This window comes from Lonchura striata, chromosome 5, assembly GCF_050655825.1.
Source record: "Lonchura striata isolate lonStrDom1 chromosome 5, ASM5065582v1, whole genome shotgun sequence".
Lineage (NCBI taxonomy): Eukaryota > Metazoa > Chordata > Aves > Passeriformes > Estrildidae > Lonchura > Lonchura striata.
This window is the reverse complement of record NC_140707.1, coordinates 30,271,782-30,343,870: the sequence shown is the minus strand read 5'-3', so window position 1 is coordinate 30,343,870 and position 72,089 is coordinate 30,271,782. Positions and strand designations below refer to the sequence as shown.

Here is a 72,089-nt window from a genome sequence, read left to right as displayed (position 1 = left end):
ACTCATCTCTGTTTCTTTCCCCATGTTAATACGGAGCTGCAGTCAACATTTCAAATAGTTACTTTCAAAGGAGGCGTGACAAGAATAAAGAGGAACTATTAACGTTCTAATTTTTTTCTTACTGATTTCACTCAGTTTGCTATGCCAGGCTGAGGCCTTGACTTTCAGAAGGAAAAAAAAAAAATCTTCCATTAAGTCTCCAGAAATGTGTTTAGATTAGTGAAACGAACATCAAAATAGAAGGTCTTAAAAATTACTTTACCAAAGATATCTCACAATAATTGACCTGTAGAGTTTGATGTTGTCAAGAGATCATCTGCTCTGTGTACTGAACAATTTATAGTCTAGATCACCATGCATGAACACTACAATTTGCTGATCTGTCCAAAAACAAACCCAAACTGAGATGACAATCTTATTAAGTTTTGGACAGAAAGATTGGTGTTCCAAAGATGTTTTGCCATTTAAACTAGTGGTTGTGATAATTCTGTCTTTTCTTATATGATGCTAGAGATTTGAATGGATAAATTATGGAAAGAGGTCTCACAGGTGAATAGGTTTACTCTGAAAAAGGTGTACTTTAAAGATATTATAACATGGGCTGAAATGTAAGCTAATCACTTGTACAAGGTATGCATTGAAAAGGAGAAAAACTTCTGAGAGCAGATGAAAATATTAAACAATATGAAATTGAAAATTCAGTTGAGCCTGCTGCATTTAGGGAAATAAGATATTTGCCACCTTCAGAAGAAATTTACACAAGAAATTTCCTGAAGTGGAAAAAAAGACACACACCTCCTCAAAACTAATCACGGGAGTTAGCTATGCAAACAAATTTCATTAGCTATCAGACTGTTTTGGATAATTAAGTCTCATGAGCCAGGGTGTAATCACTGGAAAATTCCCTCCCTCTCCCCACCTCTATGTATAACTTTGAATAGATTCTTCATGTGTCTTGTTCCTGTTTTACTTTAGCTCATCTGTCATACCACACTACAGAGAATAGGATGCAGAGGTGAACTGTTATCTCCCGGACTGAATTGCGAGACCCAAACAAGTGGCTGAAACTCCTACTCTAATGAACCTAAGCTCTCTGCACCTGAGTATTTCTGTACTCAGAAAGACTTCAAAAAGATAACCTAATTTACCTCTATATACAGGGACTGGATGCCACAGAAGAAAGCAGACAGAATCGTGGTCTAGATTCCTGTAGGTGAAGGTCACCCACAGTTTGGATGAATCCACAGAACTGCCAGCAGGCAGATCACTGCATCAGGCTTTTGCCTGCACATGGGTGAGCTGCAGACAGTGGAAAGCTGCTAACAATTCCCTGGATAGCAGTGAAAAAAAAGAGCTTTGAATGAAAAGAGCTTTGCAGTTGTTCTGCAGACAGGCCCACCTGTCAGAAAAGGAAGTAGTGGAGAGAGCATAAAACAACAACCACAGACTTGCATGGTCAGCTGGGCAGGAGAACACCTGAAGATGTCATAGGGTTCCTTTGGCCCGCATCAAGGCAGCTGCATCCACAGCAAGCTGAAAAAACTCATTTTTCTTACAGCTGCGAATGGGCTCAAGAGAAGGAGAATGTAGGCCTGAACTTTGGAACTGGCATTTTCACATCTTTATTTGAAAATCCATAATTAAAAGTATGTACATCAATGTACAAAGGGTCTGTTCCAGGAGATAAGCTACCGACAGCCAGGGTCCAATGTCTGCAATTTGCTTTTCTTAACAAATTATTTTCTGTAGTCTGAGAAGCTTCATGAGGAATTTAAATTATTCTGGAGCTATTTCTCCAGCTAAGGACTTCGCTGCAAGTTACATGCTCAACAAGATTATTTTCTTCATCTTTTCTCCGTACTCACTCCCTGGTCAACCTGAGGCTGTTGCAAGGCAGCATACACCCTCAGAAATTCATTTAAGCCCTCTGAAAAGGGTGGCTTTCCTTAAGAGCTCTCTTCTTCACGAATTTATAAACATGATGTCTTTTGTTGAAGCCCTCTGAGGGTTTCAGCAATATTGCATTTATCATTTTCCATGGTTCTTTTGGAGCATAAGACCCATCCAGCAAAACACAGATGCCAAAACAGAGCAAAGGAAGAAAACTCCCTCAAGAGAAGAAGGTAAGGAAAGAGATATAAGAAAAGAAGACGAAGCCGTCTGGAAAATAGAACAGTGAGTGCACACAGCTTGCTGGAACTGGAAAGGCTGGCAACAGGTAGGACAGGTAGATTCTGCAAAGCAATCTGCAAACAGAGGCCTTATGGCTACTTCCATACAAATAAAACATTAACTACCAAAGAACCTTCCTCTGGTTGCATTGAGCAGAAATGTGACCCTTGTTCTGGCTATCTACCCCTGACTTAATGGTCCCTGAGTGGAAGATTGAGTTGATAGCTCTTGCCTTGTTTCAATTGCAGTCAGCAGTCACAATGTTGTGGTTGACCACCACAAGTTTACCCAGCACAGCAAAGCTTCTGCTTTTTCTGGAGTCTGTGAAAACTGCAGAGAGGAGTTGGTGTTCACAGGTCATAGGGCATTTGTGCTGTTAGAAACACATTGGCATATTATAACAATTCTGCTGCTGAGACAGGAGAGTAATGACAGCACTTTTCTTTCTCAGAAACAGACTGAAATAATGAATCAGTGAGACACAGTAACACTGTAGTAAACATCGCAGATGAAGCTTATTTTTTATGAAGCACAATGGAACTTTTCACAAGAAGACCCAGCAGTGCTGGCGCTCTCTAATGCACTGCTATCTTTTCCTTAGCTTATTTACTGCCACAGAAATTAATCTGCTGTTTTAAGGATAACGGTTACTTTGGTGGTTTGGCAGTGGATCTAAATGTCAGGGATGGAAATCCTGACATTCTTAAAGTTTAAGATAGTAAATTTTTTATTTTATTATAGGCTGAAGATTAAAAAAGCTGTGGAAAACTTAGGTCACAACAACAAGCAAGTTTCTTCCAAATCTAGGGAACAGCTGCATTACAGGCTTTGATTCCTGTTTCTTTCTCTCCATACTAGAACTTGAAAACTTGTGAATGATGTATCTATGTCCATACTTAATTGCAAATGACTTATTTTCCAGACATCCTTCTCTGCATCACTCCAGCTGTTATTGGGTAATAGAGTAAGTTAGTAGGTGGATTTTTTTAACTTGTCTTAGGTATCAGCAATTCTCTTCCTTCTATGTAATTCCATTTTCTGTCCCTGGTGCAGGCATATTTAGAGACTTTTCCACACCCTTTGGTGCATGCCAGAAAACAGAGCTTACTTTCTAGTAGATTAAACTGAACTTGCTTGGTGACATAGGTGCAGAATCAGAACACAAGAGTATGCCTGCTTAAAATTCCAGCAGGTTAATGATAAACAGTACACTGTTGAAATGCAGCCTGGAAAGTTACAACCATTCCCAAAGTTCCAGAAAGAATGAATGATACCCCCACTGGAGGTTAATCACTCTACCTTGGGGATGACATACAATGACAGGTATTTAGCTATTATAGAGAAACTCCTTCCTTCACAAGTACCCACCCTTCTGTTAATAATTCTGAAAAGATTGTCTTCTGTGTAAAATCCAGATTATTATTTCTTCCAGCTAAAGAGCAAGAGCAATTTTATAAAATAATCTTCCATAGAAGGTGTTGCTATCTGGATAAGAGATTTGACTCTCTGAAATGTCACAATTTAATAACATGGCTGGAGAATGTAAAGGCAGAAAATCTTTGAAGCACAGTGTTCATTGGGAATACACAAGTGGACAGTGAACAACTCTAAGGCAAACTTCTTCCTTGGTTCCCCAGATCTGCTCTGCTTCCTACAGTGCCAGCCAGGTCACCTGCACCTCCATCTTTGATATTCATCTCTAGTCTCTGGCATATGTTTCTCTTCTTGGAAATCCATAACTCTCTAAGCAAGTCTCTTTCTGGAGCATTTTGTCTCAAATGCCATCATGTATTCCCCCTCCAGACAATTTATCTTCCTTGGAATACAGTCAGAATTGCATTCTCATCTGTTCTAAAAATCAGGCCTAATTACAGATGTAATTAGCTAACTTTGAATTACAATAATGTTAATTAATTGTTAATTCTTATTCCAAATAATCAGCTGGAATGGTAGTGGGAAAAAAAATCCTTTGTGTGGTATTTTATACCAATTTGTTTGCTTTGGTGTTTAAGAACAAAGGCATTGGTTTGATGATGTTCTTGGTTTAAGACAACAAAGTTGGTGTGTTGTAATCAGCACCAACATGTACATGCATCTCTTGCTTTCTTCCCCTGCTGTTCTCCTGTCCCAGTGCCAGCCTATATTCACTAAAGAAATGTTTTATTGCGTACATGCAAAGTATTTAAGAGATGCCTAGCTGATTATCCTTAGGTTTTGGAAAGTGATGTACACTGCAAAATGTCTGTATACTTTTAGTGATATTTTTGTCTTTTTTATGTCTAGGTTGAGGGCTTTTTCATTTAAGAAAATAAAAAAAACAATCATACAGAAGAAATAACTATATTTCACATTAATTTACTATGTAATGCACTTACACTGAGGAGAACTATTACATTTTAACTTTTATTTCTACTCTTAATACTCAGTAAAAAAATGATTGTCTTCTTGGCTGGATGTGTTCATCATGAAATCAGTGCATGCTTCTAATTTATTGTTTGCACATACCTTATAAAGTTTTCGTACCAGTTACGTGTTTTTCAGTTCCCGATTTTCAAAAATTTCTGTGTTTTCTTTCATATGCATCAGTAAATCATCTGGTAAGCACCTGGTGAGTAGGCAGTCCTTGGAAATCTGGAGTGATATTACGTCTGAAGTTTGGAGTTTCCTGGGCACCTAAAATTAAATCTCAACAGTCATCTGTATACAGTTTTGTGCCAGGACTTACTAGACAGAACTTTCCTCCCCTTCAAGTCATGATCCAAATTTCCAAGTTAAATATAACAGTAGTTGATGCTGAAGATTGGATGAAATTTAATCAAAAGTGAAGATGAAAGTGTCTCTTGTTTCTATTCCATTGAAATTTAGTTCACTGCTATGAAAGATCTGAAACCTATCAGAACAATAATAAAATTAAACTGTTTTCCAGCAAATCCTTTGTTATCCAGTTGAGAGTAACATTCAAAATGACTTCTTACCTTTTGCAGTGAAAGTACAAAGTCCTGTCAAAAAAACAAACACTCAATAAAAAAAATCATTCAAGTTTATTCTCTAGGGAAGCAAGGAATGGCAAGTCCAAACCTAACAGTGGTTTCTCTTTATGCTTAGTGATGTAACTCAGCGATGAGTTTGTTGTTTACATGCAAGCCTCTGTGTTATTTTACACACCTTTGGATATCCCACCTGGTCTCCAGCTGCCACTGCTGAAAAGCAGCTATTGTCCCCTATTCCTGTAGCTTTTGGTTTTTTCTTTTTTTTTTTAATCAGACTTAAAGGACCATTACAATCACAATATGGGTTGAGGAGTAAAGAAAAAATTAAAACAGTAAAATAAAATTATAAACCATGCTAGCTTCAACGATGTATTTTATATATCAGTCAGCGAATCCTGCTCTAAAATGTAAAACACATTATGTCATTAAGGAATCCTGCTTTAGTGAATCTGAAAGAATTAAACCAGTTTATGGATAGACAAAGGAATTCTTTAGAGGGAGTGGCAAATCCTGCTGGATTACATGAACAGCTTACAAAGGAGGACATAAAGTAATCTTAATATTTCTCCCTGTTTCACAGGCTTTCAGTACTTAGCTCATAACAAACCATTCAAAGCTCAAAGCCATCTTTTGGCTAGGCAAATGAATACAACAGCACAAACATATGTATATATAGAAAATAGTCACCAATTCTTACTTAAAGCCACTGCTTTACTCCTTTTGCAGATCTGTGAAGATAAATATCAACCAGTTTCTGACAGAGTGCTGATAAGACAGGAGATAGCTTCAGGGAGAAACAGCATGAGCAAGGTTTATCCAGAGCCAGTGGGAAGGGACCTAATGACTGAGAAGGGACAGCAGCCTGGGCTTACAGAGAGGGAGGCAGCAGGGCTGTGGGGTTTTTGCCATAAAAATAAGATCCACAAATTGCTTGAAATTTCAAGCCCTACATCTAACGAACACAAACCAAATGCCTCTAGATTATCTCAATCAAAACAGAATGAGCTCTAACCCAGGAACAACCAGACTTCACATTTCTGGTGGTGGAGAAATTGTTATAATTTAGGATACATTGCGGAGCACTGTTGAAATCAACACATAGAAAACAAAGGTTCTCTGGTAAAATATCTCTCACCCTAATTTCTGGAATCTTTAAAATGTCCCCAGGTAGCTGAACTAGATAATAGAATCATTTAGTTGGAAAAGATCCTCAAGATCATCAAGTCCAAATGTAAACCTACCACTGCCAAGTCCAACACTAAACCATGTCCCTAAATGCCACATCTACATGTCTTTTAATACCTTCAGGAATGGCAACTCAATCACTTCCCTGGGCAGCCTGTTCCAATGCCTGACAGCACAGCTATAACTCCAGTCACCACCATCTCCAGGCTCAGCCATACAGTCAGTTGTTTACCCAGTAAACATCTGTCCAAGCTTCCCAGCTTCTCCAGGAGGATGCTGTGAGAAATGCTGTCAAATTTTTACTAAAGTTAAGGTAGACAACATCCATAGTCTTTCCCTCATCCACTAACAGGTCATCTTGTCATAGGAGATCAGTTTGGTCAAGCAGCACCTCCCTTTCCCAAACCCTTGCTGACTGAGTCTGATCCCCTGGTTGCTCTGTACATGCTGTGTGGTCACACTCAGGACAATCTGCTCCATCACCTTCCCTGGCACTGAGGTCAGGCTGACAGAGCTGTAGTTCCACAAATCCTCTTTCCAACCCATTTTATAGATGGGTGACTCTTCTGCTGAATTCCAGCCAGCAGAGGCCTCCCTGTTTAGCCAGGGCTTCTAGTAAACATTTGAGAGGCACTTCAGCTTTCTGCTGCGTAGTTGTTTTCTGTGTCTCGTCACAGTCTGATCATTTGAAAGAGGTGAGGCAGCCCCAAGAGACCTCAGACACATGAACACAAAGGGCTTCCTCACTGATATTTCATATTATCACTGGAAGCCAAAGGCAGCTCTTTAAGATGTAGTTGGAGCTGCTATCCTAATCTTTTCAGTCTCTTGGCACCTCTGTGGACAGTCCCAGCACTATTTTTATTTCAGAAATCTACATTCTCTGCATATTAGCAAGAAAACAGTCACTAAAAGGATAGACAGAAACTCACAAAAACTTAACTCTTTCTGAGAAAGCTGACTCCTCACAGGCTTCAAAAAAAGTTGACGATTTCTTTCAAGTCCAAATATACTTCTATTGTCAAAAAGTCTGTTTGTATAAGGATTTCAGAGATAACACAAATTCTTAGGACTTCACAGTGAGGTGAGTCAAGGTTTTGGGATTGTCGCAAAAACTGATTACACATTGCCAGATAAGAAATTCCTCAAGTTATTTAAACAGCTGACACATAAATGACCTATTACTAAATGACCTCTTACTTTAAAAGTGGTGGTCAGTACCAAAATAATTTTTATGCATAGACTTTATTACTTACATAAATCCACATCTGAAACAAAGCTTGCGCAATTGAGCATCTTTGGAATGTCCTTCAGAATTCTAATGAAAACATTTTTATGCATATATCCAATTCAAAATTTTGTAAAAACATAATTGTGTTTAAAACTGTGTTGGTAAACTAGGTCACTAATTCTTTCAGTACATTGAAGTTACTTTTAACTTGGAAAAAAAAAGGAAATTGGGCAAGAAGAAAATTAGATATTGTTCTCACATGGTTGGGAGCCTACAAAAAGGCCATCTTTACATTTTCTGCTGTTGGTGACAGAGGCACCAGAAAACTTACCTAGCAGTTACGTACTTCAAGCAAAGAAAATTGCAATCTCTGGTTGTTTAATCTGTTCTTCACTTATGAAACTCCAGCCAAGCATTCTAAATTACCACAAAAATAATGGGAAACCACATGAAGACAATTATTTTTACTACCACAAGAACTTCAGAAGAAACCTCTAAAACTTCCAGAGTCAAAAGAACATACTGTAGAACTTTTAATTAGAACTTGTGGTTGCTATGGGAAAAAAAATTGTCACTTATAACAAAGCCACATTTTTATGTATTTAACTAATCTAAAAACTGAAGGAAAAAAAAAAAACTAAAACACTCCCCAGTCTCTCAGTGTTTAGGTATGCAAGAATCCAGAGTTCTTATGTCACTGAGTTCTCCACAGAGTTATTGTTCTCCTGTCCAAATGTCACTTTCTGCCACGAGGTAGGCAAACCCTTTTCTCAGTGGAGCATTACCGCTGTTCAGGAGGGGGGCTTTTGGTTGATTGGTTTTTGGTTTGTTTTTCTAGTTGTTATTTTAGAGATGGCATTTCCTGTGGCACTGATGTCACAATTCTGAAATTAAAAGTAAATTAATTGCCATCCATGACCAGTTTGATTTGAATGGTATACACAGACACACACTACTGAGCTGCATATAGTGCACATTCACAGGAGGACAATTATATTAGGCAGCTTAAGAATTAAACTGGACTCATGCTTAGAAAAGCACAGAGAAAAATAATGGCTTAGCCTGAATCAATCCCAATACTATATCTTTTCTAGACTGTTAGATTTATCTATAAGTGGAATACTATGCAATTATTGCAGGTTTGACTTGGTTAGATGTCTTTTTATTATTTAACAAAAAACAAAAGTGTTTAAAACCTCTTCAATTGGACAAATTATTCTCACACAAGACAACTCTTCCTCCCTCCACAGCTCCAAATTACTGTAATGAGGTAGGTACAAGGGAAGGCTGCTTTCTTACCCAAAGATTGCTTCACAGATTCTTCAGGGTATCTCTCTTAGCCAAGAGTATTTGCTCCCAGCTATCATTGCACCTGTCTCATCAGTCGTGTTTGAGCAACAGATGCAATGTTGCAATTACTCTCTTCAAATGTAATCAGGGCAGGTTTCTCCCAGGCCTCCCCCAGTGTTGTACCTGTACACACACATCGAAACACGAACATTAAAGCAGAAATGTTGAAGTCTCAGCAGGGGAATTCAGAAGCCTGCCCCTGTTCATCCTGTAGCTGAAATCTCAAAGGCTTTAACAAACACGGTTGAAAAAGCAGGAGATGGTCTTTACCTGTCCTTCTCTGCACATACAGAGATTGTACCTGGGTCCACACACACAGGAATTATGCATTTGCTTTAAAAGAAGGTCCAAGAAGTAAAATTCCCTTTCTAAATGCATTATGGAATATTAAAGTTTTGAAGTATTATTTCCTTTAGTTTCCCTACAACAATTACACAGTCAAAGATCATCTGCTTATACTTTATGGTTTAAAGTAATCCAGGCACTCCTTGATAATGAATAAAATAGAGATAATACTACACAAAGAATGCTGATCATATACAGGTGAAAAAGACTCCTTTTTTTTGACTTTCTTTGATCTCTTCTACCCTCCACAATAGGGATTGTCTTCAAAATTAAAGAAGTCTTTCTGCAACTGCTTAAATGTAGTCTTTGGCTAAAGTGTCTCTCTCAGCTCAGACTACAGTTAAAATTTAAGCCATGTGAGTACCTGAGACAGCCCTGACAGGTGAATTTCAATAATCACTTCTCTTCTATGAGTATTACCCACTTTAGTAAGAGGGCCTCGACCCTCTGTTTGTGGCCTCTGTCTGCAGCTGTCAGATAACCTACAAACACATATGGATAGCAGCAAAAGATGTACCTTAGAGCATTGCTTCAGATAACTTCACATATCCAGAAATGTTTCTTCTGCTCCAGATTGGGAGTCACTCAGAATTGTTAGCCCTCGCTGTGAGCTTGAGTAAGACTGCTTTGAAGACTGGGATAGTTTTAGTAGGTTCAAAATATGAATGAACAGAGAAAAGACTTCAAAATTATCAGAAGAAGCTGTAATTTATCAACAGAAAAATGCAAGGTGTTAAAACATCTGATGAATTTCCCTGGGTGCAACCAATTAACTTCTGAATTGACTCCAAAATAACTGCAAATTAGTTCTCTCTCTAAATACTCTTGGGGGTGGAGGTGGAATTTGAATGTTATTTTCATTTGAATCTGTGCATTATTTGCACTTTAAAGGAATAGTAAAGGTGCTGCAGAATTCTTTACTAGTATCCTAGAATGAGCAAGTAACATTGCACTCAGAATATCAGGTTGAAATTCACACCGTAAGTCTAAAGTTTCAAACTTCAGAAGAGTGTAAGAAGAGTTTTCTTGATCTACCCAGGATCTGTGGCAGTTCTGTTCTCCAGGCAAGGAGAAGGAAACAGCATGCTGCTGTCTGAGGAAACCTCCAGAAAGTCAGTGCATGCTGCTAATGCAGACTGGGATGTGACAGAGCAAGTATAAGCATCTGCACAAACGGCCTCCTCAGATACGTAACCTTATAATTTATTTGGCAGAGAAGAAATTAAAAGTGTACCAAAGCTGCAAAATGAAGCATAATTATTTCTTAAAATAGGCAACTGAAACAGGAATAAATTGATGGCTAGGTCAATGGAGAATATCCTCCAATTGCTCAATCCCTACAAAGTGAAGTGTGCTGTAATGCACAACACACAGACAATGCTAAAATCATGAAACTGCAGGAGAAATATGTTCCTTTAACAATTAACTTCATTCTTCATACAACAGTGAGCAGAATTATAAATGCTCACAGCTGCCCTTTCTTCCCGTCTAGGACTAAGAGAGGAGAAAAACTTCCCAAAGTATAAAAGGGAATCTTGTTCTCTTATCTTTTAAGGCAATAAATAGCGGCATTCATTAATGTAGCATGAATCACTTTCCTTAGTACAGGTACTGAACAAAGAGAAATGTCCGTCATTTTCCAGCTACTTATTGTCTCACAATGACACAAATGTTTAACCTGACAGGTAGGGCCATTATTATGGAGAAAGGGAAGAACACTATGATTATTGTGTCTGAATAATTATGTGTCATGACATCAATAGGTTGAAACAAAATTGACGTAAAAGTGAAGGAGCACAAAAGGAGTTGAAGCAAACAGTGATGGTTTTCACTGATAAAGATGAAAGATGCAGATTTTGTAAAGTAAACATGTAAAGTAGCCTGTGAAGCTTCCAGTAAGAGATTTTCACCCCAGTTTAATCAACAGTTAATCAGCTTAATCCTAAATTTGTATTTCTTGGACATGTTTCTACACATCTCTAGCAGGCTACCACAAACACCTCCTGCTTCACTCAAGCATGACTACACAGAAAGAAATCCCAAGTTTAAAGTTCAAAACTTATGCTTAACTAAAGACATGCTGAAAGATACTTTCAGCTTATCAGGTTTTTTTCCTGTTTAATCTATTATGGATGTGACTGCTATGCCAGCTTAGAGGAATCTGCTTTTTATGCCTTCAACATTTTAGGGACAAACAGAATAGAACATCACTGCATAAGAGTGTGCCCTGGCAGCCAAAAGGGCAAACTGCATCCTGAGGTGCAGGATACAGCATCAAGCAGGAATTACAGAAATTTTATTTTATAAGGAGTAGATTGCAGGAAAAAAAAAAAAAAAAAAAAAAACAAAAAAAAAACCCCAAAAGTCAAATATTCTGATATTGCAATTAGGGATTAAAGTGTGACATGCAATTCAATATTTGCCAACAATCACGAAGTCCAAAATAGCTATTTTTTTTCCAGCCATGCCTCCTGCAATGGGAAATGATACAAAGATAGTATGTATCCTAAAGGCACGCATTCCAGCACATATTAGTATACAACATTTTTATGTTTTTTAAAAAATTACTCAAGTAAGTAGATGCTTTCATTGTATTTCTTGTTTTGGTATGTAAACAATAGGCTGCCAGAAGACATTTGAAAGAATAAAACACAAAAAGCTGAATTTTTCATTTGTGAAAATTTTACTTTGAGGAAAATTTGCTTCAAAAGCAAGCATACCCATTACCAATTACTCTTTCTGTAAAATTACCCATTGTTCCTATCCTAAATCATCAAGAATATACTGACTATCTAATCTGCATAGGTAGGTATTTGCTGTCTCACTTCTGCTGAAGTGAGAGATGTTGCCAAAGGGTGCATTTCCTCTGAATTACGGAGATCTGACTGCTGTCACACATCTGAACTCCACACATTTCCTTCACAGACTGACGACTGACAAATTTTATCTGCTTCAAGTAACAATGCTGGCAAAGCAGGCAGGTGTAAAGAAACTGTAATTCAGCCTCGTGTCAGCCTTGCCCAGTTCCAAAGCTCCAAAGTTTTATTTAACCTGGAGAAGCTGCCTTGCCTTGCTGGGACAGCACAATAGACGTGAACACCCACACGGGTGAGACGGGACACACATCCCATCCCATCCCTACATGTAACAGCGCCTTCCAGTGGCTCCGAGGGCGCAGGAAAAGCACTGGCTTGCAAGAGGGGATCGCAGTGCATGCAGAACTGCAGCGGCGCACAGCAGCCATGCAGCCCTCACCTGCAGGAGCACCACCTAGGGCAGCAACTCGTGCACAAGTGAAAAGCAGGTAATCAGATTTATAACTGGCCTGAAAAATCTCCTGGGCAGAGCAGATTCAGCAATGAGATCTTCTTGTACATTAAGGACAATATAGAAATTGTTCCTTTTTTTTTTTTTTTTTTTTTTTTTTTTTTTTTTTTTGCACAGTAATACGAGGTTAACAACCAGCTTTGGAAAAATTGGAAGTCAAAAGTTTCATATTGCAAATTAATCCTCAGGAACCAATCTTTAACATGGTTTATCTGTAAAAAACTCTTGGAAATACAGAATGGCTATGTCCATTCCTGCACAGTAAACTGTATCTGGTAATCAAAGTTCTCTCCAGTCAAACTAATAGTTTTTGAAATTTATGATAGAAGCTGCTAAAGAAGCAAACTTATTTATCAAAAATTCTCACCTCAGTGTTAAGTAAAGGTTGTCCTGCAAGTAGCTGTTTACTTGTAAAACTGCTGCCATAATTATTCCTACAAATCATTAGGAAAAAGCAGTTGCACAAACCAAAATAAAACAAACTCCCATAATTCTATTGACAATTTATATTCTCATGAGGTCCTGTAAACAGTTATTTCATAACATTTACATGCAATATGTGGTTCCATATTTATATGTAAGAAAGATACCAATCAAATTCTGTTAAAGTTCAGGCCACTGCACTAGAGCCTCCGAGTTACATTTCAATATACACTGAAGATGAAACACTTTCTACTTACATCTACATTCCATCCATGCAAAGAACAGCATCAATCGGCAACTACTCAGTGTGCAAAATTTGACATTTCATACTGGGACCTCTGTGAGAACACTGCTTGCACAATTAAGTTCTGCTTTTTTCAATACTTAAAGGAGGCTTTTAAGAAAGACAGGAACAAATTTTTAGCAGGGCCTGTTGCAATAGGAGAAGGGATGATAGTTTTAAAATGAAATTAGGTAGATTCAAACTAGATATAAGGAAGATGTTTACAGTGAGGGTGGTAAAAGAAGAGGCTGCTCAGAGAGGCAGAAGATCCCCCATCTCTGGGAACATTCAAGGTCAGGGTGCGTGGGGCTCAGAAGACATCCCTGGTCAATGAAGGAGAAGCTGGACTAGATGACCTTTAAAAGTTCCTCCCAACCCAAATTATTCTATTATTCCCTTTTATATTTAATGAATTTTTATTGAGTTTTTTTTAACAGATGAGATTGACTTTCCTATGCAAAGGTGTGCCATTGGTAATATGTGTTTAAAGAAATGTGGTATGTTAACTTCAAAGTCTTTTAGCTTTACAGTACGAAACCTGGTTATTACAGAAGACTAAAATCATGAGTGTTTCACATTAATTCATAAATTAAGTATTTTTAACTGTCCGTCTTCAGCTATTTGCTCCTCTATACAGAAAAACAATCCTAAGTATATGATAGTTATCTATGTTGCCAAACCAGGAAGCAATCTTCACTGAGTTTAATTTAAGGCCAGTCGCATTGGATTCTCTATATTGGCTTTCAAGGTCTCCAGAAACTTTGAAGCCAGTTCATCATCCACCACTCGACCATCACTTGAAAGAGTCACTGTCATGAGTTGATGCTGTTCAAGTTTCTCATTCCCTTCTTCATCTTCCACAATTCTGAGCTCTGGTCTTGCCCGGCCCACAGCGAGGATGCAGGCCTGAGGAGGGTTTATGACAGCTGTGAAATCACTGATGCCAAACATGCCCAGATTGGAGATACTGAACAAAACAGAAAAGAGTTTCAGTAATATCAGAAATTACATATTCCATCCAAGAAATAATCTATATACAAGAACTAGTATGATTTAAATTCCCTCCAAGGCAAAACCCATTAACTTAAAAATAGATCTGAACTGTTTTCAGTTGAGTACATTCAGACTCTCAAGGGTTTGGAATTTTTGTAATTAAAAATTATGCACCTTTTAAAAAATCCCATCTCTTTACAGCAATATATTCTTGCACTGCACACAATGAAGCCAGAAATTAAGCCATTTAAATATATTTTGCCTGTCCCTGTTCCAAGCCAAATGTCTTTTAGACTGAACCTCACAACTGCAACTTACAATGGCTGCTGGTATCCACTAAGCAATAAAATTTGGGCATCTAGGTATCACTCAGGCACATGAAAACAATTCTGTGTCACCACCTGTGAAGTGGTATATTAGGAAAGGCTTGGATTCTTCTGCGACAAGTTGTCTATGGAGAAAGCTGGCCCATCATCTCCTCCTTTCTTGGTTATAGTTACAGCAAAGAGTGGAAAAAGGATTAAACAGTACAGTTCAACCATCAAATGGCACCACTGCCATGTTTACTGTACACCAGGTCCTTAAGTGTTACATCCACCTGCTTTTTGAACACTTCCAGGGATGGTGAATCAATCACTTCCCTGGACAACCTGTTGCAATGATTGACAATCCATTTAATGAATATTTTCTTCCTGATATCCAATCCCCTGGTGCAACTTGAGGCCATTTCCTCTCCTCCTGTTACTACCTGGGAGAAGAGGCCAACCCACACCTCACCACAACTACACTCCTTTTAAGCAGAAAGAGTGAAGAGCAATATGGTCCCCCCTGCCTTGACAACCCCAGTTCCCTCAGCTGTTCCTCACAAGACTTGTGCTCCAGACCCTTCACCAGCTCCCCTGCCTTTCTCTGGACATACTCCAGGTCCTCAATGTCTTTCTTGTGGGGATGGAACCAAAACTGAACACAGGACTCAAGGTGTGGCCTCACCAGTGCCAAGTACAGATGAAATGAACCTGTAGCAGGGTAATTGTTTCTCCCTGATACAAGACACAGTCTAGGTTTGGCCCTAAGAATCATCACAAGGAGTTTCACTCTAAACAGAGCAAGATTTTAAAAGCAATGCATTAAAAGACAGTGGAATAGCTGAGGATAAAACAGTTCTGAACCCATTCTGCATTTATTAAATGGTGCTAGAGTTTTACCTAAAAGATCCTCCCTGGTACTCTTCTGGTAACAGCTTTCCATCTCTGGCCTTCTTTGCTAGAGCCTAAAGAAAAAGAAAGAAAACAGGCAGAGAAAAGAAAGAAATCAGTGTGTTGTAATAGACTAATTATTTTTATTTCAGTAAAACATTTTAAGTACCATACAGACATTAAGTAAGCAAAAGTCACATGCTTTTGGATTTAGGGAAGCACCTCAGCAACACTGCTGTATCTGCAATGATTTGGCAAAGAGACTAGGACACGAAACTTCACTTTCTCACCAATACTGGCTGTTCAATAAACGCCGTTCTCTCACCTTACAAATATTGTTCCAGTTTTTACAATGGAACCACCATTCTCCCTGGTGATTGTAGATTATCTAGCAAAACACTGATGAGATAAATTCACAGTATTCTTAACATATTTGTTTAAAGAAACCAACATGTACTATTTCAGGACTTTCTACCAGATTGAATTAATATATTTCTCCCAGGTAAACTACCTTCTGAAGGTTGCCTTTAAGGTCACTCCTTCTGTGATCTCCATTTCATTTGTGAGATTCTTCTTTAAAATTTAACCGAAGAAATGTTCAAATACAGCCCAAGAAGTTCATACTACATTCCAAGATAAGATCACAGAGCTGTACAAAATTTTAAAATTCTTAATAAGCTTGTCAAAACTACAAGGATACACTAAGCTTTAGTTTAGGCTTTTTCTCCTTTCTGAATAATTAGTGAAGACAATGGCCATGGGAAAAGCATTCACACAACAGGATCAATATAAGCATGATGTGTTTGTGTAATTGCATTATTTGAATTATGAAAATCCAGTGCCAGGATGCATATGACCTGGAAAGAAATCCAAATTACCATGCAGCAGAAGGGGATATACAAGCAATTACACACAGAAAGCCCCTGCCAAACTACAGGGAAACTGACAGAGAAGTATCTGCAGTTCCAATGTGTGCACATGAGGTACATGTTTATTTCAGTAATTCAGTGAAGAAGTTGAAAAGCAAAATGATGTTGGTGTGGACACCTATGTCACACACATTCCACTTGAAAGGCAAGGGGAATGCTCACTATCATGGCCCCATGGAATGTAACACAAGCTGCATTTCCATCACTGCAGGGCATTGATTTGTGGTAAGAGGTTTGCAATACCACACATACTACTATGACAGGTATTGGGAATGATAATGAAAGCACAACAATGAACAATGCTTCTCTTCTTGTCATTCTATCACCAACCCCAAAACCATCTCAGCTGACCTTCCTCCTCAACTGGCTACTAGTGTAAGGAATTGTTTTCACTACACACTGGGCATAAAGTAAGCAATATGGACTGGAAAAAAAATCTTAAAAACACCCATTTATTAATGTTTTGTGGCATGACCCATCTTTTTCTGCTACAACGTTTTGGCTGTTCCCCTCCGTCAACATGGACTATTATGATTTCTGTAGTTTTACATAAAAGGCACAGTGGTGTCGAGTTTGGGGACATTCTTATGCCCCAGGACCTCCTTCCATTGCATTCCTCAGATGCTGTAGGCCTTTGATTAGCACTCGTTAAGTGATAAAAAGAAGCCTGTCTTGGGACATTTCATCATTCATTCTACTTTTGCCTGCCAAAACCCACTCCTTTATCTGGCAACAACCACCACATATCACACTGACTGGCACCTGGTCTATGCAAAATACTGCTCATTAGTCTGAGGAGTTTAATGTTACATCCTTAATTGAACTGCACGTTGAAAAAAATGTAGACAGAAATGTGTTCCATAATATAACTGCAAAGACAGTAAAAAAAGCAGACACAAGAAATTTTCTGGGAAAGTGAAAAAACACAAAAAAACCAAAATCTCAAACCTCAAGATTGGAAATACTAATGAAATTAGCATTAAGCAGCACTCTCTTGAGGATTGAAGAATTACAATTATATTAAATTGCAAAAGTCTGTAAAGGTTTATTTTTCAAGAAGTCTAGCCACCATTGAACTAAATAACATGATATTATTGTTGATCAAAAATGAAGAGAGTTGCAAAATTAATGATTTTGAAGTGTAAGTAATGCTGAAAATGCTTTAGTTCCACTGCCTTTGTTATTACTGATGTGTATCTGGGTCATGCTACATTTTCTGCTACAGAAAACCATACAGCTGCTCTATTCTTCAGCCTGCTGCACATTTCAGACCCACCTTTGCAGAGGCAGCAATTTCCTGTATTCCCTTGGCAGCAACATCTTTTATGATGGGCGTAATGAGCCCTCGGTCCGTTGCCACGGCAATGGAGATGTCAATGGACTGCAGCCGCCTGCAGACTTCCCCATCCCACGTCACATTCACATCTGGCATTTGCTAACACACAGACAATAAAAAAAAGACAGCTGTTAAAAGAATAACTGTACAATCATTTATTAAGAAAAAGGAAATTCCTTTAAGACATATAGCTACCTACAGGCATCCACCAAGTGAATTAGTTTGCACTGATTTAATTCGTATTTACTTTATCAAAAAGCATGAAATGTATGCACCAGAAACTAAAAATGGCAGGACAGACAGAAGTTTGTTTAGTGTTGCTAGGAAAAAAAAACTCAAATTACTAAAAATTTCACTGATAACATGTTATAATGGGTCAGCATGTAAACTCTCAAAGCAGTGCAACTTCTCCCACAAAATAAATCATAAGATGTTGGATTTTAAAGCATGGATATGGACATCCTACTGTACCTGCATGTTATTTTTCACTGGTGTCTCAAGAAAGAGTCTCAACAAATAAAATATGCTGCAGGTACACTCACTGTTATTCAGATGTTCTCCTAAAATGCATCAGATTATTTTTTTTTGTTGGTGGACTAAGTTAAAATTGAGATGTTAACTGATAATTTCATTTTGTTTTTTCAGTTTAATGAAATGAAGAAAGTATTGCAGAAAAATTATGGGAGAGACACAATATCAAAAGTAACTGTACTGTCTATCTAAAGTAACTGCACTCCCAGGAAGAAGTGGTACAACAGTATTCCGAGTTCCTATTCTTCAACACCAGAATGTACAGTGAAAAAAAAGTAAAAGGAAAGAGAGAAAAGAAGAAAAAAGTATGTAGTATTCTTTGCAAGCTAAATAAAATTCTAGAAGTCCCACAGTTTACACAGTTGTAAGATGCCCTCAAGTGGGTGCTGTGCAACTCAAACTCTTTATATAAAGGTATTCAAAAGAGATGGCAGAGACAGAATTTGTCACTTCAACAATTAAAGATTTATTTTTAAAGTTCAGCTGCTATAGGTTGTTACAAAGCCCAATCACTTGAGGATATCAGCCTGGAAGTTTTACTTCTTTCCTCCACCCTTCTCCCTTCTTGTTCCACAAAGAAGAATGGTTATACTGGGCTGTCACCTGGTGAGCCCACTGGCACATTCGCAAAATCTTGGCTGTCAAATGTCAGCTGAAACACAGAACCCATAACTGGACTTGTGATATTCTAAGTGAAAGACAAATTTAGCATGTTCAAGAACCAATACAAGCAGTATCTTGAGGTATGTCATAAACTGTCAAACCAGCTGCAGTCAGCTCATTAAAGCTAGAAGAACATATTTTTCATTGTTCAGAAATAAAATATTAACAAAATATTCTCTGAAGAGTACCCAGAAAAGAGTCAATGAAACTGCCTTGAATTTAAACTTGAAGATGTATTTGCACTACCCAATTTCAGGGGGGAGGTACAGGCAGAAGTAGGTTTTCTTTTTTTTCTTTTTTTAAAGCAGTTGCCCACATCTTTTCCTGAAATGCTGAACAGAAAGGAGATGAGATGTGAACTTGATCATGAATTTGATATACTGAGTTAATTATGTTGGGTTTTTTTTAGTGTATTATTTTAATAGTCAAGCAAATGCTAGCATAGATTTCTAACAAAGCAATAGAATAGAATAATTTTATTGATTACTTCCATATCAACACAACATTATCATCACCTCAAAAACTAACAGCCCCCTCAGAAGACAAAACACAAAACCTCTTGCTCTCTCTGTCTCCTGTTCCTTTTACTTGCTCTCTGGTGCAGAGATAAATTATCCAACACTCACAGCAGTTCATGGTAAACTTGGGGTGTCACTATTTCCTCACAAAAGGTTTCATTAGGCCACTAAAAAAGCTTCTTGTTATGTATATATGTAACAAAAGCACAGCACACATATTTAGCTCTCCCTTTTGGTTTTGGTATTAACTTGTAGAGTTTTTTTTCTGGTCTAAATAAAGCCTCAAATTTCTCTCAGGGCACTTGCTTATGAAACTGCCTAGAATCCTGTCTATTTTCTGTCCAAATTATACATTAAGCTATACCTAAGATATGCCTCTTAAAATTGTACACTAATATTTAGTACATGTTCAGCTAGAAATTTGTTAAGGCTCTTCCAATCCAGTGTTCTCTCAATTCCATAGGAATACTCCCCCAACTTAAACAAATTCCTCTCTCAACTTCTAAATAGTTCAAATTATCCTCACAAATGAGAAAACCAGCCTTCACATCCTTTCCAACGTTTTTATATTATTTTGAGGTAATCCAGGCAATGAGAATTCCTAGCAATTAGAAGAGTGGTTGCCAGAAGAATTTTTATTTCAAAGCAGGCATCACTTAATGTACCATAAGAATACACCTGAAGTAATAACAAAGTTTGTGTAAGACTTAGGTAAATGTTTGCTTATAACTAAAAGAAATAAGATGTAACTAAGCTTAACTGAATGATCTTACAAATGCCTTTAGTCTGCTGACAAAGCAACTACAGTGATTTGCAGATGTTAACAGCAGTAAGTTGATCTTCACTAGAAATTCTCATTTTTATAGTTCACAGCATAGACAGTGAAGAGAATTTTACCTGGAAACCTAAAAAAACCTGATAATAAGTAATACAAAATTACCAGCTTTACTGTGAACCCACTCACATCTCCACATAGACTCACAAAATTCTTTTCTTGTCTCCTTGGCAGTTTACTACTAAAAATATTCTTAAAGTCAATTATTTGCTTACCTTCAGAGTAACTGCTGTTGCCTTGATGATAAAATCATTTACAGATACTTTAATGTCATCTGCAAAGGGAAACAGGAAAAAAATCTAAAAAGGGTAACAATCATTATTTATAAGATTTGCTTTATCAGCATTTGTGTGATGACAAGACTAGTGATTCAGCAGATTTATTTCTTTGAAGCATTAACAGAAAGTCACTTATCTTCAAACTCCAATAATAAAAGCAAGAAAACTCTTCCCTCCCTTGGGACAAAAGACATATCCATCAAGAAAAATCTCCTGCAAAGGCACTCAGGAGAGTTTCAGGAGACTGAAACTTGTAACTAAAATCAGGAGTGGCATCAGAAGCACAGATAATAGATACAAAGCAGGTTAGGCCATAAAATTACCCTAAAATGGATTTATACAATATTAAACTTATCATTATCACAACTGAAAAAAACCCTAAATTACCCTTCCACTACTGTCAGCAAAATTGATCAAGCAGCAAAATTGCCTAATTTTCAAATCTGGTTTATAGCATGTAACATACATAAGTTTAGAAATATTTTTGCAAGGGAAAATAATTTATAGATCATTACATCACGTGAAACATCCTTAGGTCATCACAAATTTAGAGGAGTGAACCATGTATCCACTTACCACATAACTGGCCTGCAATATTTGCCATGATTAGTAATCTATGTATAAGAAGAGAGACCGCATTCCAACAGAACATAATGGAACTTTCAATTTCTATGCTGCACTGACAGAATTTCACATCAGACAAACCTGTACCTTGATCATCAAATACGCACTGGTTTCTGTTTGCATACTATATTCCTAACCCTTGGCAAAAATGTCACTGTCCAGCAGTAGAGCAGAAATACAGTTAAATGATCCACATGTGGTAATATTTTACCCTGCATCACTGATGTTTATTAAAAACCCCACAATTTCCATCAGAGGAAACAAAAATCGACCAGGACAAGCTCTGCTATTCAATTTCATGCAAAGACATATGGCTTTTCCACCTCTGCAGTTAAAGGAAATATTCATTAAGAATTAACAACAGCAGGAGAGGTGTGAAAAATTTCAAGTTAGTGTTCCTAAGATCCTTTTTTGGTTCATTCCTTATGAATTGCTGCTATTTAAAGAAAATATCAGCTTCAGAAAATGTCTTTGATTCTCATTTGTGAATAAGATACCATTAGGAAAAATAACAGGTAGAAAAATGACCTGGGTACTGTTGCATTAAAAATTAGTCACACAAAAAAACAGTGGAAGGACAAGCAGCTCTTGTATCATCATCTAGGAAATCTCAATATACCTGTCAAATTTAATTTTAGACCAAACAGATAAATAAGCATGGGCTAGTCACTAGTACAGAACAGTTGGCCTCAGTTTCTCAATCAGTACAGCAATAAAAATGCAAATTAAAATTATTCTGCCATGTTATTCTGAATGCAGAGCTCACATGACTTAGGAAAGCTACCATTTGAACCTACAAGCTTTCAAACCATGACAGTAATCGTGAAGCTTTAGATCAAAACTTTAAGTGTCTTAGACCTACAAGTCACAGACAGTACCAGTCTAGGAGGTTCAAGTCTCCATCAAACAGAGCATCACTACTTGCTTATGCAGCCTGGTTATTGTGAGAAATAAGACTTCAGAGTGATATGTGAGCTGGCAAAGTAACACCTGTCTTCCTATATTCTGACAAGTTGTCCAATTCAGTAATTGCCAGGAACTACAGCTTGAGTCCAACATACTGAAAAAAACCCTATTAGAATGCATAGTGGTCTACCTATACAAAATCTACACCTCCTGGGGAAGTTTATATAAACAGAAAAAATTAAACAATTAGTATAACCATATTAGTATTACCACATGTTAAAGTAAATCAGACTACCAACCTTTGGCCAATTCTTTTCTCAATTTCAAAACAGCATCAATGGCACAGTCAGCAGCAGCATATGCATGAGGTATAGTGGTTTTAGACTCTGTTAATCTCTTAGCAATAACTCTTCGGATGTTGCTAGCTGGGATTTCTGTGAATGTGCCCTGAAAGAAATCACATGCTGTTTATTAAATATCAGGACAGCAAACACAGTTCCCCTTTGCTGAAAGTACTCCAGCATTTATGCATTACCATCAGTGACTCCTGACCATGTCAGCTATCCCCTGGGTATCCAAAAGTGATACATTCCAACTACTGACAAAGACCTTTGAGTGTTATAGTCTATTCCTATCAACTGGGATCAACACAACAGGTTTTACAGATTAATTCCATTTTACAGTATAGAATTAACCTAGTTTAAAACAGAATAATCCAAGTATTGAGGCATTTATTTTCAGCCAGAATATATAAGCACTATTTCATCTTCCAGGCTTGGCATATTGCTCAGATTATGCTTTGCTCCATTTAAATTACAGAAAGAACACTTCCTCAGTAAACTGCTTTTTCAATTCCCTGTGTAGCTCCTTAAGACAGGCTTTACTGCATCTTTTCTGTTATTTTTCTCTCTCCTTCCAGATAAATCCAATAATGTTTGAATGGCCAATTTCTTCCTAGAAACGGCAACTTGCAAGTAATCTCTCTAAAATACTAGTGACTACAGAAAGCAAGAAGATTCTGCAAGACATTATTTTATATACTTAATCTTTAGCACCTATCCTTTGAACATATAAGGATTCATAGAATCCTTAGTACATATTCAGTGTATATTCAATAGCACTCAACACACAATAAATGGCAATATGTATGTTCTGGTGCAACCATAGACATATTTTATTCTGTGATGGATCCAAGTCTGAGATTTTAAGCTGATTGGCTCTTTGTACAGTGCGAAAAAAAACAAAAACCAAAAACAAAAAAAAAACAAAAAACCAAATTAAAAAACCAAATAAAAAAAAACAGCAGCATCTCCTGAATATTATGAATTATAGCTACCTTGTAAACTTCAGACTAAAAAAATACAGCAAATTTAGTTCTAGAGCCAGAAAGTGTTTTCCACAAAAGCTTTTCAATTTCTACTAGTGTGTATTTCAGCAAGGGCATTTATTCTGTAAAAAAATATTTTATAGTATTTCTAACATTTCAATTTAATTTAGGTTCTAGAGTTAGCGCATTTACTCTCCAAGGCAGCCACCACAAAGCCTTTTCCTTCCTCAGGTCTTCACAACTCATTAATGGACATTTACATCTTCCAGGAAAGCATACAAATCAAGTACAGTAAAAATAAATCATTCTAGTTTCTCCAAGGCCTGCAATATAAATTTTTCCATCACTTCAATTTGCAAGCTACACAGAATAGTATGCAGACCATCATTTCAAGGATTTCACAGTTTTAATTACATTGCCTTAGAATCACTGAAACATAGAAAAAACTGCACATCACTGAGTTTGACATTAGGGTGGCCTTAGTTTCCTTCTTCTCTCTAGATCTAGAAATCTGAGAGCTACTGAAGCAGCTTTTGCACTATTCAGCTGTAGCAATGCTGAAATCTTAGCAGAAGAGTTACCAGTGCAGCAGGTTTTCCTGGTGTGGAAACTGGTGGAATTGCTGGCCTTGGATAGGAAGTCACGGCTGTTGCTTGTGAAGGAGAAGGCACTGCAGCAGGAGCTGGGGAAACCACAGGTTTCAATTCACTGGGTTTACCTTTCTGCATCTCTTGCAGAAGTTTGAGAGCATCCCTGGTGATTAAACACAGTGAAATACTGACTGCAAAGAAGCTATTTAACAATTACCTAAGTATTACTATTCCATCACTTATTCTATTTCATTAGCCACTTCTGTACAATTTCTGTTGTCAAACCAAACATTAAGAAGGTGATTATTATTAAATTATATTAATCTTGTGTTGCCTTTGTGGTATCTTTTTAGTAACTTCTCATTAACTTCCATGAATAAAAGGGCCTGAATATGCAGTAACAGAAAACACTTGTGTTAGAGAAGCATAACAATCATCACTAACTGTAAGCATGTAAAGTGATTTTTGATTGCACCAGCAATTCTTCTAAATGAAAAAGTACATTTATTCAAGCTATAAAGTCTAAAGTAAAAGCTGTTTCATCTGTTATATTTGTAATACTCTGAATTGAATGTAATTACTTAGTGCTAAGTGAAAATTGATAAACACATTTATCACTCATTTCTCTGCACCTTTCTGACATAAATCTGCAGAGCCAGGCACAGATGTTATACAGGCCCACACTTCCTAACACCACATTGGAGAAACAAAGCCAAAGTGTTCTCCAAGGATTTTTTACTGATACAGCTACCACCACAAAATTTTCCTGTTGTGGGCACAGTATGACAGAGAGGAGAGGCTCCATCTCTAAGCCATGACACTGTGTCTGCTCCAGGTGCACTGCATTCATAAAGCAACGAGGTAAAGACCAGCACCTAGGAGGCTGAACAGAAATAACTGCGTTTCCACCATCACTGCCAACTGCAAGGCAAGTCATTTGTAGATCTCCTCTCTTTATTCTCCAGATCTGCTAACAAAAGCCTGTATAATATACCCCAGATAAATTCCTATCACTTCAGCAAGAACACAAAAGTTCAATTTCACAAATTGGCAGAGGAAACTAAAAAAAATTAAAAATCAGACTCCTTAAATACTTCCAAGGTTTGAAACACAAAACATAAATGCTAAACAAAGCTATCTAATTTCAATAGATTACTGCTTAAGAGACTATTTTGAGTGACAGCCAAGAGTTTATTAAATCTTTATAGAAAGAACAAAATCTCAGAACATTATGCATTCTTAGTTCTTCCTAAAATGGAGAACTCCAGAAACAAGAATTAAAAATTGAAAACCTCTACATAATGCCTCTTCCCATTGCTGATTTGCTTCAATTTATTCTTACCTTCAATACATACTTCAACAAACAATATTGAGAACAAAAAACAAATGAGCTCAAAAGAAAAGTTTTTGTCAATTAAAAACTGTTACTTGTTTTCCCAAATTAACATGCTGGCCAAGATTTGTTTTAAAATTAAATGTTGATTATTTGACACAACTACTGCATCAGAGGAAAAAAAATAGATTTCATAGAATGAAAATCATTCCCTACCATTACAATTTGAAACATAAAAAGTAACTGCATGACATAATACAAGCTTTTTGGTTAACATTTAGAAGGTACCAAAAATCTGTTAAGGGCTCTCACTTGACAAGTCATAGGAGAGACCGTCTGGTTTTGGTTGTTTTTAGTGCATTAATTGGAAAATGTATTGCCAAAATTGAGCTTATTTTTAGATTTAAAGATTCACTCAAGACGTTCTGAAACTGATTTGTACAAAAGACACATATATAAAAATCTAAGTTCACATACGGTATACACACATATGAATAGAGATTCCCCCCCATCAATTCTAAATTATTTAACTGGTTAAGAAAAACAGGTGCATCAGTGTTATGACTGTCATGGTTGCAACACTGCAAACCTGAATATAATCAGAGTTAGAAGTGGCAACAAAACAAATAAAATTAAACAGGTTTAAGTAAAAGTCAGGTAAATAGGTATTTTATTAAAACTGGAAAAAGAAGGATTGGTCACATCTTTCCAACAACTCTATTAGCTTCTATCAATATGAGTCAGTAACAGAGAAGAGAGATAACAAACATGAAAGAGCAACGTCTTTGCAGAAAAGATATGAAAGTTTAGTAAACATTTATTGAACAAAAATATGCCTTACCAAACTGCTATTATTAGAAATATGCAGATTCTGGCAACTCTGTTACACTTCAGTTTACCACTACTGCAGAAATGTTTGGTCTTTTCACTTCATGTTAGCCAAGACTCAAAGAATGGTGAGAGAAAACTGAGTATATTGCGTTCAAAATATACTTTTCTTGATACAAATTATGTTAAACAGACACCTAAGAATCTCTGAGGATCCAGCAGTGCAACAAGAGATGCATAGATTGACAGAAGCTTCCTGTGGTGGCAGTTACTGTTACTACATTGTACCCAAACCCTTTATTATGTTTCATAGTCTCTTTTCACAAGTTTACACCTGTTTACTCAATTCATAGATTTCCTGCAAGAAGGCAAATGGGTAGCAGAGATTCAGAGCACATCAGAAACTTAGAGGTATCAGATTTACTGCCCTATCATTATAGAAAGAGCTCATTCCTCCCAAACAGCAGCTAACACATTGCACACAGCAGAGATATCAGGATCAGTATGTACTCCATACATGCACATGAATTTAATCTCCAGAAAAACAGCACTCCATGGGTGTGCTCTGCGTTCTTTGCAAGCTGAAAATGCCTGAACAGCTCAGAGATCCCAAGACACACTGACTTAACAACAGCTGGGAGCAACAGGGCCTCAGAAAAACATGGTTCTCAATAACCAGCTTTTTCATGGCTGCACTTATAAATCCCTAGACCACTATGAAATAGAATGGGAAAGGGCAGAGGTAGCTGAAACAATCAATTTTAATATAGACCTCCCAAACATGTCTGAGCTGATGAGTAAAAACATGGCGCAATCTCTGACAGAATTTGTGAGTTACTTTGTACTGGCACACCAATTTTCTAGGATGTTTCTAGGACATTTTTGAAGAAAACGATATTAAGTGATATGAGAAGATATTACTTCAAAATAACAAATAAAAAACCCCTGACACTCCACAAAAAAAAAATCACACACAAAACCAACAACAAAACAGGCAGGAAAAAAACCAATAGTAATTCAACCTTGAACAGACACATAAGAGAAATAAAAATAAATGAAAGTATACAGATAAATAAAGCATTGGCCTGCTAAGCAAGAGGGTCACAACAGAGAACACCAGTAGAGTGGAAGTTCCAACTGCTGTTGCAATTTTTACAGTGAATTGAATTTAAAGGTAGAAAGTTGGGAGAAAGTATCTTGCTTGGTTATGTAACTTGCTATCTTTCTTTCTTGTAGTCTGGTGAGTGCAGCAAAAGAAGTATTTCCCTGAATATCTGCAGCAGCTCTCTATAAGAATCTGCACATTTAATTTCAAACTGAATATAATAGTCTGTAGGCATCTGAAAAGTTAACCCCATTTCAAAATAATCGTTAAAAAACCCCAGACATTCTTCATCTTAAACTGACATTTCATAGCCAAATCTTTTGTAAGAAAAAAACAGTTTTAAAAAGAAATTATTTTGCTAGGTAATTCTCATAACTACAGAAAAATCTTTGCTAGATCTCCATGACAACTAGGAAGTGTTTATTCGTTAGCTAAAATCCTAGAGGGTTTCCACCTGCCATAGCCTCATTACACATTACACTTACATAACTAAGAAAGAACTCTCTCTGACGATTTGCTGTTACACAGCATATTCTATCCAATTCCTTATTACATCTCAACTCAGCCAAAGGTCATAAGGAAAAAGAAACTGTCATTTTACGGCTCCAGTTCCAAGTTACACTGACCTGGTCCAGGCTGTCTCTAAATGGAACTAAAATAACAGTAGCCAGCAAAGTCTGTGTAAGTGAATGATGGTACTTGTCAAAATAAATAATTTTACTGAGAACAAAAATATTTATTTCTGCCACTGTCCTTACTTCCAATAACATACATACTCGTGTGAAGAGAACACATCATTTCAAGGCTAAATGCACTGGATCCACCACATTTTTTTACATTCAACTTTCTCATTCAAAGGCTTGAGGGCTGATCATTACATTGAAATGCTCAAAAAGGTACAAAAAACTACTAGACCATAAGAAAACCACAGCTTGGTAAACAAACATTCTTTAAATCATAGAGAGGAGAAAGCAAAATGGGAGAAAAACAGAATTCTGGAATTTCTTATCATTACACTTCATTGCTCCCCCCAGCCTAATACAAATAGGAAAAAATGAAATCCTGACAGATTTCAGAACAGAACTGCAGCAAAAAAAGAAAAATATCTGAATTCCCTGAAGAAAAGGAGTTGAAGAAAACAGGCCACTGGTATTTTATTTTGGCCTTGTATGCATCTTGGGAAGTAAAATTCTTGAGATCCACAGTGGTTGCTAATAGCGACCATTAGGCTGAGCTGCAGGAAATGTGACAGCACTACTACAAAGCTAAGATGGGACTTAAAAAATACAAATATATGTTTTGGGGTTTTTTTAATTAAGGGCTTCTTCAAATACTTCCTAACCCATTCTCCCTATCTTTTCAACAGATTTTTCAAATTTAACTAAACCCATCCATATCAAAAAATGGAAAAAAGACATGGCTTTTTAAATAAGCAAACTTCAATCTAATGGAGATTACTCTAATATCAAAATTTGTAGGTTTACCAAATTATCTACATACTCTTTAGTGAAGATTCCTCGAGGCCCAGTAGGTGTAACATTGCTTGTATCTAGTCCATGTGTCTCCAGAATGTTGCGAGCTGCAGGACTTAAGCGAACCCTGAAGAAATGAGGGGGGCAAATTTAAATTATTTAAATAGTAAGATTAACTTATCTCAGTAATGTACGTCATGAGAAAATACATTTCTCTCTGGTCAACTATAAAGTACAGCACACTGGTGCAGAGTACCCAGTGCATCTTAATATGATTAGCTTTCTGGAATGAGGAGAAAAGCCAGCATCTAGAGAAAATGGTTTAGAATTCTTAGATACAAAGCAACAACACTCATAAAATAATAAAATACTTGGTTTCAAGTCTTTCCACAAAAATATCTTATTCATTATTTCCCAAAGGAGACTACATTTGCACCTCATTGAATTTTAAGAATGGTCCATTAAGCCCTTGCCAAAAAACACCCCATGTCATAAATGATCATTTGGTTCCAAATATGCTGATACATCTCTAACAGTTGCATGTTCTTTGGTACTAAAATGAAAGACATAATCCTTTCAAAGATCCTTTCCTGGATCATCCTCCTACTACAGGTAATGCCTGGGCAATGACCTCAGCTGTCGTTCACTTGCATGAGGAAAATCTAAATGCTGGCAGCATTTAGAACACAGCAAACCAGATAGAAAAGGCAATGAGGTTTGGGGGGAGAACAATAAGCACAAATAAGGAGTGATACCTCCAAACAGGATACATCCTGGGACACAAAGTGATTATGGATTATTGCTACCTAACATTCTGCAGCTGACCCCTCCTCCAAGATGTTTGCAATGCTTAGAATACCAAGAGACCCACACCAAACTAATAAATAGCACATGAACCGACTTGTTTAAGTTTTTCACACTCCACTGTTATGAAAATATTAGAATAAATCTGGGCAATTTCTTTTTTTTTTTTTCTCTCCTCAAATAAATAGAAAACAAGTCATAGGTACACCTAGCTTCTGATGCATAAGCACTATTGTCCATCCTGTATTAGCACAACTTCTTTCCAACTGTAAGCTGAGAATCCTTAATAATTTGATTTCAGGAAAGAATATAAGTACATTTAATTCTAATAACATTATGTTGTTTAAATTGACTTACTGGGCTTATGAGCAAAGAAATAGTCTAGGCCTGCAAGGTTTATCACCTCACTCATACCGAAATACTCTCAAAATGACAGTCTACTATAGGTAAAAAGGAATAAAAAATATTTCTTGGTTCAGTTCTACTGATTTAATGAAGAGTTCCATTTCATAACAAACATAGAAACTTACTGCAATTTCCCAGGTTGATGTTGCAGTTTAGGAGGGGCTGAAGCTGAAGGAGCTGCAGGAGCCGAGGCAGGTGCAGGTGCTGGTGGAGCCACAGAAGATGGAGCACCAGCATCAGCTGGTATTTCAACTTGCTTCCAGTCCTGGCCTTCCTCTACCAGCAGACCAATTATTGAGCCCAAGCGAACATTTTTGCTTCCTTCTTCCACCTATATTAAGAACATTAAGTTACAAATTACACTGTCTGCTCTAATATGACTAAAACCAGTAGATGTTGAAGTTTCAGGCATATTAATGACATTTCATCAGTAAGAGATATCCCATTTTATTGCTACTATTAATAAGATATTTCAAGACTGAAATTAATTACAATTGCTATTATAAGGAGAGGAACATTAAATTATGCCCCAAATCCCATACACCTAAAGTTAGCACTCAGAAATCAAAGTAACTTTTTATACACACAGCCTTTGCAGCTCAGAACTAGAATAGAAAAAGAAAAATTATTACAATTCTGCTTAACTTTTCATCTCCTGGATTTTTGAGTCACTGCTACATTTTCATTACTCACAATAAAAAAAACCTCTGTATAAACCTAAATGGACCCTAGAATCTCAGATGAAACAAATAGAAGGACTTTAGGGTGCTGGACACAAGACAACAGTGTGGATTTGCAGCCCAGAAAGGCAAATGCAGGAGTGTGGCCAGCAGGGTGAGGCAGATCATTCTGCCCCTCTACTCCACTTTTGTGAGACCCTAACTGGAGTGCGTTTTCCAGGTCTGGGATCCTCAACAAGACATGGACCTGTTCAGAGTAGGTCCAGAGGAGGGCCACAGAGATGACCAGAGGGTTGAAGCTCCTCTCCGACAAAGACAGGCTGAGACAGCTGGGGTTGCTGAGCCTGGAGAAGAGAAGGCCTTACAGACATTACAGCAACATTCCAGTGCTTAAGAGAGTCTTAGAAAAGGGAGGGAAAGGGCCTTTTTACACTGGCAGGACAAGGGGCAATGGTTTTACAATCAAAGAGGGCAGGTTTAGAGTAGAAAGAAATGCTTTACTCAAAGGTGGTAAAGCACTGGAATAGGTTGCCTATAAGGGTTGTGGATGCCCTATTCCTGGAAGTGTCCAGGATCAGGTTGGATGGGGCCCTGTGCAACCTGATCTAGTGATTGGCATCCCTCGTACGTGATGATCTTTAAGGGCCCTTACAAAACAAAACACTCAATGATTCTATGCAGCCAAAAAGAGTAAAAAATATCCTAGCTTTGGTAACAAACCAACAAAGCACAGGGAGAAAAAAATTGAGATAAAGTGAACAGAGAAGTATAATTCCCTTGGGCTTTTGCTACTGCAGCATAGTGCTTTAGCCACTAACAAATATATACTGAAGTAAACGTTTATTTCCTCCACTGAGATGAAAAAGGGACAGAACTTATGCTGGCTCATTCTGCAGTGGAATTTTTTTAACAATGTAGTTTCCATACCAATTCTCATTTAGGCCATGAATGAGAAGGTGGTAATGGATACTAATGTTAGGGAAACATTCCTGTCTGCCTGTCAGGAGCCACTCTGGCTGTCAAAGTCCCACCATGTGAATGGGAACCAAAGGCCCTTTAAAGTAGGAGGCTCCAGTAACCACATGGATGCCTCACCTGGCTCCCTGTTCACCCTGCCCCACATTCAGATAGGTCTTCATTACCAGACTGACCCTGGGTTTCCCATAGCAGAATCTCAGACATCTGAATCCCTAAAAAAAATTTAATTGTGGCCCAGTAACACAAAAGCAACTCAAGCTGGTGCCTGTGGGGAAGGACCACAAACAAAGGAATTCCCATGCTCTCATACCCTCAGTCTGTGCTGCCAATAGTCTGGGGTCTTCTTACTGAGTCCTTGGCTCCTGCTGTGTCCCAGTGTCTGGTCACCTGGCCACTGCCACAGGATGCTGTGCGCTCTGCTGTGCAAAGGGTCAGCACCAGGTCACAGCCCCTTTTCTGGTGCTCCCACCACATCCCTCACCCAGGGCAAAACTTGCAGCTCCCACTGCAGCTACACATCCAGTACCTGCTCTAAGTCTATTCCTCAACAACTAATTACAGATCTTAAACAATCATTCATCATCTGTTTTGTTCCAAATTGAACCATAAAGTATTTTAGGGAAAAAAAAAAAAATCAGTGTTAATTTAAGAAGCAACTCAACTGAAAGAATAATCATCATTCTGAAATTACCCGTCTAATATTTTATTCAGCTATTTAATCTTTTACTGCATTTTACACTGAATCAGATGTGATCATTAAAAGAACTATTCAGATAGAAGAAATATATATGCATGAGCTTCTTACTGTTAGCCTGCTCTTCCTAAGCCATACATGGATTATACAGTCAAGAAAAACCAAGAAGGGTTACAGAAGTTGAATTAATTTAACCTAATGAACCTCCTATCTTTAAATGCAAAACCCAAAGCATTAAGCAGACTGTGTGCTCATTTGACTCAAGTTTTCCATACTGAACTCTGTCAAGATGGTGCAGAATTGTAGCTGGCATCAAAAGGCACAAATTTTTGTCACATTTCTTTTAGGAAGTGACTGAAATTCAGGCAGATGCTAGCTCAGAGGCACAAAACATTTTTAAATTCCCATCAACTAATTACATCACATGTGAAACTTCTGAGTGGCCCTTGGAAGGACAATCTTTTCAATAAGTAATCATCACCCCATCCACAAACCTGACACAGCTCATTTTATACGCCTTACATAAACATCTACTGAACACCTAATACAGAGCAGAAATATCCACCAGACAGTGCAGAAAGACAACCAAGGATCACACCTGAGCTAGGGAAAAAAAATCTGAAAATTTCTGATCTTATTGCTTTCTTATTATTTTTGTTTCTGAAACATCAGGGTTTTTCTGCACTTCTTAGGAGACTGGAACAAAAGCCCATCTATTCTGTACTCTAACTCTTAGGCCTACCATTTCTAGATTCCAAGGATTAAAAGAATCCATTAAAAATTGAGTTTTCATAATGATCTGTTCATGTTACTCCAACAAAGCTGCCTTTCTTCCCTTATTCTGAAAGACGTTATAGTTATTTTCTACCTCCTGGCATCTCCTCCTCAGGTTCAGCCCTTGGCATTGGATTGTTACTGGATGATATGGATATAACTAAGGCTGAATGTCACTGCTCCATGACACTGATATCATGTAACTGCTGGAAAGTCTGGCTCTGATTTATCAAAAAATATGCCACAAGAGCAATACACAGAGAAATTTTGAAATTTGCAATGCATTTGAAATACAAGATATGAAATTTAAAAACCCACAGCTTCTGAAATACTAATGTTACTTGTAGCCATCATGAATTACTATTAAAGAAACTAAGCAAATTTCTATTTAATCTCTCTAGGATCAATTCTTTAATACTTTTGACAGAGAGAATCCCTGTATCTCTCCTTCATATTATCTAACAAAGCAGTGTCTGCAAATGCAGAATAGGTTGCACAAGATTTTGTCAAGGTTATCAGAAGCAAACTGATTTTCAGAAACATTCAAAACTGAAGAAGAGAGATTTAAAATTAGTGAAAGCATTGCCCAGCAATTATGTAAATAACTACATGGAGACTAAACACTGATTTAAAAATACGCCTGATGTGAGACTTCATCCTGGCATGGCAGAATAGATCCTCTGAAGCCTATTAAATGTGTTGTTTTATAGTCAAACACCAATTTAGCAACAGAATTAAAAGAAGGAAAAATATTTTAAACTCTTGTCTATATACACTAGTACTTAAATGCAAGTTATCCTGTAGAAATTGAAGACTAATGACAGTATTTGTGAGCCCTGACAGAGTTTATTTACAGTTGAGTTCCATCTCACAACCCCTCTCCTCCCTATGCCAGCCCCTCACCTACCTTGAGACTTTCACTTTTGCAAATGATGTTGCCTTTGCTTATACAAAAAAGGAAAATACCAAACAGAACATCATTTCTCAAATGCTGCCACACAGGAAACGACTCTCCCTTTTCTGTTTTTGCAAAGAATAACTGTGCAAATACATGCTGATGTAAGAAAATACAGCTGTAGCAGAGATAGGAAGCCTAATATACCAATGCAAAACACTTTTGTAATAGCAGCACAAACACATGTCTCACTGTGCATAGGGGTAGAACTTTCTCACGGCTCCAGGAACCAGTTTGTACCCATGCCCATTCTGCTGTTTCCTAAGTAGCTAGATTGCAATTAATACCAGTATGCCTCATTTGTATGATTATGTGATCCACACCTCATGGGTAATGTTCCCTACATGAGACCTCCCTAACCAAATAATGTAATATTTACTGAAAGTACACATTTCTCAAATTTTTATTCATTTTTCCCCAAATTCTTACAATTCACCCTGTTTAATTATTTTGGAGGGAAAGAAGAAACAGCTGCAAAACACCACCAGTTGAGACTGCTTCAGAAAATTTCCTACTCATCCCAGTTCTTGTTCTTTCCATTATGCTTAATCAATGTAATTTTGATAGAGGAAATTATTAACTCCAAGAACTGTTCCTTGGGTCAGTCCATCTTGTATAACATTCCACCTTGAATGACTAGCACAAGACAACCTGGCAGAGAGATGACACATCCTGGGTAAAGTACAACCCAAAATTCTATATTCCAACTGATTGTTAACTGTTTTCCTGCAACTCAGAGTAACAGATGTCATAAACTGCCATATTTCATGGACATAATTCACCGGTGTAAAACATAAAAAACAATAGGTTAAGTGAAAATCCATTAAAATATATACAGAATCATGTATCAATAGTCTGGCACACACATGGAACAAATAGAGCAATTATTTCTCCCCAGGAATACAAGCAAGGGCATTTTTCTGAATGCTGAGCAGAAATTTAGCTATCTAAACTAGTTTTTGAGGCAATATGCTAAACAGTCTGAAGTTATAATACCCTGCTGAGAAATGTAGGATTCCTACCAGTATTTTAGCCAATATGCCATCATCACTTGATTCCATGGTAACCACTGCCTTGTCCGTTTCAATTTCACATATTGGATCTCCAACATTCACTGTGTCACCTGCAAAATATAACAGAACTTAAGAACACTCACCCTACACTTCCTTTCAGATTTGTTTAACCATGGATGACAGATATTCACCACATAACACAATTATTTTGCATTCCTTAATATATATTATAGCTAGTTAATCCCGCATCGTTACTTATCATTTTGGACCTTTTCTTTCCAAATAAAATCACCAAGATTCAAGAACCACAAACGGCTGTGGCAGAATACCGACACATTCCCAGTACTGATGTTTTCAGCAGGCTTTCCAAGAGGAACTACGCACACAATGAAATTAATTTCCAGAACCCCATACTCAGTAGCATTGCCATGAATAAAATACTGAGCCTTCCATATTCACTGCTAGCCACCAGTCAGAGCAAACTATCTAAAACAGCTTAGGATAATGCATCATAGTTCTGCAACTGGCATCTACACTACAAAAGAAATTAAAATAAAAACCTCAGGAATTTTAATGTCTTTGGGAAAGCACAGCTGCAAGTGTGCTTAATCTCCTATATAGTTCAAAAAGGTCTTTGGCTTTTCAAGCATTCATTCATATTTACCTTGTGAAATAAAAATATGCACAAGTGCTAGAAATTGCTTTTGCTACATTACACAAATCCAAGATTAATTCTGAAGCATACTCTTCCTCAGCTTTTGAAGAATATCTGTACCTGCTAGCAGATGATAAAAATACTATGTGTCTGGATTATTTCAAAAAATCAATACTGACTAGATGTCCAACGTTAAAATTGACATTACATTAAAAACTGTTACATAGCTGAATGTTTTGGCTTCCAACAAAATACAGCTTTTTTTCCTTATAGAGACAACATATACAAGCCTAAAATACGCCTACAGTTTTGTATGAAGTAAAATTCTAATATTTCCCCATTACCAGAAATGCTGCAACAGCATTATCTGTCTAAGCAGTTAGCTTGACTACTGATATCACTCTATTGTGCTTAAGGAGCAGAAATAAAACCTAGTGCAGGTTACCGCCTACATTTAGCTAGGAGACAGCACAATAAAAAATATCATCTCCTGTTTCAGGACTGCATGAATTAGAAAGGGAAAATGAGGCGTTGTACCTCATTTGTGTTGAATAAAAACATCAAAAGCTCAGTTACCTACACAGTTTTATAAGCCATAAACGTTCCTATTACAGAAATTGGCAGAGAAATACACTTCATCTTTTTAATATAATAATCTAACAGCCACATTCCACTTTGCAATAACTAGAGCATGAACAGTTTATAAGAGGAAGTCAAAACTCTAGGCTGTATACGAGTGTTTTAATTTCAATGGATCATTAATTGAAGTAGACCATATATTAGATCATTAGGCAAGTACTTCTCAGCTGTTAAGAAATCAAATTGTTGGGCAAATTCTGTAATTTACAGAGCTAAGAATGGCAAGCAGAAAGGAATTTAACTCTGTATCTTAATCTGCCATTAGACTGTAAGTGTTCTGCACCATAAAAAAGAAATGTCAGTGCTCAGAGACCAACAGCAGTGCCTCCAGCAAGGTAGGCCAGCCAAGCAAATACCTTCATCCATGTGTTTGTCACATGTCACATCTCAACTTGGGTACCTGAAGCTGTTCATGGAAAACTAACTTCACATTGTACAGGGAAGGCAACAGGAAAAGTCCTCATAGAACTGGATAAACCACTTTTCCACTACTTTTTTTTTGTTTTCCTTTTATTGCTGCAGCCATAAAGTTACCACAAATTTGAAATGCAATTGAATAAATGTAGTGAAATAATTCACTTCATTGCAGCATTCAAGTTCTGTGCGTGTTTCAGTACCCAAGTGGAATAGAAAGGACCACAGTTACTTTCATTAGAGATTACAATATTTGTGATAGGTCCTAATCAGTGCTCAGTTTGATGTCAATTACAAATCAGCTTTCCCAATAATTAGGATTGGAAAAACACTTTTGCAAAGCATATTTTTGCAACAGAAGATGCCTGAAACCAGAGCTCTCTGAATTATATATATAATGCCCTTGAAAAATTTTGGGTGGGGTTCAGGTTTTTTGTTTCTTTGTTTGTTTTTGATTTGGTTTTAATCATTAAATGCCCATAGCTAAGCTGAATGGTTAGGATCTCTACTGAACCAGAGTTTCCTTCCAGGAGACCCAACTGGCATCCAACAGCCTCAGTGCTATGTTCAGCTGCTGACAAACAAATATCCAAACCTACAAGATACAAACTGCATTTTTTAATGTTGCAAATAAAATCAGAGTTGACTGAACACAGACACTGAGGTCCCTGGAGCTGATGTCTCAAAAGATAGCAGAGTTACACTGCGTGTGGATGCTGCCAGCACTGTTGCATCTTCTGTTTTCTGCCCACATTAACAAGAGTATTTTGGTCTCCTGGGCTGTCAGTCTACCAGCTTTCATCAACACTAAATTCATACATAATAAATACAAATTTTTAGAAACATAGTTTTATCTTTGTGAGAATGACTTCATTACCCACAGGAATCAACATGAAACTGCATTAACAATGAGAAGGAAGAGTAAAGCTATCAATTAAATTCAGCACTTTCCCTTCTGTAGTAGTGAAATTATCTGTCCATCCTGTGAAACCATAAAATGAAAACATTTGATACTTACACAAAGAACAGAAAGACTATCAACATAGTATTATACTGACACCTTCTGGTTATACAGCGGGAAAAACATTTTAAATGCAAGTAGCTTGCTTCTGTTAACTGCTTAAAAATATTTATTTTCTTGGACATCAGACTGTCAAACAGTCATATTCAGCAATGACACTGCCTTTGCATGGCAAACACTCTAGAGAATTAAGTAGTTAAGAGCATCCGTTACATAGAGGTGTGTAAACATTAAATCACTTCACTATTTTCTTCAAAATTTATCTTAATATTGTCTTTATGTTTATTGTCCAGACTCTTAGAGGAAACAAAAGTATTGGTAGGAGCTAATTATGGTCATAGATGTGGCCAATAAGACAAAATACTATATTTGGTCTTGGTCTTCTTTCTAAATAGAAAACAGAGCAATAAAAATACTAAAATAGTTTCTTTCAAAGTCTAATATTCAATAAATAATTGATTTTAATTTAATTAAAATAGGTGTGAAGCTTTTTTTTTCTTTTGTATCAGGGTGGAAGGCTAGTGGAAAGACTGAGAAAAACCACTGTATAGCTTTTACATTCTACACTTTTTTTTACATTCTACACTTTCTTATGAGGAAAGTAGAGTCATTCGTTTTGGGAGTAAACTGGAATCTACTTCAATTCCTACCATGCTTTCTTTTTTTCTCTTGCAATTTTGAATGCTATATTGTGAAACAGGCTACTGTTGATATTTAATGTTTTACAAGTATTGACAACTAAAAAATATAAAAAGGACTTTGGATCATTCTTTCCTCTCTGCATCATCTTGGACTGGATTAACTGAAGCTTCAAGTTTCAAGAACACTGGCACAATTATTTTAATTGACATAAACTTCTGAATTGTTGCCAGTAAATTCTGCAGAAATTCTTACTAAAACTTTCATGAGCAAAAAAGCCAAGTCCACTACTGGAGCAAGAAGCTGTCTTCCAGCCACCTCTGAAAATGGCTTTAAAATGTAGGAAAGCAAAGCTTTCCAGTAACACAATAATGGAAGTGTATCAGCACTTAAAAGGATAAGCTAAGCGAAAGGAAAAGGCTTATCTAGGCACAATAGTCAAAACATGTTTAGCTATCCAAATTGTGTCTGTCAAAGATACCAAGCTTTAAGGTATTTTCTTTTCTCGAAATGTATTCCTCTCTTCAGGAAATCTAAAAATGCCTGTGAACAAGGTATATTCCTACTGCTATATAAAAGCCTGCAATGCATCCTATCCCAATGAACAATAGCTATCTGGAATCCAAAACTACAGTCAAAATTCAGGTTTAATATTAAATTGAAGAAGGGACAGGGTAGGAGTAAACAGGACAAAGGTCTCCTGACAGAACAGGAACTACTGACTCTTCTACAGATCATATTTCATTTACATACAACCTATGTGAAGACAAACTTGACTTTTGTCTAGATTTTTTTATCCAGCTGTTCCAAAATATTTTAACAGAAACACATAGTTGTCAGAGCACAGAGTTCAGGCTTTTTTTGAATGAGTAGGTCAGTTTTCAGTATGGGTTCTTTTAGGGAAAAATTTCCCCATTTGGTATTAGGGTTATGAAAGTAATTTAAATTTCTCTCAGTTTTAACTGTAGACTATAATTAAGATATTAGAAAGATATTTAAAAAATACCATATATTTCATGGTATTCCATAACAAAGCAGAATAATGAAAGAGACTCTCCCGAAAGTCAATGGCTCTCAGATTTCCAAAGCTAATGAGCAGCATGACAACACTGGGAATTAAAAACAGCACACACACGCACACTCTAGAAGAGCCTAATGGAAATTTTTCAAAAATATGATCAATGCAACTTTTTGGAAGACAACAACAAAAAAAAAAATACACGTAAAGAATGAACAACTTCAAACCAGGTATAGTTTATGATGACAGCATCCATACACCAAACATTTTGCTTCAAAATACTGATCTATACTATAGATCACTATACCGATCTATAACCAGAAAGACTTATCTTATTTTTATAGAATAGATTTACATAGCTGAAGAATTATGGAAAATTTGACCACAGAAAATGCTATTTTACCTTCCTTTTTCAACCATTTCACAATGTTTCCTTCTTCCATTGTTGGAGAAAGTGCAGGCATGAGAACTTTAATACCAGGTGTACCTGCAAAACAAGCAAGGGGTTATCTCAAATGAGTACTTTTTCAGTGTAATTTTTTTCTCAGTTAATTGCTTAACACAAAAGAAACCAAAAGTGCATGAATCTGAAAGATAATTGAACAAAAGATTCACTATAATGTTCCTTTTTTTAAAAATTTACATACAAGCATGCCCACCAAAGAGCTCAAAGAAAAAAAAGGCATATTACAAGAGAAATGGAAATTCACAAACTCTGAATTCCTAAACCTGAAGTTTTGTTGATCATTTCATAATACATCCTCCTTCTCCTGTCAACCTTCTCCTCCTTGATTCAGGCTGTGGAATTTTTTCAGATTAAAGCGTATTTTTTGAATTAATAAAGCCTTTGTGATCCTAGTATTGTGGATGCTGATGATCCACCTCTTTCACTGATAAAGTTTTTTAATGTTATTTATCCTTTTTACTAGAAAACTATATATACTTTGCAGAAATTGCTTGATTTCAAGTTCCAGTGATTTTATCTTGGCTCAGTAAACCCATATGCAGAAGCAGCACTGAGTAACAGCAACTGTGAGCCATGTTAATGGGATTCTCTGAGAGCAGAGTTCAGGATACAGCACAGAGCTTGGCTTCACGGCAAATTACACCTCTTGTCATCTGATCCTTTACACTGAAGAGATACTACCTTTCTGAACTTTTAAATATAGTTAAGAGGCCAAAAACAAAAGCATACTTCTAGATCAATTTTGTAAAAGCAGCTTTCCAGTACCTGACTTTTGAGGCTCTTTTTTGAACTATTAATCTGAATTCGTGTTCAGGCACAGAACAAAAATAGACACATAGAAGTACACTGTATACAATGGCAAGGCTTATTTCTGCTTCATATTCCCTTTTCTCCAATACCCAGCATTAAGGATCGTAATCATTCTATGGGAAACAACCCCACATTTCTCCCAGTTGCTGTATTGCTTGGAGTAGTCAGAAACAGCTAAAAAAAGAAACCTAGAAATGAATAATTTTTCCATTTTTACCTCATTATCTGCTTTTCAGCTCAAAATTCTTCTAACTTTCTTCCTTGACCCTTTTTATTTTTTTCCCAAAAGCTGTGCTAAGGAACATGGTGGACAGGAAGGTGATTCAGGAGAGCCAGAACAGCTTCACCAAGGGCAAATCCTGCCTGACCAACCTTGTGGCTTCATAGGATAGATGATTACACCAGTGAACAAAGAAGGGCTATGAACATCACCTTTCTGAACTTACAGCATCATTGTCTGTAAATTGATGAAATAAGGATTTGATGGTTGAGGAATGGGTTGAATCCAGAGGGTAATGATCATCATCTCAGTGCCCCCATAGACACTGGTGACATGTCCCCTAAAGGTACTGGCAGATGAAAAGCTGTGATGTGGCAGGTTGTGGCTCACAGCCCAGAAGACAAACATAGCCTTCTAAAATCAGTGTGGCCAGCAGGTCAAGGGCAGTGATTCTGCCTTTCTGTTCTGGTGAGATCCCAGGATCTGGAGGAATGTATCCAGCTCCTGAATCCTCAGCACAGGAAAGGCATGGATGTGTTGGAGGGGGGTCAAAGAACATGCACAAAAATGATGAGGGAGGGAGCTCATCTTATATGAAGAAACAAGAGAGTCAGAGTTGTTAAGCCTGGAGAAGAGAAGATTCCAGGGAGACCTTATTGCAGTCCTGCAATAGTTACTAAAGGGGGCTTTTAAGAGAGATGGGGACAGACTTCTTAATTGGGCCAACAGCAATGGAACATGGGGTACTGGTCTGAATTGAAAGAGGGAGGATTTAGACTGGCTTTAAGGAAGATTTTTACAATGACAGAGGTGAAACATAGAAACAGGCTGCCCAGAGTGGTGGTGAATGCTCCACCACTGGGAGATTGGATGGGGTTCTGAGCAACTTGGTCTATTTAAAGATGCTCCTGCTCATTGCAGGGGGGAAGGACTAGATGACCTTAAAGGTCCCTTCCAATCCAAACTGCTCAATAGTTTTTTAAAAATGTGACACGGAAACATTGTAGCAAACCTCTAATGACCTAAGCAGCCATCAATGATCCTGATATTTTAAAATGCACCAAGAGCAGAAAGTTACTTATTCCCTAAAGCTCCCAAGACAAACACAATCAGAATCATGCTACCAAAAACATTTGAGTTTTGTGGAAACGAGCTCAATTGCATGGTTGATGTTCCCAGAAGAACATGCATTTGCATGAGCAAATGCACATTCTTTTGTCTCAGTTTTTTCATGGTAGTTTTCAGTTTAATATTACTCATGACTGTCATGTTTAGAAATGTATCCAGACAATGTTCCTTGTAACACTCACAATTCCCATCTGAATTACCTCTATGCACTTTCTTTAAAATGTTTTTTGCAACTTCTCATCTAGGACTAATAAACAGAAAAATGAACTATGTTATGTACGTGAATGCTTATCTGTGTTCATTTCCAAAATAGTTTTGTAGTATTTGAGGTATGACTGACAAAGTATGAGTTTAAAACTGTCTTATACTATACATATTTATTAAAAAATATTTCTCTATAACAGAAAGTAGAAAACATTATACATTATATGATACATTATGGGATGCAAAGAAGTGTTCTCAGTTTCATTAGTCTAACTTGACAAGTCTGACTTTGACAATCAAAACATTATTTTCAAACAATATCCCACAAATATCTAGGATTATTGAGAACTAGTGGACAAACCTCATTTTTAAAAGTGCAAATAATCCACATATTTAATGAAGAAAAATTTTTTTAAACAGTGGCTCACATTTCTCTTCCATGAAGAGCTATTTGATCCATTTCCCAGAATATGCTTTGTACTTTGGCACAAATACAAAACTGAGCAAGAAATTTGTGCCACTTTAACATTTTCCCATCAATGTTATGAGTAACTACCCCAAAGCATACAATCCATTCTGATCCTTTCATCAAGTTAGAAAAAGAACTCCAGCAGCAAGTTGAAATGGAGGAATAAACAAAGCTAGATACAAAGTAGAAGACAGAACCTTTTAATGCTTATGTCCAGAGAGGCCCACGCTCAGAGAAGTTCAGAGAATTAAGAGCCTTGCTCAGCATGAGATACGCAAGAACACCAGCCACAACGGGAGTGTTTCAAAGCTGGTTTAGTTACTTTTTGAGTTAATGACCACACACATACAAAAACCAGGCTTCAAAGCAACCCCGCAAAGAAAAGCAGCCTTACAATGTAGAATTACCTTCACCAAATATTATTTGCCCTCATCAAATTAAAAAGGGGATACTAAGAGGAATCACTGCATTTACATGAGTTAGTTGCACAGTACAGGCAGCCCTTACAAGGACTTCCATTGGGAAGGTAATATTGTTGCTTTGCAATTGTGGGTCAGCAAAAAGTTCTGGCAATTTGCACAGAATCTCAACGACTGAGCTCATGGGCAAATCAGAATTTAGAACCATAAGCAAGCAAAACTTCTGAATTTTCAGTCACCACCAACTGATTTTTACTTCTATCAATAGCAACTGTGTTATTACACTTCAATTATGTAAATATAAAGGAGGAAGACTTAAAACGAACCCAAACAAACTTCCCATGAACAAGAGACTGCTATTTTAAAGACAGCTCTCTGTGTATTCGTTCTTGGTGACACGTTTTAACTGTCAAGTTGAGTCTGGCAACATTTCTGCTGCCTTCCTTCTCTGTCAAGGGATTCAATGCATGTTTAACCTGTCCCACTAGAAAGATATTTCGTAACTTCCTACACACACTCTGCAGTCTGTAGAGAACTGAAAAATGTACTGCAACTTAACACCAATGTGGACTGAAGAGAGAAAAACAAGAAGCGTAGGACTTCATTAGCTAAAGCTCTAACTGGACAATGTTACTATGAAACATTAAAAGCAAAGAAAAATTGACACAGCTCTAACATAAAGAGGCCATTCTATTCTATTCTCTTGTTTTCCTCTTTCTCTGTTACCAACAAAGTAGGAATTCCATTCTGAATTAATTGTTTTAATTATGCAAATCAACTTTTCCTCTACCAGCACCACAAACATGGACAGAAGCATAGAAAGAAACAAAAAATTCATGCGACATGATAAACCAGATCCACATGAACCAATACATCAAATAGTGGCTTTTTCAGAAACAGAAAAGCAGAGAAATATAAATAATGCTAAAATAAAATTTGCTTAAATTTACATTGTCAAACTAGGAACCAAGGATGAGTTTTATGTCCAAATGAGCTGTGTGTCTTGTCAAATGAAGACAGTTTTACTTCTCATCTTTTATTTTAGAGGCAACAATGAAGTTAAGAAAATAGTTTGGTGATACCATTAAGAAAACTGGTATCACCAAAATACTCACCACCTTGAAAAGCTGTAAGTACACTAGAAGGATTGAATGAGGAAAGCCTGAATGACTTAAAGGTGTGATCTATCCACCCTAACACTTTAAAGCTTACTGTAAGGAATTAAAAGATTTTAGTCATTTGCATGTCCAAATTTAGAAATTTAACTCCAGCTATACATTAAGCACTCTCAATATAAAAAACACAATAGATTGTCTGGGAGGACTGTAGACAAAAATTATTTAAGGACAAGATAATAAGACCAATTTAGGAGTAGTTCATTGTGCATTATACTATATTTGCATACTATTATATGTAGAAAGAAACAAGCTTTTTCTAATGAAATTTGGAAACAAATAACATTTATTTCAAGAAAGGGATAGACTTTCCTGTATCTCACACAGCAGGTTTTACAAAGGAAAAGATTTTCATACTGCAAAGCAACAGTGCTGGAAAGAAGGGAATGTCGAGGTCTAAACCACAATGATTAAATTGTCTCTGAACTACTACTGAGTTTTATTACACGAGGTTAATGAAAGCTCACTTTTTTGTAAGCACACTTAAACCTCAAAGAGTTCAGGTATTTCATGCTCAGCATCACACAAGGACCTCATGACAATGCACCTGATCATTTTTTAAATGTTTTTTACAAGTTGTAACTTACAGAGCAAGCAGGGAAAGATGACATTTCATTTCAGGATCCGTAACTCATCCCACACCTCTTAGAGACAGAGGAAAACATGGAAGGGCAAATGATCTGCCTGATAATCATGTAGCAACAAACTCTTGAAGAATACATCTTGAAAGGGTGTTGTCATAACCTCACACCTTGATTTCTATGTAGGAAAGGATGCTAGACACACAAGTAATAAATTTTATTTTTCCATTAAAAAATCAAATAGAATAACATGAAAGATATATCACACATAGCAAGTAGGTTCTGCAGTTATTGGAAACATTACCAGAAGAGTAAGATGACAGAAATGTGGTGGAATTACCACACAAGGACCAAAATAACCAAATAAAAAACTTTCAGTGCTTAGCTATATTTCCACTTAGAAAACACAGTCCTGTTTTCAGTGGTGCAAACTTTCTCCTTATCCACAATAAAATATTCTCATATTTGAAGGCTTAATGTATTTTCCACTGTAGATTTTGCTTTCTTCCTTTCTAGACCTTTAATAATTACCACGTCCCTCCGAGTTTCTCCTGCCAGCCCACACACATCCCGCTGTGCTTTCAGTACCTCCCGAGACCAAGCGAACGGAGGGAGGACGTACAGCAGGGTGAAGAAAAGGTGTTTTGGGTTTCCCCCCTCCTTCGCATTATCCTGCTCTGATTTTGATTGGCAATAAACTCAGTGAATATCCCCAGTTCGAGTCTGCTCTGCCCACGACAGTAATGGACCAGTGTCCTTATCTCAGCACGTGAACCTTGTGCTATATTTTCTCTCCCCTGCCCGTGTGCGGAGGGGAGCTCTGGAGGAGCTGCGCAGAGCCCCTGACAGACACGCAGCCGGGGTCAGCCCACCGCAGCCACCCGCTCTCAGCCTTCTCCCCGCTGCACGTCCTCGCAGACGCACCTAGAGCAGGGCACCGGCCTCACCGCCACTCACCCAGCAGCTCCGGGGTGCCGTGCAGGTGCCTCCATCCTGCGCGGGCGGGCAGGGAGAGCCCCGCGCCCAGCGCCGAGCGCCCGGCCCGCAGCAGCCGCAGCAGCCGCTCCCCGCCGCCGCTCAGCCACAGGGACGCCGCCATCTTCCCCCGCCCCGACCGCGCGGGGCTGCCCCGCTGACCGCCTGAGCAGAAACAACCGGGCACGCCCCCGGAGCCCCCCGCGCCCCGCCCGCGGCACCGGCCGTGGGATCGGCCGCCTCGATCGCCGCGGCCACGGGCGAGTGCGATCGCACGGACATCCGCGCCCAGCCTGGCTGCTCGTCCCCCGGGCGCCCCCGCATCTCCTGTAGTCCCCTCGGCCCGCGGCGAGCAGCGGCCTCTCCATCCCGCCCTCCGGGGCTCGGGCCGGTGCCCACGGCCGGGGCGTGCCCAGCGCTCCGCAGGCGCCCGCGCGGGCGCCCCAAGAAGGCCCGAGCGAGGCCCCCATGGCGGGCGGCGGCGGGGACGCGGCGCAGGTAACGGGGCCGGGGCGGCGGGGCGCGCCGCTCCGAGGGCACCGGCACCGCGGGCTCGGCTGCGCTGGAGCCCCGCTCACTGCCGGCAGCCTCGCAGCTGCTCGCTAGCAGGGACGCCCTGCGAGTACCGGTGGGTGGCAAGCTGAGCACGAGCAGGAAGTGTGCCCTGGAGGAAAGTCAGGCAGCAAGGTCCAGGCGGAGTCAGTGTCCAGCATTCCAGGAGCAATGTTCATAAAAGCATGAGTTCGGCCTCAGCACGGGGATGAACTTCTTTACGCTGAGGCTGGCAGAGCACTGGAATAGGCTGCCCGAGGGAATCGTGGAGTTTCCCTCTCTGGAAACACTCAAAGCCCAGCTGGGCTTTCACCCGCTGGGGTGACCCTGCTTCGGCAGGGGGATTGCACTGAATTGTCTCCAAAGGGCTCTTCCAACCCAGCTATTCTGTGCGCCCACACAAACGTTATAAAATTTAGTACAGAATGTTGCCAGCTGTTAGTCTGGCTGCATCGACAGGAGTCATGGCTCTTTTTATGTTAACTGGGTGGTTTAGGTTTGTTTTCTGATTTGGTTTGTGGTTTTTTTTTGTTTTGTTTTGTTTTGTTTTTTTTGTTTTGTTTTGTTTTGTTTTTATTTGGTCTCTGACTGGGGCTTTATCTGTCATCACATCACAACCAGAACATGAGCTGGCAGTGCTGTGCTTCAGCAAACACTGAGCATATGGAGGCATTGTCTGGATGAGGCTCAGAACATCTCTCCAATTTGTATGTGACACTGGTGGAGAGACCAGCCCAAGCTTCAAAACCAGCAAGAACTGGCAGCAGGGAGATGAGAGGTATCAGCAGCCTAGATAATGTGGCCTGCCAGGAAAGTGGGAGGGAATCTAGCTCATCATAAACAAAGCAAAGCAAAAAAAGAGCAGCAGATTGAGTTGTCACAATACATAAAACATTGTCACAGAGGTGAGAGGGAAGACCATCTCCTGCATGTCCATGATCTTTGGTAAGAGAGAACAAATCCCACTGTCACTGGAGGTTGTAAAGATGAGGTTAAAGTAGGAGATTCGAAACGTTGTCAAACGTGCCCCAGGCTGCCATCTCCAGTAATTCACCTTTCCAGTCTCTGCCTCACGCTCCTGTTCCATGCTGCCTCCCCACCCTTACTTCTGCAAGTCCAACTCTTCTTTGTAAACATTTCAGCAAAGGTATTGGCACCAAGCACCTGCTTACCATTTCTACTGTGTGCTGCTATTGTTTTGGGTCTCTCTATTCTGTTGGTGTTGACAAAATGCTCCCCCCCCCATGTGGATTCTTGGTGCTGAACAAATATTTTAATTGGAAATTATTTTGATGGGCATTAGTGACCAGGGTGAGCACTAGAGCAGCTAATCATTTTAAAGCTTCTAGTTGGTGCAGTAAAAAAAAAAAAGAATCCTACATAAAAGCACACCATAAAAGCAGCTCTATTACAGTGGTAATGTTGGTAGAAATTCTAACCTCTGACACCAGAGATACCTTTGGTTAATAGATATGGATATTAATGTAATAAAAAATGGAATAGGGAAAAACTACAAGATGGGTTTTTTCCCTTCTAAAGAAGTATTAAAATAATGTAATTTGCTTTTTGACTAAACTGCATGTAAAGTAACTTTGTGTTGTAAAAATGTAGGAATGTAAAGCCCATAAAATAATTTGCATATATTTTCCGTGGTATTTTTGAGTGCTGTTTAAAAATGTATATTGACTAATAAAGTCTGTCTGAAATTTGTAAATCAAGCAAAATAAACCTACAGAAAAACTGATTTAATAGGAAAACTATTAGTCAAGCTTTTAAAAATTGATGTTAGATGCATTTATTTTCCCCTTTTTTGTGCAATAGTCCATAACATAATCCTGCTGGTGTAATATCTACGGGCCACTGCGCTCAAATAAATTTTAGATGAGACTTCTTCTGTGAAGGATAGTCAGACTTGCACCTTATTTGGAGGTTTTGTTTGTTTCAAGGTGTAATGTCCCTGGCAGAGCATAAAGGGCATTGTGTAAACATGCAGTTATTTTGTAATTGAAATTCATTAGCATAAATTAGACCATTTTGCTGTAGTATGAAGGTACTAATCCTTTAAACCCAGTTTGAGAGCTTGAATTCTTAGGTTTGAGGTGTTTCTGATGGTTTTTCATTGATTTATTTATTTGCTTTTTAGGATGGGTTACATCCAAGGAATCTTATCCCAGAGCTTTGTAGACTATTTTATGGTTTAGGCTGGGTAACGGGAACTGGTGGAGGAATCAGCTTGAAACATGGGTAAGTAATGATGAAAGAAATAATGTGGTGGTGAGAGAGAGGTTGGCTGTGTTTCGTAGTTGGTGAGGGCATTTCAGTTCCATGAGAAATATTTGCAAGTCAAGAGTGAGCAAGAAGTTAGAGGGGGAAATGAGCAGTTTGCCAAAATTAACCATATAGGAGGAAGGTGAATTGTCTGAATTAATTATTGCAGACCCTTCAATGGGGAGAGACAATTTCAGAGAGTGACCTTATTCTGTACTTTTCCTACCTTTGTTTGAGGTAGATGAATTGTCTTTAAAGAACAATGTGTTCCCCCTTTTTCATTTCACTGACTGTGAAATGAAAAATGGAATTTATAGTGGATTACATCAGGCTTTCAAATGCCTGTGGTTAAATAAGATCAGTCTCACCCTGGATGTATTTTACAGGCCAGATATTTCCTCTAAGAAGGAAATTCCTGTTCCACTGAGGTCATTTCTAAGGAGAAAAATATTTCACATATAACTAAATCATGACAGGTAACAGCAATTTTGGGTCTGTATCTCCTATGAAGAAGCACCACTTTGTGTTTTAATTTGCCTATCTCCTGCCTTTTCATAATCCCCAATCCTTTTAGTGGGAACAGAGCTCCTCTCAGTGGCCACTGGAAAAAAGGATAAGTCTTCATTCTGTAAAAGGCCTTGCACAGTGCCTGCAATTCTGTACCCAGTCACAAGGTTGTGACACGATCTTGAAAGTATCTGACCTCTCATTTTTCCAGTATACATTTGCATGCAGGCACAAACAGCCATTGTATTCCAAGATGTATTTTATATATATATAAAAAATAAATAACCCCTAAACGCTCATACTTGTGCTGTTTGAACTTTGTGCAGGTCATTTCACCTCCCTGCTTGATTTTGCAAGCAAAGCCACAACAGTAATAATAATGAGATGAATGAAAAGAGGATAAATTCTGTGGGAAGATCTTTTTAGCTCTAATTTGTCATCAGTAGCTAAATGTAGCCTATTTTCTTTGTCATTCCAGTACAACTCCTGTTGGGTTTGGCAAGACAAATGTCATTATCAGAGAACACACTAATATAGTAATATAGTATTCCTTAGTAGTTCTCTAGCTGGTTTACTTGGCATTGTTAGAAAGGAAAATGTAAAAGAACAGTTGAAATTTGATTCAAATATAACAACTGTTTTTACCAGGTAATCTTAATCAGCCTTACTCACAGAGCAGTTCATATCAACCATCAAGAAAAAAAAAAAAAAATGAAAATTTGGACTTGGCATAGCATGTTAAAAATGAATGTAGAATTCTTTGTGAGCTATCTTGTATTTGAAGACTTTATTTTGTCATCATATTTTCTCGTTATGGTTAAGTTCTAAAAAAGAAAAAATCTGGTTTAAGAAAAATTTTTTGTCTGTCATAAGTAGCTGAGTTTACCACTTGATTTCATATCTTTCTCATGCAAATGAATCAAGATTAAATTAATGCAATGCCAGCAGTGTTAATTCATTAATGTCAAAAATTACAAATATGATAAAGCCACATTTTTTTGTGCTTCACAGACATTTTACCTCTATGAATAGTACATCATCTTAAGAGTTTTATTTTTGGAAGAATTAAAATCACAGAATTGTTTAGGTTGATAAAAATCCTTAATATCATCAAGTGTCCAACCATAAACCTACAACTGCCAAGTTCTCCACTAAACCACATTTCTAAGCATGATGCCTAAGTGTCTTCTAAAATCTTTCAGAGATGATGAGCCAAGTGCTTTCCTGGGCAGCCTATTCCAATGCTTGGTAACCTTTTCAGTGAAGAAATTTTTCCTAATATCCAATTTAAACCTCTCCTGATGTAAATTGAGGTAATTTCCTCTCATCTTGTCACTGGTTACCTGGCAGAAGAGACCAACCTCACCTGGCTACAGCCTCCTTTTAGCCAGTTGTTGAGAACAAAGAGGTCTTCCATGAGCCTTCTTTCTTCCAGGCTAAACACCCCCAGCTCCCTCAGCTGCTCCTCACAAGACTTGTGCTCCAGACCCTTCACCAGCTCCAATACTCTTGTCTAGAACTACAAATACCCCATGGTCCATAGGAAATGTGTCTGTAACTTGACTAATTATTCACTAGATGTCTCTGTGCTCCTTAGTACGTGATTGCTGAAGCCAAATATGATTGCAGTTCAGAGAGAGAATATAATTGGGGGTTTTGTGCTAATAATGAAAATAATGCAGTACGATCTTGAAATCATTTTAGTTTCAATCAGTTTTTACAGTTTTTCTTCATTTAGTCCTTGCAAGAAGTGATGCATTTCTACTTAAATTTAATTACACTGAATTAGTGAATTAGTGCTATCAACTCAACTAAACATGGAACTGCACTAGAAACCTAACCTCCACAGTTGAAAAAAAAGTGTTTACAGTGTTGCATGTTGCAGATAATTATTACTGTTTATAGATATTTTATGGATTTTTATGTAATGGTTTTGTCACCTGCCTTATCACAGATCATTATCTGTTTGCAATTTCTCATTTAAATTTTACTCTGAATTCTAGGAATTTGAGTTTGAGTTACTGCATGAAGAGGCTTTTTTTCTTTGTTGGAAAAATAAGGCTACACTTCTTACATTTGTTTCTGATGTCTGTCAAGTTGAAAGCAGGGTTTTGTAGCCCTGCAAGTCAGATTTTATCTGCCATTGTACAATTTCCTTCTATTTTGAAAACTATGTACCTGTCGATGTATTGGAAGAGCAAGAAAGTTTTTAAATTGTGAGGATTTAGATTTGCGATTTCCTTTTCAGTGGCTCAAGAGCTTGAATGCCTGTACAGTGGAAATAGTCATTGCTCAACTGTGTTTACTGATTTTTCTCATCTGCAACTTTTTCTAGAGATGAAATCTACATCGCTCCTTCAGGAGTCCAAAAGGAAAGAATACAGGTGTGTTAAACTGTACTTTTACCTCAGAGCTCATCTTGAGATGGATGAAAATGCCTTTCTTTAGAGTTTCATTTTTCTTTATGTGAAGTTACAGACTTGTTATACTGTTGACCACATTACTGAAACAGCCGCTGGTTTCTCCCAGTACTTCACTATCATAGCAAGCCTGTATGTGTTTCAGTGGCCAGTGTAGATTAGTCTTGATGTTCTCCTTGCTTTAAATTAACACAAAGCAGCATGAGAGTGGAGCATTACTCCAGTCCAGCTTTATTCTTTGACAGGCTTGGTTGGCTAGACCTGTGTGGCTACAGTTTCAAATTACCCACTTAAATAGACATTAACACTTCTGTCAAATAAACATTTGCTGTTTATTTTCATTTAAGTGATTGCAAATATTTGTTTTGGTATTCTCAGTAAAAAAATGGGCTCTCCCCATGAAAAGGTGACCTTGTCTCTCTGCTTTTCCAAAAAAAACCCAAAATGTAAGAAGAGAGGGGAATGGTACATGATACCTATTTTATGACAGCAGGAACTCCCCCAGAATAGTGCAATACATGGAATGGATTTGTCATCTCATAAATCTGAGGAGAAATACAATGAGGACTGAAAGGAATTTCTTCATGGTAGAAACTTGGGGTCTTTGAGTAGTGTTCGCTAGGGATGTGAAGAAGTAAGGCAGGCAGAGGTATGTAAGATGCTTTGGTCTGTGCTCACAGTAACAGAGGATTAAGCACAGTCAATGAGGAAATCTCCTGCAATTGTATTTTCTGCTGGCTTCTAAAATAACATAAAAATTTTATTACTATCTTGAACAATTCTTTGTACTATTCTGATGCACAAAGATAATTGATGCAAAGGTTTCATGTAAAACTACTAAAAGCAAAGTTTAAAAATAAATAGTTCTGCAAATTTAAATGTATTATTTTTACTTTTGTCGTTTGTTGGTTCTTTTAAGTAGGGAAGGAAAAACACATCAACACTTCTTATTTTTAATCAGTTACTACTTTTCCTTTTGATCTGTTTTTATTACTGAGCTATACTATACTATCTCCTTTCTGAGAAAATTATAGTTTTACAAATATCTGCATGGCATCAGTCCGAGGAAAAAGAGTACCTAGTACTAATTTCCATTACACTGTGTTGGTAAGTACTATTAGAAACTGGAATAAATGTGGAGCATTACAGCACTTTTACAAAGTTCAAACCACATTCTGTATTAAATATATGGTTTGTATATATTTGTTTCCCTAGAGGGAAAGCAAAACTATTTGAGGTTAAATATCAAACAAAACTATCACAGATCAAAATAATTTTTTCTTTCTTACAGCCAGAAGATATGTTTGTTTGTGACATGAATGAACAAGACATCAGTGGTCCTCCACTGCACAAGAAACTAAAAAAAAGCCAGTGCACACCTCTTTTTATGAATGCCTACACTATGAGAGGTATGTAGCAAAGTTTGTAGTTCAGCAGTGACTGAAACACTGTATATGTACATCCACAAAATTGCTTTTCAGTACCATATTCTTCATACATAGAAGTTACAGAAGTTACATGTGAAATAAACATGAAACTATAAAATAAATTGATTTGCAAAGGTATATATACAGAGGAATATAATTCATAGTAACATCCTGTCAGTATCACTTGGAATTTAATCTGCTCTTGTAGCTATGCCTATGGTCATGTTTTCAGGACAGATTTTTAGTGCAGAATATTGGTAGGCTGCAGGGGAAGTCCAGGATTATAGCAGTTTTATATCAGTCGTTTTGACAATTCAGCTATTACTGTTTAAATCCTTTTGCATCCATTGGCTGAGATTAACAGTTATAAATTAGGAATAAGTGAAAACATTATGAAACTTTTCTTCTGCAGGTAGATAGTAATAGAGAGATTTTGATGTTGTGTAAAATTTCCATCTGTTGTTTTAGAAAGGATTTAGGGAGTCTCTTTTGGTCTTCCTGCACAAGCAGCTTATATGTGTCCTCAAGGAATAACAACATTGTATCTTTGTAAGTAGATTATAATTATTGTCTACCTATCTTTCCATTATGACACAGTAAGATGATGAATTTTTTTTTCAGAGAATCAGCAAATAATTGAAGAAACATAAAAAGAAAGTAAAAGGCCTTAAACTTTAATTTAACAAATAAGTTTGGAAATTCTTTATAACCTCAGAACTCTGATAAAATTAAGAGTTTCTCAGTCATTGCTGTATGTAAAGAAATGTACAAATAGTGTTTCTGCTTAAATTTGTACAAGCAGTGTCTCTCCTGGAATTTGTCATTAACTGAAAGTTTACACAAGTGTCCTAAGACAATCCCTAATTACACCTTATATGAGTATTTACCTAATAACTTCACTTAGGTTGTTGTGTATTTTTTCCTCTCATACAGCAGATCATAATTTTGTAAGATGCCTAATCAAAGGAAATTAATCAAGTATCTGAATAAAATTTTTCTAATAGACGCATTTTAAAATTAATTCTAAATTTTCTTTTTCTGTTCTTAGGGGCAGGCGCAGTGATCCATACACATTCCAAGGCTGCTGTTATGGCTACCCTTCTTTACCCAGGGAGTGAGTTCTCTATTACCCATCAGGAGATGATAAAAGGAATCCAGAAGTGTACTTCAGGAGGCTATTACAGGTACTTCTCTATATTTAGGAAAAGAGGTGTGATGTTTGATCATTTGTTTTCAGCAATATCAACACAAGTCATTTGAGTTATATACCTGAAAGTGTATAATCCAAAGTATTAAGAATAAGAAGTAAAAAGACCTCTGGAATGAATGAGTCACCACTGGCTTTCTGTAAGATCTGAAGCCTGTGTAAGAGATCTGAGATAAAATCTTGTAATGCCAAGGCTGCTGTGGTCTATTGAGCCACAGGAAGAAGCCAAATAAAGAGCTACATCCTGAGATGTTACCACATCTGTACAAAATTCAGCTGAAACTGGAGCCAGCCAACACCAGGATGATTGATAGCATGTACAAACTGCATTTGGGTGAACTTCACATATCACTGCCTGTGCTAGTTTAGGGCATGTTAAGAGAGTAGAGGATTTCAGATTTACTTGACAGAGTTTGAAAGAAAATTCAGAATAAACAGCTAATTAAAGATAATGTTATTACTTTTCAAGGATGAGCTCTGAGGTAAGTGCTGAGTTATTCCAAATAATGTGTGATGGCTTGTTTTGAGGTCTCCACCCACAGAGTGTTGAATTGGGATCTGCAAACAACATTTATATAACATGTGACAAGGAGATGAGAAATTGAAATGCTAAATTCTTTCCACTTTTTGATGTTAATTTTTGTATCTAAGTATTACCCTTTAGCAAGGGAGCAAGCCATATGTGATTTTACACCCAGGCATATTTTATTCTATTTTGGTTGACTTGCAAGCTTTACTTTCTTGTCACCATTAGCATGTGCATTTGTAATGTGGTAAAATACAAGCCTTTGTACTCAATTGTCTAACAACACTGTTTTTTTTTAAATCCACAATATTTTTTGATATGCATTTTGAGCTCTCAAGCACTCCTAAACATTAGTCAGGAAACATTGTATTTATTGGATTCCATACTTCCAAGTTTTCTGTGTCATTCTATTAATTTACCAGATTCAAGAAATCAAAACTCCAGGTTATATGGCTCATAAGCACATGTTCACTCACACTAGACTGATTCCACTGGCTTGCCTCACACAAGGCAAGCCCATTGAATTCAAAAGAAAAATGGGACCTTGGATTCAAAATACAAAAATGGCACTTTTCAAAAAAGGGATTGTATGTTGTTTGTAGTTACATAAATCTTTTCTGGAAGCTGTCCTGGAAAATGCTACAGCTAGAATAATCAGAAGTATATGTTGGCCTAAATATGACTCCAGTGATCTAGTTTTACCTTTGATTTCCATAGACGTAGAATTAGAATCAGTAGTAAACAAATTTAAAAGTCAGACTGTCACAAGGTGTTTTTTACATACATGTTTGAGTAAATGTAGGCTGCTTATATTTCAATTTACAAAAAAGAGATCCCAAGTATTTAGCTCACTCCGAGTCTTCTTGACATTTTTTATCTATTAGTTCTTGATAGAAAGCTTATCATCCTGGTTAGGAATCAGTTATGATACTTATAGCAGCTTTCAAGCTCAAGCAGAAAGGAAAACCTAGGAAGTCAATCCATTAACTCATTAGTAACAAACACTCCAAGTGTAATTTTAGTGATCCAAATTTATAAGAGTCAAAGTAGAGCTTCAAATGCCACCTCACTTTCTTCATTCGCTATTTCTATAGCCTTCCGTGAGGAAGCGTCAGCACTGAGAACCATAAGACATGAGACCTTATCTTCTGAATATTTGATTTAAAATACAAGTTGTTGTTCTGTTTTTTTGCCACTGCTTTCTATCTGTGTTTTACAAAAGAAAGTACTACTAGCATCCACTCATTAAATATCTATGCGATCTCAATGATAAATCTGAACCTGAACTGGGGACTTATTAAAACTATTTAAACAAGTTTCTGCTAGTGTTAATTAAGGTTCAAACAATGCCAAATATCCCAGTCCTCCTTCAGAAGAAACTCTTAGGCAAGTTCCACTGAGTAACGTGCATCGTCTTGTCTTTGGAGCTGGGGTTCTCAGGCTCTCTTAAGATCACATGTAGCCCACCATTGACTCCATCACAGAGAATTTATTTTTCATGTGTTGATTCTACCTTCTATTTATGTGCCTTAGCACGACAATCTTCCAGGGGCTTTTTGGACTACCTAAATTAATTTTTTTCTGCTCTCCAGTGAACAGCTTCATTTCCTTCTATATGATATGATATGATATGATATGTGATATGATTCTTTTAAATAATTTAATCTGAGGTAAAACTTGTAGATGATGCCAGTACAGGATGAAAACTTTGAAAAAGTTGTAAAGGGACCCAACTACAAAGTGGTATGAGAATAAACAGCTACACCTAATAGATTAAAGTGTTGCTTTCTTTTTGTGCCTCAAGTGTAGCTCAGGTATTACCAGCGTTATATGTGTTTGGGAGTGAGACATATTCCTGAGAATTCCTATGCTACAGCATGACTCACAAGAGAAGAGCATAAAATCTAGTGCTGAGAATTTAATATTTTACACAGTCAGAGGATAATTTCTTTCTCGGAGAAAAGTTTATACATCAAGCACAGAAGTTTTTTAAATACTTGAAGATGCTTTTTTTTTATAGATATGATGATACATTAGTGGTTCCTATTATTGAAAATACACCAGAAGAGAAGGATCTCAAGGAGAGAATGGCACGTGCAATGGAAAAATACCCAGACTCCTGTGCTGTCCTGGTCAGACGCCACGGTGTTTATGTTTGGGGAGAGACATGGGAAAAAGCCAAAACAATGTGAGTACAGTTCAGGAATATGCTATCTCTTGCCTCAAGATCTTAATGAACTTAATGCTGTGTATATTTCCAGCCTGTGGACAATGATTCAGAATATTAAAGCCTCACTGCATGTATAGGGAGCTTTTGGGGATGGATTCATCCATGATTCCATTGCTTGGTTTTCTTTTCATATCAATGCTGGCTGATAGAGCTGCCAACATTTTCCTTTGAGACAAGTCAACAAGTCCCTCCTCATATGAAACATGAAACCTCTTCTTTATGACACCTGCCACTACTGTTTGTGTAGCCCTCCCTAGTCCCATTTTTGGAATTTATCTCATTTGCTGATGGAAATGCAGCAAATCAGTATCATGTAGGAAAATGGCACTTTCCATTCCACAGCACTGGAAATAAACAATAATAGAGTTGTCCAGTCAGACTATCACATTGGTGATAAAATCTTAAGGAAGGAAAATGCTAATTTTCATAAAACATGATAAGACTTGAGCTTTACTTACATTGCATTTTTTTCCCTATTTATTTTAGGTGTGAATGTTATGACTACTTGTTTGATATCGCAGTGCAGATGAAACAGCACGGGCTAGATCCTTCAAAACATCCAGCAGGAGAAAATGGGATCATGTAAATGTCAACAACATTTATACTCAGGTGTGAATTTATCTGTAAGGATGATCTGTTTGGAGGGAGAGACTACAGATGACACCATCACTTCAGTCTGCTTTCCCATTCAGGAAACATCAGTATTGCTCATCTTCCCCCAGTCTGCTCCATTACCACTGCAGTTGTATCTATAGCTGAAATAGTGCTCCTTTTCCACACAAGGCAACAAAAAATCAATGTATTAATAGCTAGACATGTTCATTGAATATTTAGTACCAACGTACAGCATGGAGCATGCTTTCTTTTTAAAACAAAATAATATCAAGCATTTCCAGAAAAGCCAAAATGGACTAAAAAGGCCAGAGCCTAGTGAGCTGATGTGGACAGAGATGTCTGAACACCCAAATTTGTTCTTCTGCTTCCAGGATCAGGTTTGATTTCAGACCAATTTGGTAATATTACTTATGTGGTGGATTAATTGGAGGTTTTACGGGGTTTGGTTTTTTTCTTCAGTGTGGCTGGTTTGAGTTTCACTGATTAGTGTTACCTGTTTACCTCATGCAGGAAATCATATTGGCTTTTTGTTTTCTACTGTAGCAATGATCAGTTTTGAAAGTTTTCATAAGAAATTTTTGAAGTTAAAGCCCATAGATAAAACATGGTCAGGGTGTACTTTACATGAAGGCTACCTGAAACAATTCTCACATATGGCAAAACGGTATGGCAAAAAAAAAATGCAGTGGTAGCATAACATTTCAGAGTTGGGAAATACAATTTTAAAGATACCAGTACTGAGATTATAAAGGAATTTCTTGACCAAAGCAGTGGTGTAATTAAACAGGGTAGGCTAATGACAAATGCTTCCTCAGGCAACATGAGCCCAGAACAGACAGGAACTTGGCTCCTCAGGGTGGGCGTTATGCCCACCCTGGAGGAGGAAGCAGTGGGGCAGGAGGTGCCGTCAGTGAGCCTCTGCCTTAGCAGGCTTTTAGGGTGCTGCTGCTGCCTTCAGTGATGAAGACACGTTGGCTGCCACAGAGCTACCTCATGGCCCACGAGAGCCATCCTAAAATTACTCTTCAGCCCCTGCAGTTGATAAGTTGGGCTACTGTAGTGGCATTAATATTCCTTTGCCTATTTATTATTACAAGTTTTAGATTATTTTTGCTTTTACTTTGTTTCTCCTGTACAGGTTTCTTACATGATGATGGAGTTCCAGTGTTCACCCCACACTATTGAAGCCAGAAGGGGGTGCTGATCCTCAGCTGATTGACAAACGTCAACAGGAACTTTTTACAGTTAAACGCACCTAAGAATTAAAGGAGAGTTAAAAAAACCCCAACTACTGAACAATCATTGCAATTTACAAGTCCTGTCAAATGCCACAGTAGGAGGAATGAAAATCCAGATGCAAAAATACTTCAAAAAACTTCGGAGAATTTATGTCACATTTTGGTTTTGTGCCTTAAAAATGTGTATTTCAACAACATGCACTTGTTCATCCCGCTCTAATGCTACATCATTTAATTTGAAATAAGTCTGCATTTCTGAAAGTTATTGTAGCTTTTATTCTTCCAGAAAAAAGTGAGGACAGCCCCTTAATTAGAAGTTAATAAAGTTTAAAGCATTATTTGAACTCTTGATTCCTTCATACCATGTTCATGTTTATGTTTTGGGTTTTTTTTTCTTTTTTAAAATTAAGCCTGTAGCATATGTATTTTTAAATTCTTCTAATTGTCATTATAATGAGAAGGAAATTTTATAGCATGTCTTTCATAGTTGTTACTGAGGGACTGCTCTGGGTCTTACCTTTTTAAATTCCTTCACTTTGAATAACAGTTTTTTATGACCTCTGCTTAGCCCCCCCCCAAGGTAGATTTAATCAAACTGCTCATTAAAATACAGTCTCACATAATTATGACAAAATCTTCTGGAATGGCCCCCAGTGTAAGCCTTGATGGACCAGCTTTCTAACTGAGTATTGAGACCTCAGTCCCAAGGGTGAGATGAGACAGGCTAAGTGTCAGCTGACCCTGGTTCCTGCTAGGGGCCATGCATTCTCGCCACTTCCCCTTCTGTCATCTCTGGCACTTTTTTGGAGCTTCCATGAGGTGAATTAACTCTTCAACCTGAAGTAAAACTGCTGTGGGAGTGGGGAAAAAAATGTTTCAATTATTTCCTATTGAGCCACTGATAAAAACACTGAATCAAGTCAAAGATGGGTCCAAAGAGAACCTAGAGCCATGGCAAGAGGAGATGGCAGATACCACAGATGGCAGACAACACTTCCCCCTTTTCCTGGAGATGACAATTAGGGTTAGTGTTTTGTGTACCTTAGATATGTTTGCCCTTCCCTCTTGTACCTCTGTGCCTGCAGGGTGCAACCTTTAACCCTTAGGGGGACCCTGGTTATTGTGAAATTATGATTATCACTAAGTAACTAAAGGTTGTTGGCTGTATGTTTTTTGGTATGTTTTTTCATTATTAGACACTTGTCAGTGGCAAACAGTTGGCAGTGATTCCACATCTTCTTCATGTATGTGGATTGCAGTAAGAACTCGTGTGAAAATACTGTTTTTTAGACCAGAGGGTAACTTTGGACAGGCTGCTTCACTTAAGCATAAAATATCTCTGAAGTGTGTTCAAGGCTTGAGAGGTGCAACTGACCCTAAGGGAAAGCAGTCTCTAAGTCTCATAGCTTTTCTTCCCTGTGGATGTACTAATAAAAATACTTCATGTGACAATCCAATTAGTCTTAAAATGTAGTTGCCATCTATTCATTGCGACCTTTAATTCTTTATTTAAACTGTCTGATTTTTGTAAAAAATAACTTTGTGTGGTATTCTGATGATGATTTCAGAACAGGTGATAATTGTATTGTTCCATGATACTGATGTTTTGTAAGGATGAAAAACATTTTACATTTGATGTTTTTTTGTTTTATGTATGTAAAGACAAACCGTAAAAGAACACTCACAAGGAAAGGTATTTTTGCCAGTATATTCCTCTGGGTTTATGTTAGTTGCAATATCCACTTTCTTATGCAGCAACAATTTGCTCTGTAACCTCTCTACAATCTGTAAATCATCACATTTCTACAGTAGTGGTTAAGGATTTCATACAGGATTCCTAGAAGCTCAGAGTCCCATTCAGTGATTTGGAAATAAGTGAAATGCACCCTTCTCATGTTTTCTCATATGAATCCTCATCAAAGAAATGAATACCTTCACAACTCTGGTGGCTTCATAACCCTGTGAAATGATTACTATTTCCTGAAGTGCTCAGAAAGCTTTGGCAGTTCAGCTCCAATTATGTAGAACAAAAATAGGAAAATGTCTCATACAATTCAAAACTTCTTGACTCACATAATTTTTAAGTCCATCTCTTTTCCTGATACGAATAGTGGGCTTATAAACCAGCTAGGTATTTTTCTGTTTGCAGCAGACTTCATCTCCACCAAGGCTGATTATCTAGGTTTAGTATCACCGGAAAGACTCATGGCAGAATGACATAATTCCCATTTAAATGGCTCATCCAAAAAACTAAATAAGTTCCAACGTTTCCCAACAAAAGTAACTTCCTAGCAAACATCCTGCTTGCTTTCCAAGGAGGAAATAAAACTGCAGAATACAGGATCTTTAAATGTTAAAGAGATAGAACTCTTAACTTACCGTAAGCAGTTATGATGCCAATATATGTTCTGTCATAAATGCTGTCATACCTGAACAATTGGCATCCTCTTCAACTCTGAAATTTTAATTAAAAATTAGCATTTAAAAAGCCCACTGACTGGTGGAACATTACAATAAACCAGTAGCCTTCCTCTAAATTGTTTTTTTGTCATTTTGACAAACAGGTTTTTAACAGTTTTTTGCTGTTTTACAGAAGACGGCAAATGGGAAAAAAGATCCCTGGAACACTCTAAATGGATTACTCTGATACTGAGGAGTAGAAGAAAATATATAGTCTTATGTTAATCCTTCCTGATTTCAAAATAGTTTAAAAACCTCTGAAAAATGTTTCATTTTCCAAGCCACTTTGTATTTAAGTTTTGTTCTAAGGGGAGGTGAACCCTTGCAGCCTTTGATTTTGTTTTGTTTTCCTACCTGTTAGGTGAAATAGTTGTGCCTTACAGAGCCAGGCTGTGTCCAAGGACAGCCCCCTGAGCTGAGACAGACTTTTCTAACAGCATGTAGAGGAGCCTGTGATTGCTCTTTGCTGCCAACTAATCTAAGCCTTCATGGATCTGGACACTTGCTTAAATTTCAAGTCAGCTTAATGTTAAAGGCTTAATGTTACTCCAGAAAAATGCTACCTGACCTGATTTTTAAGAGTGAATTTCTAAGTTTCCAAGTCTGAAGAAGAGCCCTCAGGCATTTATCCTGGTACTGCTCAAGGTTTTGCTGCATCTAACGGATGGTAAATAAAATCTGGCTTTTGATCGGCTTGATCAGCACAGGGTTGTACTTCTGCTAAATATGAGTGCAAGGGCTTCAGCATATATTGAGTGGACCATTGCAAAATTATTTTGGAGGTGAAACCTCTAGTGGAACCACATCTGTTGCCTATTTCTTAGGATTTTAATCTATTGAAATCAAAAGCAATTCCAAATATTACATTTTTAAATTTTTCTATAGTCTCCACACTTAATCTAGCATCTGCTAGTTTTTGCTAGAGCAGTCAAAGATGCTCAGTACAAAAAATGGATTGAGCATGTTTGGATGGGCAATTGTGGAAATTCATATACTCAGTAGCACTGACAAACACTCTCTGTGCTTATACATGTGTGTTGGGATTTTTAACTCTAAGAGACTGTGCTGTTGGACTAGCAAGTTTCTCCCATCTATGACAGATAAAATTACAGGTTAATCTCCAGAAACCAGATCAACAGGAATTTATTTAAGTAGTTAAGCATAAATTCTCTCTCCTTAATGAGCCTCAGATTAGCTTCAATTTCTCTAATGGTAATTTCTGGTTATTACAAACAGAATACACTGGATATAGAAGAAAGAATAGGTTTTATATTTAAAACAAAGAGCTGGATGTCTAGATTTTGTGGCTGATTGAACTGTTACCTTAAGGTCATGCCTTGAACAGTTCACTTTGATGGGAGTTTCAAAAGACCTTGAATGGATCAGATACTACCCTAAATCCCATTGGAAAGTTATGGGATTAATTTTGTTAGGCTCCCCTCTTAACTCCACGGATGTAGCTGTCTTCATTTCAATCAGGAATATAAAAGGAAAAAAACCAGAGGTCACCTTGGATACAATCTGCCAATTTATCACTGCTGTATCCCAGTTTGATATCAAATACCTAACTGGTATTTTTTCCCCATACTAGAAACTTGTAGTTAAGAAAAAGGTTACATAACTTGATTTCACCTAGAAGGAATTTACAAACCTGAGAAATCAGGAACTGAGCTGTCCTGCTCACTGAAATGTGCATTAAGACTACCAAAAGTAACAGCACAATTTTTGTGACTCAAATTTCTCCCTTCCCAATGGACACCAGCTCTGTCTTTCCAGATAAATCCTCTGTTTTATAATGTCATTTTTTAGTTCCTGTTCTCCAGACAAAGCAGGTTACCCTGACAGTCCCCATTTCAGGGCAGTTCCTGAGAACACTGCAATGAGGAATATGTGTGAACAATGACTGCACATTACCTGGACTCAGCAGGTTGCTGGGAATTAACACTAATGATTTCTTTTGTCTTTTTGCTTTGTCTCATTTCCGTGTTTTATTCAGTTTTAATCCTGCTTTTCTGTAAGATTTTCTTCCTTCTGGTGTTTTCCTTACAATCATTGAAACCAGATGTAAACTTAGTACCATTTGCATTCTGGTTGAACTTTCAAACCCAGGAATATTTTTGTGTTAGCAAACATCTTTTTCCTGATTCATCTGCTACATCCCTGACATATCTGGGCATGTCCTGTTATTGTCTGTTTGCAAAATTTTAGTACTTAAAACAGTTAATGTGTCTTTTGTATCTCAGACACACTAAGATTTTGCAAGCAAGTGTCTGTTGATTGCAAGAGCATATGAGCAAGTATGAGACTAATTTCCTGTTAAGGAGTCGCTACATTAAAGGATATTTGCATAATCATAGACCAAGATAATGTAGGGAAAACCCCTGAGATCATTCTGCTGCCAGGATTAAGCCAAGCCCAACATGTAATTTATTTGAATGCATGAAAGCTGCTTCTTATCATTCACTTCTATCTCAAGTCTCCAAGCACTTTAGTTGGCAGCAGCAGGCTCTAACTCCTCCTGGGTAATTCATTATCCTCAACAACTTCTAAAAGGGTTATTTTAAGTTTAACTTAACAGTCCCTGCAACTTAATTAATACAATAAAAAACTATTCCTTTTATGAATTTCTGTCACGTGTTCAAAATCAAGATGCAGCATCTTCTAGGGTCATCATTTTATTTGATGCCCTCCCCTTCAGGTTATGATAACTTCAGAAATTTTGCATGCACCACAGAAACAAGGGTTCAGGACTACACCTATGAAAACCATAGGCAAAACCAATGAGATTTCTTAATGCAGGTACTTTTTTCAACTTGTATATAAATAAAGTGTCCACATGGGAGATCAGCAGAAGGGCCTGAAAAGAAAGTTCATTAGCAATGAAAAATCAAGGCACCTACCACTGCTGTTTCTGAACCGATTAATACTTAGGGCTGGAGGTTCCTGATTTCCATTTTAAATTCAGATGCACGCTTGAAGTTTTATTTGGAGAATCTCACTGTCAAAGTAAAGAATTTGTCACGCTTGCCACCTGGTACTTCCTCTAGGTAAACATCCTCTAGGTAAACAGGCTTATGGCTAGAGTGCTGTAGTGGTACCTGAAAGGCTGTTGGTTTTTGGGGGTTTTTGTGTGTGTGTTTTTTTTTGTTTGTTTGTTTTTTGGGTTTTTTTTACTCTGCTTGCATAAGTAAGTTATTTGAACCCAAAAAATCCAATTACCAGAAAAAAAAAAAAAAAAAAGGCAAAAAAATCCCAAGGCTGCTATCGTGCTTGCTTGCCATGGTTAAAACAAATGGGGAGACAAAGAGATGTGTAGATGTAGCAAGAAGGCAGCTGCTGTTTCTGAAAAGCAGCTGAGGGAGGAGAACCCATTCAGTAGCATTTCAGGGACAGCTCAGGTTACCAAGCCTCCAGCCATAGCACAGGAAGAAAGAGCAAACATTATGATAACAGATTATTTAATTGTAGAAAGGCAAAAAGAGAGAATATAATTATGGTCTCAGACACCTAAATAAAAAAGCATCTGGTAGCAGTGGTAGCAACATTAGCAGATAAGCACAGTTAAACAAATAGCATGATGATCACTGTCCATTTCAGTTTAAACACTAATAAAACACTTCTACTCCACTAGAAAATTGTATCATGACTTACTATAACTATGATTAAAACAGCAGAGCTCTAGTAGCCTGAGTATTTCAATATTATTAATAAAAGAGTTGTATGGTAACCTACATTAGAGGTATTGTCCTGTTTGAAACTTCTAGTCCTCAGCAAGGAAGACTACTATATACAAAAGAAAAGGCCTAGACATTTTAAGTAGTTTATACAGAATTATACGGTTCATACCAATTCCTACTAAATTTTTGAAAAGGTAAAAGCAAAACTATCCAATACTGAAAATTAGGAACTAATTCCGTTCAGACCAGAAGGGAACAAAGGCTGATTGAGTAGACAATAAGTGTAACCTGAGTGTAACCTTCCATGTAACTCGAAACTCACATTGCACAAAATGAATTACCGAAGACAATGAAATGACAATACAGTGCAATCTGTTCCCATGGGGAGACAACAGACTGAAGACAGTCATCCCAGCTATATTTAATTTCTCTCCATAAAATACAGCCTATGTTTAACTCTACAAGTCGAAATGCTGAGACCAAAGTTGTGGCATTATGCCATAAAGGAGCATTATGCAAGACATGAGGTTTCCCTTATCATCTTTCTGTGCATTTGGAAATCTGTGCAGAAATTGATATGAAGAAATTTATCAGAAACCTTAATCTCTGGGGGAAAAAAAAATCCCAAAACTACTGTGCTTATTTCCTTTGTTATTAATGATAGGCCATTCACAGCTTCATTTCCAGAAGTCTTCCAAAGCTCTGCAGAGTTCCTATCTGATTTACCCATCTTTACCAGTCTCTGATTTTTTTCTCTCATACCCTATCCAGAATTGGCCCTAAGAACATGGGATAGTTTTACAAAGACTTCTTCATAGAAGTGCCCACACATGAGAACTGCTTCAGGATGAAAGAAGGAATACAGAATATTCTTGCATGGTAAAAAAGTTCCACCACGATCACAAGATTCCTGAACAGAGGACTAGGATACAGATGAACAGGAAGGGGCATGCTAAAAGCCATAAGTAATTAGTGTTAAAGCCCCAGAAAATCCAAGTAATACAGCAGGGATCACTAAAATGCTATTATCCAGGAAATAATAAAGTCGGGATAGTTTCATAAATTGTATTTTTGTACCTTGCCACCTCTGCACTGAATATGTACTTTTGAAAATAACTAATTAGATGGACTCATTCCATGTATAGAGAAAATGATCACCATTTTCTATGTCTTTTATATTGACTAGAAAGTCTAAAATATTAAAAAGGTTCAGCTCAGGCTTCACCAGGATAAAAAATAATGTAAGCAACTGAAGACTTCCTTGCAGAACTCTTGTACACCCGCCTTGAGGGGCTGAGCACAGACAGAGATTTCAGGAGCAGGAGATACAACACTTCCTCAGGATTTGCAGATGTCCTTAGGAATTAGCTTCCATAACCCAAACCCAAGCCCAAGGCTCTTGGGATTACCTAAAATATTTTGTCAATTCAGCTTCAAGAGCACAAGGGCAGTATAAAATCACAACATCCTTCTCCATACTGCAACTTCAATGCTTGAATTCTTAGAGGAACTCTACATTTGTCTTGTGGTTTAATCCCAGACTAAGCCCCACACAGACACTTGCTTACAGTTCCCTGGTGAGCTGGGTAAGAGAATCAGGAGGGGAAAAAAAGACAAATCAAGCTTTCAGATAAAGACAGTCCAATAGGTAAAGGAAAAACCACATGCACAATCAAAGCAAACCTAGGAATTAATTCACCAGTTCCCATGGGCAGTGCTGAGTTTTCCCTTGGAAAGCAGGACTCCATCACACAGAACAATGACTTGAGAAGAAAAATGCCATCCCTCTAAATATATCCCTCTTCCTCTTTCTTTCCCCAGATTTATATGCATATCCCATATGGTGTGGGTCATGTCTTCAGTCATCTGGGCTCAGCTGTCCAGGCTGTGTCCTCTCCCTTGCACACCCCCAGTCTCCTCCTTGGGCAAGAAGGCCTCATTTCTATGGAGCAATGCTGAGCAATAACAAGAAACATCTCTCTCTTAACAGTATTTCCAGCACAAATCCAAAACACAGGCCCATATCAAGGACCATGAAGAAAATTATCCCAGCCAAAACCAGCACAAAGACAAAGGTGTGATTTCCAAGTCGGGTACAAATCAATTTCTTTTCAGAAAAGTAATATCAGGTGTTTGGCTCTTCTCTGATTTACCTAACCTCTCTAACTCTTCTGCTCTTCCTTATGCATCTTTCAAGCATTTATAGCTTTAAGTGCTATCCAAAAAAAGGAGGTAGGTTTCTGATACCTGTAATGAACTGCCTTGTAAAAATTTTGTATTCAACAATAGAAGAAAATTTACATTTTGAAAATGCAAGCTGTATGTGAAGTAAAATAAGGAACCAGTAGCACACAATGGGAGCAGCAGTAGGTCTTTAATCTTGAGCCATATCTGGGTGTTAGACTGAACAGAGCGGAATAGCAGCCTCCTCCTATTTGAGAAATCTCAACCTAGAATCCCTTCCTAAAGGTGAATGACTAAGCACTGTCTTTGAATAAAATGTAACCAGAGATTTTTTTTTCCTGAGGAGGAGGAAGTACCAGTTCCATCAAGTTGTATTCGAGGCACTTAATCAGAATTATGAAAACCTGGTACCCTTTTGTAATGAGGGGGTACAACTAAGTTTCTCCCATCTCAAAATGAGAGCTAAAGCTTTAGTCATCCAAAATTTGGTGGGAGTACTCTCATTCCTTTTGACTGAAAATGCTGTGGAATTATTCACTGGCTCAGAAAGAGATAGCAGTAGGTACCTATGAAACCTCAAGCAAGCAATAGGTCATTTGCATGAGAGAGGGGAGTCCTGAATTTTATTCTGTGTTTAGTTTATAGATAGATGCTTGAATCTGTGTCCTACTTGTTGGGTGTTTTTTTTTAGCTTTAGCTAGAGGAAGATGGGTAAGCAGAAGGAAGCTAAAGTCCTGTCACTCAGCAAAGCTTTTGTCATGGGAGATGCAAAAATGAATACCCTAAAGCAGAAGGAATCAGAGTACTCTGTACTGGAGATTTTTGAATGTCAGTCATATAAAATGAATTTCTAAAAGATTCCTTTCTGCGTCAGTTACGAAAAACATTTCATTCAGACCCTAACCCAGATGTGCTCACACCCTCCAAAGACATCAAGATTTTGGTTCCTGAAAGCGTTTAAGTTTGATGCACGTGCTTGGTTGTTCTTCAAGGCTTTTGATTATTGTACATAATTCCAGAAGAAATTTAGATGACAGGGAAAAGAACCTATGGATTAGATATCTCTAATACTACTATTTAAGAAGCTTGAGAAAAGTCCTTGATCTTGAAATGGAGGTTTGAACAAGCACTTTGGAATAAATCTAAAGAAATGAGCAATTACAGATTCCAGGCCACCCTTTTAACAAAAACCTCTTTTGCTTTCCATGTTTCTTATAATCTTCCTTTGGTCCAATCATTCATCTCAGCAAATTTTTCATTTTTCAAATTAGTAACCTTTAATAAACACACCCCTGTAATTTGCATTGATAATCCTTTTCCCTAGAAGAGTGGGTGTTGCTGCAGGAACATGTCCAGAAGTTGCTCTCCAACCAGTTACTACTCAAAAAAACACCATGCCAGTAGCTATTATGACTCAATAACAGATTGAAATCTCTTGTTATGTGTTAATATGGGATAACAACTCCCTTAGAATTTCCATTAATAATGAAGCATCTTAGCAAAATACAGACAGAAAAACAGCAGCTGTGAACTTCTAGTAGATACTGTTCCTGCAAGATGTCTGTATTACATTAGCACTCAAAACACTGAATCCCAATCTTTCAGACGCTCAGAAAAAAAAGATACCAGGCCCAATTCAACTGCTGATGTGGAAAAATGAGTAAATGCACTTTCAAGACAATGCAATAACACAGATATGTAGTGTCTTTGTGAATGTAGTAATGTTACAGTGTTAAATGCTGCATTGCTCTGATTAGAAAGGGGTTAAGTTCACCTGAAACAAAAGCAAGAAAAGCCCCTGTGCCTGGTATGAAAGGAGTTTGTTATACTCTTGTAACAGCATCATTGTAACTGGTGGAGTCTTCTATTCTTAAAAAAAAGTAGATAATATAGATAAATTTTTTTCTCAGAATACAGACATACATTGAGGATTTGAATAAACAACCTCTTATTCATACCCTACTTTATTTTAATGGTAGACTGAACATGGCTCTTTCTGTTAACATACAACCATAAATGCTAAAATCCACCTATTCATTCTTTTGAAACAATTGAAAAAAAAGTGGTTTTTTCTTTAATTTTTTTTTTTTTGTCCTGAACCAGGACATTTTTAGAGAGACTAAAGATTAAATTTTCTCTCTTATCAGCTAAATATTCATTTCCACGTTAGAAACTTCAAAATTAAGTATTAGATCTATTGGATATTTCATTTCCACTCCCTTTAAATGAAGCTGATTCTATCTTGCTCTCAGAACTAGAAGTTGGGGTTTGGAGAGTTAATGTCACGATAAAAGGACGATAGTCCTTTTGCTTTGTAAATGAGATAGAGCATTAATATCACCATGTAACTCAAAAAACCTGTCCTCAGCCAAATCACTTGCCACACAAGAGGACAACAAAACCAAAAAGACTGTTTGATCTTCATTTATACATGTCAATCAAGTACCTCTTCTCTTCCTCCTTTTCCCCCAATTATGCACTTTTCCCCATTGCCCTACAGCAGTACAAGAGTAAAATTAAACAAGGGTACTCACTCTATTTATTTCCATTTATTTTTAATAAGTTATGATAAGAGTTGTCAGTAATGTTTAGAGAGGTAGTGGGAGTAACATGTTCTTGCTGTGTTAGCTTGGGATTTTTTGTGCAAGCATTCTTCCAAAACGTAATTTTAAAATGTTTAAATACCAGTCAGTTACATGATGACTGGAAAATAGCAAGCACTGAACATGTTATCTTAAGTTAAACATGCAAGTTACTGCCATTGCTGATAGAGTCACAGAATAGTTACCACCAAATAATTAATTTTAGTGGAGGTTTTTTTCCACAGTAACTATTCAATTAACTTGTGTGTGTAGTGTTATTTCAAGATGGGTGTAGTGTTCAACATGCTTGAGTTATGCAATACAGGTGTTCTGTATTTGATGAAACATCCTGTAACCTGAGATCATTGCTACTGAATGGGTGGAAACGTATCCACTCAGCAAAGTGGCCAGGGGTGAGTACTGTTCACTCTGGAAAAGTACAAAAGAGAAAAGAAAGTGTACATAGAGGGTGTGGTTAAAAAAAAAAATAGACTGATAGCCTTATATCAGTGGGACTCATGAACAATCTGAAAGCCACAGTGTTGTAGTGAATGGGGCTTCATCTGCCTGGCAACAATTCACCAGCAGCAATCCTCAGGGTTCAGCTATAGGTTCAGTCTTGCTCCACATTTGTATCAATGGTCTCAATGCAGGAGTTGAATGCAGCATTAGCAGGTTTGCTGACACCACCAAACTGGAAGATGCTGTTGACTGGCTTGAAGGACAAGAGGCCCTGCAGAGGGACCTGATAAATTTAAATGAACAGTAGCTCATTAGGCTACTGTTAATGGGATGAGATTTATCAAGTACAAGTGCTGCATTCTGCACCTGGGATGGAAGAATGCTGAGCAGAAGTATAAATTGGGAGAGTAGTGGCTGGAGAGCAGCAGGGATCTGGGGGTGCTGGTTGGCAGCAGCTCAGCAGAAGTCAACAGTGGGTCCTGACAGCCCATAGTTCAAATTCCATCCTGGGGTGCATCAAAAAGCATCCTCAGATGGTCAAAAGAGGTGATCAACGCACTGTATTCAGCTTTGGTGCAACCTCACTTTGCTCACTGTGGGCAGTTCTGGGCCCCACAATTTAAGAAGGATGTGAAAGTACCTGAACGTATCCAGAGAAGGGCAAAAAAGCTGATGAAAAGGCTGGAAGGAATGTCCTATAGCAAGGAGGATAAGTCTTTGGCTTTGTCTAGTGGGGAGAAAAGGAAGCTGAGCTGGGGCTTCCTTGGTCTTCACAGCTTCTTAAGAAAGGGAAGTGAGAGGCAGGTGCTGATCTGTTCTCTTTGGTATTTAGTGATAGGACAAATGGGACAGGTTCAAAGCTGTGTCAGGGAGATAAACCCTTACTTGACATTGCAAAGCATTTCTTTACTGAGAGGGTGGTGAAATACTGGAACAGGCTTTCTAAAGAGTTTCTCAGTCTCCCAAACCTGTCAGTATTTCAGAGGCATTTGGGACTTTCCTAATAATACAGGCACTTTCCCTAATAACATGTTTTAACTTCTGCTCAGCCCTCAAAGTAGTCAAGCAGCCAGACTAGATGATCACTGTAGGTCCCTTCCAACTGAAATACAATATTCTATTCCATCCAATCCTATCCTAGAAATCTCAACCCCAAAAAGCATCTGCTTTCCTTTCATGGGTTAGGTCAGGACACTCACTGGCCAGAGCCATGTTTTCCTCATCTGTGAAAAGAGGATAAAATTCCTTTCTGCTATGCTCTGTAGATTGTGACCAGTATAATATGCCCTCATGGTAGAAGGTCAGTTGTGGTCAACTGAGGCTGCTTAAGTGCAGTTAATAAATAAATACAATGCTGGGAGAAAGGGAGAGGAATGTGGAAGAGACGGTAAAGAAAAAAAAAAAAAGAAGGAAAAAAGGAAGCCTATTGAAAAAGTCAAATAAGACAAAGACTTTAGATGCCAAGGGGACATTAAGAAATACACACATGAAGAAAGCACTAGGAAAAATATAGGGTGAAGAACTTAGAACAAGAGTACCTAAAGGGCAGAAAAATAGTAGAGCTTAGAAAAACATTTACTTTTTAAAAGAATTTGATAACAGAAAAACAGTGGCTCTGTGATGAAACAATGAGCACTCTGTGGCACACCATCCATTTTCCCCATGCTGGAAAAACAAGTTTCCTTCCTCTGTAATTGGTTGCATCTTGGACCCTTCTGAGATGAGAGCTCCACAGAGACTTCCAGAGAGCTGAGTAGGTGAACACAAAGTACTTGCAGAGAAGGGCTACTAAAAGAAGTTGCCCTGAGGGCTAGTAACTTTAGCGCTA

At 37.6% G+C, this 72,089-nt stretch overlaps 2 protein-coding genes across 4 annotated transcripts; one reads left to right on the top strand and one right to left on the bottom strand.

Moving 5' to 3' along the window:
* Positions 1-13,091: 13,091 nt before the first annotated feature.
* PDHX (pyruvate dehydrogenase complex component X) lies at positions 13,092-46,049 on the bottom strand. Of its 2 annotated transcripts, none has more exons than XM_085581685.1 (11): positions 45,856-46,049; positions 39,863-39,946; positions 35,083-35,183; positions 30,105-30,310; positions 28,799-28,897; positions 24,024-24,195; positions 22,415-22,562; positions 20,523-20,581; positions 17,701-17,859; positions 15,505-15,569; positions 13,092-14,273 (listed from the first exon to the last, which is right to left on the bottom strand). In XM_085581685.1, exons 2-11 carry the CDS (start codon positions 39,921-39,923, stop codon positions 14,009-14,011), a joined length of 1,335 nt encoding a protein of 444 aa, XP_085437811.1. In that variant the 5' UTR covers positions 39,924-39,946; positions 45,856-46,049; the 3' UTR covers positions 13,092-14,008. The 2 variants fall into 2 exon arrangements, with proteins under 2 accessions (XP_085437811.1, XP_021410774.2); XM_021555099.3 differs by having other exon boundaries at positions 45,889-46,049.
* Positions 46,050-46,351: 302 nt separating this feature from the next.
* APIP (APAF1 interacting protein) lies at positions 46,352-60,353 on the top strand. 2 transcript variants are annotated; one of them, XM_085581687.1, is made up of 8 exons: positions 46,352-46,404; positions 48,602-48,702; positions 51,569-51,617; positions 52,945-53,062; positions 54,129-54,264; positions 56,834-57,001; positions 57,530-57,625; positions 58,797-60,353. In XM_085581687.1, the coding sequence occupies exons 1-8, from the start codon at positions 46,375-46,377 to the stop codon at positions 58,807-58,809; spliced, it is 711 nt and encodes a 236-aa protein (XP_085437813.1). In that variant the 5' UTR covers positions 46,352-46,374; the 3' UTR covers positions 58,810-60,353. The 2 variants fall into 2 exon arrangements, with proteins under 2 accessions (XP_085437813.1, XP_021410776.1); XM_021555101.3 differs by having other exon boundaries at positions 57,530-57,652.
* Positions 60,354-72,089: the final 11,736 nt, after the last annotated feature.

Bases quoted from the DNA above. Each gene is read 5' to 3' on its own strand.
- PDHX (XM_021555099.3), bottom strand. From the start codon at position 46,030: ATGGCGGCGTCCCTGTGGCTGAGCGGCGGCGGGGAGCGGCTGCTGCGG. The intron at 28,898-30,104 runs GTAAGTTTCTAT...TCATTTCTTCAG, and splicing joins CATCAACCTGGGAAATTGCA to GGTTCGCTTAAGTCCTGCAG. The intron at 15,570-17,700 runs GTGGGTCTGAAA...CTTTTTCTTTAG, and splicing joins AAATTGCTGCCTCTGCAAAG to GCTCTAGCAAAGAAGGCCAG.
- APIP (XM_085581687.1), top strand. From the start codon at position 46,375: ATGGCGGGCGGCGGCGGGGACGCGGCGCAG. The intron at 53,063-54,128 runs GTATGTAGCAAA...TTCTGTTCTTAG, and splicing joins GAATGCCTACACTATGAGAG to GGGCAGGCGCAGTGATCCAT. The intron at 57,002-57,529 runs GTGAGTACAGTT...TATTTATTTTAG, and splicing joins TGGGAAAAAGCCAAAACAAT to GTGTGAATGTTATGACTACT.